General features: G+C 40.6%; 2 protein-coding genes and 1 long non-coding RNA gene across 3 annotated transcripts in view; 2 read left to right on the plus strand and 1 right to left on the minus strand.

Moving 5' to 3' along the window:
* The first annotated feature begins 3,838 nt into the window (after nt 1–3,838).
* pnp5b (purine nucleoside phosphorylase 5b) lies at nt 3,839–33,164 on the plus strand. Its single transcript, XM_034183671.1, is given in 10 exon segments — nt 3,839–3,850; nt 10,395–10,401; nt 11,580–11,665; nt 18,216–18,379; nt 18,504–18,515; nt 18,518–18,609; nt 18,846–18,903; nt 18,906–19,020; nt 31,160–31,350; nt 31,720–33,164. Coding segments are annotated over 8 exon segments (867 nt in total). The 5' UTR covers nt 3,839–3,850; nt 10,395–10,401; nt 11,580–11,648; the 3' UTR covers nt 31,938–33,164.
* Nucleotides 33,165–50,843: 17,679 nt separating this feature from the next.
* LOC117522356 (zinc finger protein 2 homolog) lies at nt 50,844–58,404 on the minus strand. The gene is made up of 4 exons (XM_034183754.1): nt 58,052–58,404; nt 57,860–57,918; nt 55,340–55,433; nt 50,844–53,076 (listed from the first exon to the last, which is right to left on the minus strand). Exons 1-4 carry the CDS (start codon nt 58,257–58,259, stop codon nt 52,028–52,030), a joined length of 1,410 nt encoding a protein of 469 aa, XP_034039645.1. The 5' UTR covers nt 58,260–58,404; the 3' UTR covers nt 50,844–52,027.
* A 12,297-nt stretch (nt 58,405–70,701) lies between these two features.
* LOC117521866 overlaps nt 70,702–72,089 on the plus strand; it is a 3,824-nt gene continuing 2,436 nt past the window's right edge. The window contains exon 1 of the long non-coding RNA XR_004564086.1: nt 70,702–71,640. This is a non-coding gene — a long non-coding RNA (uncharacterized LOC117521866). The remainder of the gene's footprint in view (nt 71,641–72,089) is intronic.

Consider the following 72,089-nt stretch of genomic DNA (forward strand, 5'->3'; position numbering starts at 1 on the left):
TATTGATATTGAACGATCCTCGTGTAAAAAGATCGATACTCAAGCTTTTTTTCTCTCCCGCACGCACTGACTGCTGCGCACGCAGATTCATGAAAGTCTACTCTCTGTAAGAGCAGCGCTGCGCTATGTCACACACCACGGAGCAGCGCACCCTTGTATTGTAGTTTGTCAGCCCTCTACCTCAGGAGATTTTAAGTTGTGTTGAGTGATATTTTTTTAAACAAAAATGTTGATTGTGATAATAAAGTATTTTGTTGTCACGTACAATGTTTGGCACAATTCTATCCTAAGTCTTTTGGATCCTTTGGATCTATGAAGCTTAAATATGAAAAAGTATCGGTATCGGTATCGATATTGCCTTTGCACCTATGGTTTATCATTATGTTTTGGAATTTTTTTTTTCATACATTTGTTTTGTTTAATAATACTGTGACTGGTGGAAGGAGTGGGTGTTCAGGGTATAAGCATTAAAAAAAAAATCCTTCTCAGACATTTTATTAAGCTGTACTGGAGGCTGAGGCAGATCCTAAGTGGGACGACTGTTATGGACAGATTATTATGTTTTACCTGCATATAATGATGGATGTTACTTCTGTATTTGCTGAAAGAAGGAATAAATAAATAATTAATAATTGAAAAAAATGTATAAAATCAACTCTGAAATGTTTTCAAGCGTTTTTATGCTCCAGTTTTTGCTGCGTTACTCAACATCAGAATCTGAACGTTCACATTAATTTTAACACCAGAATCTGAATATTTAAAATTTTAAATACCTTAAAATTAACACTTTTTTAGCTGTTATATAAAACAAATAATGAATGTTTTTACATTCTTTCAATGGAACAAATATTTAATTCGGTGAAAGCTTCGCCTCGTTGAATGGTTTATTATTAAATTGAATTTCCATTTTGGAATAAGGCTGTAACATAACAAAATGTGGAAAAAGTGAAGTACTGTGAATACTTTCTGGATGCACCGTATATTTCATTTTTCCAATTACTTATTAAAATGGCTGTAATTCATTAATGGATAATGCAGTATTTTTGTTAAACCCCTTGAATTAAAGCTGACAGTCCACATGAAGAACATCTTACTTGTTTAACTGCACGCCGCTGTGGGTTGTACATAGAGGCAAAATGGCAAAAATTGTATTACTGTCCAAATACTTAAAGACCGGACGATATATTACTTTACGTTTGAAGAGGGCGAGAAGCACAGCTGAAGTGTTGTCATTGTAACACAGCCTCCGGATGTTGGCACTGTCATGTATGTTTCTGTGCAGAAGCCCGGGGCCACTTTAAACTTTATAATGAGTTTGCAAACCTGCAGAACCTCAATAAAAAAAAGATCCTGCAAAACAACACAGAAAAACAGGTTTTTGCACATTTTGTCTTTTGAATGCACACTGTATGTTCATGTATTATCTTAAAACAATTTGGAGTAAAGATGTGCAGCTTTCTCTTGCAATTAGTCCGTAATTCTTTGTATATTAGCACATTGTTCAATGTGATGCATTAGGATTTGGGGTGCTGTGATCCTAAAGCCAGTCTGCATACAAATTTGTGACATACATATTTGCACAAATAAAAATGTGTTTCCCTTCAAAATCATTTTTCATGAAGCATGAAAAATAGATGTGATGTTTATATGTATTATCGAAAGGCTTGCCGGCCTTATCCAGCCCCTGGGCTGCAAGTTTAAGACCACTGATCCAAACAGAATCTGCACAATTTGAGATGTCAGTAGTCAGTCAGATCCAGTACGAGGTTTGTTTCAGGACAAAAAGCCTGTGCAGACATGCACAGTACTTATGGAGAAATAAATTGCTTTTCCACTGAACTTAAACTCAGCATGTAAACTACTGGAGCATTCGCTCTAATTTAGGAGTGCAGCTGGTTTGTGTGGAAGAGCAGAGAGAGATTAACGGAGTGAAAAGAAGACTGTGTGCTCCGTGCAGCGCAGCTGGCACATCAGATAAACCCTGAAGGCAATGCAAGCAGAGACAACCTGTTTTAATAACTGGAACAGTTTTGACTGTGTTGAGTGTTTGGTTTCCAAGTAAAAGGTCAAACAATGTTGACGTCCGTTGGATTCTATGACATGTGACATATGTTACCCCGTAACGTGATAATAAGCATAACACATGGTGTAAATTATTCCTTTTTAAAATTCTATTAACTCAACCAGAAATTTGCATCACTTTTTACCAAAGCAACTTTAACCTTTGACCCCTGTACAAATTGAAGTTGACTTTTGTCACCATTCTTGTTTTTACCCCATAACTCCATAACTTTCAGTCACAGATTGTCCAAACCATACCTTTTTGGAATATTTATAATCAGACCGATAATGTGCTGTAGTTTTCAATATGACTGGAGCATTTTTAAATTTTAACCCCTGTGTAATTCTTCCGTTGACCCCTACCTGGCTGCCTGTTGAAAAGCCAAGTGGCCAGTCAGTTTTTTCATGTCTAAGGAGTATTTATGCCAAATTTAGTGATTGACCATTTGCAGGATTCTTCTGTAAATTTTCTGTTATCTGCTACACTAGCAAAGACTCGTTGGAAATACAGTTTGTGAAGAGGCTTGAAAAACAAAACAAAACACAAATTCAGCCAAATCTACTGCTTCAAATTGACTTTTCAGTCTAAACTGAGGGACATATTCATTCAAATCTGTGGACATGTTCATGAAACTGTGTTACCTTTGTTAATTAATGTTTAAAAACAGAGATGTAAATTCTATTTTCAGTATGTTGCAGTTTTACTACACTCAACAAAAATATAAACACAACACTTTTGGTTTTGCTCCCATTTTGTATGAGATGAACTCAAAGATCTAAAACTTTTTCCACAAACACAATATCACCATTTCCCTCAAATATTGTTCACAAACCAGTCTAAATCTGTGATAGTGAGCACTTCTCCTTTGCTGAGATAATCCATCCCACCTCACAGGTGTGCCATACCAAGATGCTGATTAGACACCATGATTAGTGCACAGGTGTGCCTTAGACTGCCCACAATAAAGGCCACTCTGAAAGGTGCAGTTTTGTTTATTGGGGGGGGGATACCAGTCAGTATCTGGTGTGACCACCATTTGCCTCATGCAGTGCAACACATCTCCTTCACATAGAGTTGATCAGGTTGTCAGTTGTGGCCTGTGGAATGTTGGTCCACTCCTCTTCAATGGCTGTGCGAAGTTGCTGGATATTGGCAGGAACTGGTACAACGCTGTCGTATATGCCGGTCCAGAGCATCCCAAACATGCTCAATGGGTGACATGTCCGGTGAGTATGCCGGCCATGAAAGAACTGGGACATTTTCAGCTTCCAAGAATTGTGTACAGATCCTTGCAACATGGGGCCGTGCATTATCCTGCTGCAACATGAGGTGATGTTCTTGGATGTATGGCACAACAATGGGCCTCAGGATCTCATCACGGTATCTCTGTGCATTCAAAATGCCATCAATAAAATGCACCTGTGTTCTTCGTCCATAACAGACCACTCGATCCACAACATTGACATCAGAAAACCGCTCACCCACACGACGCCACACACGCTGTCTGCCATCTGCCCTGAACAGTGTGAACCGGGATTCATCCGTGAAGAGAACACCTCTCCAACGTGCCAAACACCAGCGAATGTGAGCATTTGCCCACTCAAGTCGGTTACGACGACGAACTGGAGTCAGGTCAAGACCCCGATGAGGACGACGAGCATGCAGATGAGCTTCCCTGAGATGGTTTCTGACAGTTTGTGCAGAAATTCTTTGGTTATGCAAACCGATTGTTTCAGCAGCTGTCCGAGTGGCTGGTCTCAGACGATCTTGGAGGTGAACATGCTGGATGTGGAGGTCCTGGGCTGGTGTGGTTACACGTGGTCTGCGGTTGTGAGGCTGGTTGGATGTACTGCCAAATTCTCTGAAACGCCTTTGGAGACGGCTTATGGTAGAGAAATGAACATTCAATCCATGAGCAACGGCTCTGGTTGACATTCCTGCTGTCAGCATGCCAATTGCACGCTCCCTCAAATCTTGCAACATCTGTGGCATTGTGCTGTGTGATAAAACTGCACCTTTCAGAGTGGCCTTTTATTGTGGGCAGTCTAAGGCACACCTGTGCACTAATCATGGTGTCTAATCAGCATCTTGATATGGCACACCTGTGAGGTGGGATGGATTATCTCAGCAAAGGAGAAGTGCTCACTATCACAGATTTAGACTGGTTTGTGAACAATATTTGAGGGAAATGGTGATATTGTGTATGTGGAAAAAGTTTTAGATCTTTGAGTTCATCTCATACAAAATGGGAGCAAAACCAAAAGTGTTGCGTTTATATTTTTGTTGAGTGTAAATATAATTGGTATAATTGGTCTCAGACTTGATTTATTTGAAATACACACATACATATATATATATACATATATGTGTGTGTGTGTGTGTGTGTGTGTTAAGTGTAAATTAACATAATAAAGATTTCTGTTTTAGGAAAAAAATCATAGCCATAACTGGATTAATTTTTAGCATGCATAACTGTGGATAAAGCTTTGTGATTTAATTTAACAAAGCTGGGAATATAATGTGATTTATACACCACAAAGACAAGATATTTAATGTTCAAACTGATAGACTTTTGTTATGTGTCGGACGCAGCTCGGAGAACCGACCAGCGTTTGAAGGACCCAGTATGAAATAAGCAGAGCACGGTACAAAGGCTAACTGAATTTAATACATAACAGTGATAATACAGAAAGGTGCGGTCTGGCGTGGTGCGCTCCCAGCAGCGCTAACGGTCCGGAGCCAGAAGCTGTTTCAGACCCAAGGACCCCGCCGACACCCCCCAGGTGGCCGCAACAACCGAGTCTGTGAAAGAAGGAACCATTATGTGAGTCCACACTCTACACACAGAACACTTAAAGGTGTACAAACAGCAAACACTTCCTGGCTTGATTGCTGATCAGCTTCCAACCTGCAGGCATGGAACATCCAGTTCACAAAACTCCACCGCAGTGGAAGCTGATACATGACTAACAAACAGCTCAATACAATAAGGTGTGAGGGACACCACATTTACTGACTGTATAACTGTTAGTCACAAAATCCAACGTACCTCAGGAAGTGTGCTGACGAGCGTGAGACCTCACCCCCTCCTCTTTCACAGACTGTGCATCAAACCTGGACGTTTCTCAGCATCCGCTGCTGATGAGATGGCTCCCGAGATGACGATCTCACCCGTCTGGTCACAAGGTCAAGTCTCTGGCAAATACACACTGTGCACTCCAGTCTTAAATGCCAACATGCTCCAATCCATCCAGATGCACCTCAGCTGTGAGTCCTGACGAGTCGCAGGTGATCAGGGTGAGGTCCTGACAGCCTCAGCAACACAGCCACTCAGTCCCAAATGCACGCCACCTGGGAGGAAAACAAAAAGACAAACAAACCGGCAGCCAGGCCCCCCCCAGCCATATAACAGACTTTGTTGCTTTTGTGCAAATATTTGCTCATTTTGAAATGGATGCCTGCAACACGTTTCAAAAAGTTGGGACTGTGGTATGTTTACCACTGTGTTACATCACCTTTCCTTCTAACAACACTCAATAAGCGTTTGGGAACTGAGGACACTAATTGTTGAAGCTTTGTAGGTGGAATTCTTTCCCATTCTTGCTTGATGTACGACTTCAGTTGTTCAACAGTCCGGGGTCTCCGTTGTCGTACTTTGTGCTTCATAATGCGCCACACATTTTCAATGGGCGACAGGTCTGGACTGCAGGCAGGCCAGTCTAGTACCAGCACTCTTTTAATACGAAGCAACGCTGTTGTAAAAGAAAAAGACGTTGCTTGGATGGCAGCATGTGTTGCTCCAAAACCTGGATGTACCTTTCAGATGTGTAAGTTGTCCATGCCATGGGCACTAACACACCCCCATACCATCACAGATGTGTAAGTTGTCCATGCCATGGGCACTAACACACCCCCCATACCATCACAGATGCTGGCTTTTGAACTTTGCGCTGCTAACAATCTGGCTGGTCTTTTTCCTCTTTTGTCCAGAGGACACGACGTCCATGATTTCCAGAAACAATTTTAAATGTGGACTCATCAGACCACAACACACTTTTCCACTTTGTGTCTGTCCATTTCAAATGAGCTCGGGCCCAGAGAAGGCGGCGGTGTTTCTGGATGTTGTTGATGTTTGGCTTTCACTTTGCATGGTAGAGTTTTAACTTGCACTTGTAGATGTAGCGACGAACTGTGTTAACTGACAATGGTTTTCTGAAGTGTTTCTGAGCCCAAGCAGTAAGATCCTTTACACAATGATGTTGGTTTTTAATGCAGTGCCACCTGAGGGATCGAAGGTGATGAGCATTCAGTGTTGGTTACGTGTAGAAAGTTCTCCAGATTCTCTGAATCTTCTGATTATATTATGGACTGTAGATGATGGAATCCCTAAATTTCTTGCAATTGAACGTTGAGAAACATTGTTCTTAAACTGTTTGACTAATTTTTTCACACAGTTGTTCACAAAGTGGTGATCCTCGCCCCATCTTTGCTTGTGAACGGCTGAGCCTTTTGGGGATGCTCCTTTTATACCCAGTCATGACACTCACCTGTTTCTAATTAACCTGTTCACCTGTGGAATGTTCCATACAGGTGTTCTTTGAGCATTCATCAACTTTCCCAGTCTTTTGTTGCCACTGTCCCAGCTTTTTTTGAAACGTGTTGCAGGCATCCATTTCAAAATGAGCAAATATTTGCACAAAAACAACAAAGTCTATCAATTTGAACATTAAATATCTTGTCTTTATGGTGTATTCAGTTGAATATAGGTTGAAGAGGATTTTCATATGATATATATATATATATATATATATATATATATATATATATATATATATATATATGTATATATATATATGTATATATATATATATATATATACTCAACAAAAATATAAACGCAACACTTTTGGTTTTGCTCCCATTTTGTATGAGATGAACTCAAAGATCTAAAACTCTTTCCACATACACAATATCACCATTTCCCTCAAATATTGTTCACAAACCAGTCTAAATCTGTGATAGTGAGCACTTCTCCTTTGCTGAGATAATCCATCCCACCTCACAGCTGTGCCATATCAAGATGCTGATTAGACACCATGATTAGTGCACAGGTGTGCCTTAGACTGCCCACAATAAAAGGCCACTCTGAAAGGTGCAGTTTTATCACACAGCACAATGCCACAGATGTCGCAAGATTTGAGGGAGCATGCAATTGGCATGCTGACAGCAGGAATGTCAACCAGAGCTGTTGCTCGTGTATTGAATGTTCATTTCTCTACCATAAGCCGTCTCCAAAGGCGTTTCAGAGAATTTGGCAGTACATCCAACCAGCCTCACAACCGCAGACCACGTGTAACCACACCAGGCCAGGACCTCCACATCCAGCATGTTCACCTCCAAGATCGTCTGAGACCAGCCACTTGGACAGCTGCTGAAACAATCGGTTTGCATAACCAAAGAATTTCTGCACAAACTGTCAGAAACCGTCTCAGGGAAGCTCATCTGCATGCTCGTCGTCCTCATCGGGGTCTCGACCTGACTCCAGTTCATCGTCGTAACCGACTTGAGTGGGCAAATGCTCACATTCGCTGGTGTTTGGCACGTTGGAGAGGTGTTCTCTTCACGGATGATGCGAAGGAGATGTGTTGCACTGCATGAGGCAAATGGTGGTCACACCAGATACTGACTGGTATCCCCCCCCCCAATAAAACAAAACTGCACCTTTCAGAGTGGCCTTTTATTGTGGGCAGTCTAAGGCACACCTGTGCACTAATCATGGTGTCTAATCAGCATCTTGGTATGGCACACCTGTGAGGTGGGATGGATTATCTCAGCAAAGGAGAAGTGCTCACTATCACAGATTTAGACTGGTTTGTGAACAATATTTGAGGGAAATGGTGATATTGTGTATGTGGAAAAAGTTTTAGATCTTTGAGTTCATCTCATACAAAATGGGAGCAAAACCAAAAGTGTTGCGTTTATATTTTTGTTGAGTATATATATATACATACATATATATACATATACATACATATATACATACATATATACATACATATACATATATACATACATATATATATATATACATACATACATATACATATATACATACATATATATATATATACATACATACATATACATATATACATACATATACATATATACATACATATACATATATACATACATATATATACGAGGGCTGTCAATAAAGTAACGGTCCTTTTTATTTTTTTCAAAAACTATATGGATTTCATTCATATGTTTTTACGTCAGACATGCTTGAACCCTCGTGCGCATGCGTGAGTTTTTCCACGCCTGTCGGTGACGTCATTCGCCTGTGAGCACTCCTTGTGGGAGGAGTCGTCCAGCCCCTCGTCGGAATTCCTTTGTCTGAGAAGTTGCTGAGAGACTGGCGCGTTGTTTGATCAAAATTTTTTCTAAACCTGTGAGACACATCGAAGTGGACACGGTTCGAAAAATTAAGCTGGTTTTCAGTGAAAATTTTAACAGCTGATGAGAGATTTTGAGGTGATTCTGTCGCTTTAAGGACTTTTCACGGTGCGAGACGTCGCTCAGCGCTCTCAGGCGCCATCAAGCTGTTCAAGCTGAAAACCTCCACATTTCAGGCTCTATTGATCCAGGACGTCGTGAGAGAACAGAGAAGTTTCAGAAGAAGTCGGTTTCAGCATTTTATCCGGATATTCCACTGTTAAAGGAGATTTTTTTAATGAAAGACGTGCGGACGGATCCGCGCGTCGGGACGCAGCCGGTGCGGTGCAGCGGCACAGGAAAAACACCTCCGTGTTGATAACCATTTGTAAAATCCAGGCGGCTTTTGATGGCTTTCAGTGGAGTGAGTATATGAGAAATTGTTTAACAGGCAGGACATGTTCCAACTTGTCCTTAAGGCTTTCAACAGAGGTGTTTTTCCTGTGGCGGAGCGTTGCGGCGGCTGCGTCCCGACGCGCGGACCCGTCCGCACGTCTTTCATTAAAAAAATCTCCTTTAACAGTGGAATATCCGGATAAAATGCTGAAACCGACTTCTTCTGAAACTTCTCTGTTCTCTCACGACGTCCTGGATCAATAGAGCCTGAAATGTGGAGGTTTTCAGCTTGAACAGGCTGATGATGCTGCCTGAGAGCGCTGAGCGACGTCTCGCACCGTGAAAAGTCCTTAAAGCGACAGAATCACCTCAAAATCTCTCATCAGCTGTTAAAATTTTCACTGAAAACCAGCTTAATTTTTCGAACCGTGTCCACTTCGATGTGTCTCACAGGTTTAGAAAAAATTTTGATCAAACAACGCGCCAGTCTCTCAGCAACTTCTCAGACAAAGGAATTCCGACGAGGGGCTGGACGACTCCTCCCACAAGGAGTGCTCACAGGCGAATGACGTCACCGACAGGCGTGGAAAAACTCACGCATGCGCACGAGGGTTCAAGCATGTCTGACGTAAAAACATATGAATGAAATCCATATAGTTTTTGAAAAAAATAAAAAGGACCGTAACTTTATTGACAGCCCTCGTATATATATATATATATATATATATATATATATATAATAAAATGTTACCACTTTCTGATCGTACACAAGTTTTTGAAATGAGAACTTATTCGAAAATTTTATTTACAGACTTGTAACAGAAGCATCAAATTAACATTTGATACCAAAGGTCTTTGTCTCTTCTTTTCCGCACAGTTCAATTATTGATGACATGTTCAATCCACTCTCCTCTTCTTTGGATTACAAAAACAGTAACATTTTATTGGCCCACTCTTATATCAGGAAGATAGAATCGAATAAAATATCCTGACCTTTTTAGTATGTCTGGGGTCTTAATAAATTGACATACTAAAAGAAAAAAAAAGGTCAGAGACATAATACAATTTAAACATTTTCTTGTGTCTGGGTCACATTTCCTGAGTTGATGCAAACTGCATTATTGCATCAGCACAGAATCCGCATCATGGTGCTGCCTTCATGGCCTGTCAGAATTTAAACCAGACACAGAAGGCCTTTACATTCACCTCCCCCCCCATCTCTCTCTCTCTCTCTCTCTCTCTCTCTCTCTCTCCAGAATAATCAGGATTTAAAACAATATTGGAACAACAGCACATACCTTTGTGATGTCATAAGGCAAACATGTTACGGGATGAGATAAAAGGCAAACCTATCTCCAAATGTTCAGGAAATGACTGAGAGTTTGAGTTCTTAATGCTGCTTATTTAAGAAACATGCTCCTGTTCTCCTCTCATTTTTATCTTCTCCCTCTCAGATGTATTTGTATAACCATTTATTTTGTCGGAGCTGAGATAAGGAGAATTAAAGTAATATTAAAGTGGACATGCAGAGCTTAATTTGGCTCTCAGGAAACTGAGATGCTGATAAATTATTAAAAATCATTTATGAGCTCAAATACACTGAATCATTTTTTGAATATAATAAATGACTTGTGTGTCATTTTATTAAATTTGATGGCCAGCAGTGTATTCACAGACAGTTATTTTTTATATTGGATTTATTTACTAGATGCTTACTTTGGTAGATTTTTTTTACATCTAAAGAAATGATATTGTGTATTTTCGTTGTCGCACTATGGAAGTGGATAACTGTAGTGATGGTACATCAGTTTCCAACACGTGGCTTTGAAACACATTTTTTCAAAACATAATCATGGTTCTGTTTGATTTTTGTTTATTTTGGAAGAATAAATGCAGTTATTGATAACACAAAACAGAAAAACAAGTAATAAAACAATAAAATGTGTTCACATTTCATAGTATTGATGTTCTGTTGTATAAATTTACAAAAACTAATTTGCATAATCTATGCCCACTCATTGGGCATGCCAATGAGTGGGCATAGATTCATTGGCACATGCACTTGTGCATGTGCCAATGAGTGTATTGGGCAACGTGCAATACAACCGAGTAATGTCATATACAATTACAACCAGGCACTGAAGCACTTTGCACTTGGCACTTTAATACAGTACTTTTGCACCTCAGCACCCATCATAAAACTCTTTTGGTTCCTCCACCTGTTGGCTGCTTATTAACTATCAATTATTGCTACTTTGAATTGTAAAAATTTGTATGTATATTCTGTTTTAATTGTTTTTTTCTGTCATGATTAATGTATTTTGGTATGTTGTGTGATCTTAGTCTGTTTCTGTGTTACTGGGACTACGGATGGAAATTAGCATCCTGCTATAATCCGGCATATTTACATGTAACTATGTTCATTAATATGCACTGTCCCATTTCAAATAAACATATGTGAGTGTCTGAAATCTGATTCTGTAAGTTCACGTGAAGGCAGCATACGTGTTGGTTTCTACCGTTGCCATGGGAACCACTGATCCGTATGTAATATATACAGACCAGTGACTGGAACGCAAACCTGCGCTTTGACCAATCAGCGCCAAGACCTGCCGTGACGTGCAGGGGTGTGTCATAGTTCGAGAAGGGGGGGCGAAGCAAAAACCAAAGCCCTGATCCGGTAGCATCAGAAACCCGGAGACTGAGTCCGACACGGATCAATCTGCTGACTTTGTCCTCTTTACTCATCCATCATGTTGCCGACGTCCGCGTGAGTAAAAATCATCCTTGATTTTTTTTTTTTTTGAAACATTAGATTTTAAGCACTGTTTTAGTTTCGCGCACTGTTTCATCCGGACGCTAGTTTTTAATTCCGTTTACAAAACAATGATTACCAAATAACTAATGACGACAGTAGTTACCGGAACTTGTGTGTTAGTCAGTTTTCTGCTTCACATTAAACAACACTTGTTGTATTTGATGTTAAAATGTGACACCAACGCGCCAAATTGTCCCGGCGCGAGGACAAAAACCCCCTCCAGTACCGCGCGTGAGTTCATTCATGACGTCATTCGTGATGGAATAAAGCGATTTATCTCAACCGGAACTCAAACGGATTAAGCGAGTAAATGATGTTTGTAGAACTGCTGCCAGTTTTATTCAGAGAAGCTTTTGTGTTTATGTGACAGTTAATTAGTTTTATACACAAATCCATATTTAACAGCAGTTTTTAGTCCGAACTAAAACTCAGATCTCTAAAATTACATTTAGACGAATATTAGAATTTATTATCAAAATGCATATTTCAAGGGGACATATGTAATAAAAAATAATTTGAAATGAGTTTTGGGGGTTTTGAGCAGTCATTTAAAAACACTGAAGATTTGAGTAATTTAAAAAAAATACTCGTTAAAAATTAGTTTTTAAATGGAAACGGTGGATCACAGAACAATACCACATGAAAGTGACGTAGCGCTGCAATGATTAACAAGTATTAAAATAGATTTATCATTTTGAGGTTGGTATTTTTTTGTTAAAAGTCTTTGATTTCAGTGTCTACCTTTATTCCTATCTGGCAGTAAACTAAATATCTTTGGACCATGGACCAAACACAGACATTTGAAGGTATCACCTTGGGTGTGGGATAACACCAGTCAACGTTTTCCACCATTTTTTGGACCTAACAACTAATCGAGAAAATAGCTGATTTATCATTATGAAAATAGCCGTTAGACACCAAAGCTCCCTGAGGTGAAGCCAATATAATAGCAGAAAAACTCTACTCAACTTTAAATTCGGTTTTGGTGGTTTGTGGTGCTACGGCTCACGATGCAGCTCATCACAGCTTATTTTAATCCTACATGCCCACGGACGCTTAGATGAGCTCAAGCACTGAAAGGTGGCCATTGGTTGCAAAAATGACAATTGTGTTGGAAATTAGCAATGACACGTGAGCTAGTTTCAAGTTGTGGTGATACCTGTTGGTGGCGGGTAGGGATGTAATGTTTACTGGTATAAATAACAGAAATATCTGACACTAAATTTTAAAGAACCGAACGTTTGTGGCAGATTAGCACGGTGTGGAAAAAATTTACAGCATCATTCAAGTCTCCCGAAGCAGGTGCACACACCTATTCCTTTAATGTTAAAGTTGGCATTTTTAAGGTTTTATTGTTATTTTAAATATGTCAATATGTAAAGTATTATAAAATAATATTTTGTTTATAAAATATTTAAATACGACAAATACGTCGTTTAAAACTTGGTGACACTATTTCAGTTCGAGTGTCATTACTTTTTGAGCATTTTGAACAGATTTTAACAATACCACAATAATTCCGATAACTGTGATCACTTTGGTCACAATAATCGTGATGTAAAATTTTCATACCGTTGGCGGCGCAACACGTTCTGCCCTCATCCAGTCCATCAAGCTGTATTTTCAGCATTTTTGATGGAAGGAAATAAAAACTGCCAGATTCACACAGTTAAAACTCTTTTCAGTGCTTTTTAAAAATATTTTAATTACAAACAGGGCGAAAGTTAAATGACTGCAAACATCCTCATTGTTCCAAAATCGGCTTTTGTTGTAGTTTCTCCAGCAACCAACCCCCCCCACACACATTCCCGGCAGGACCTCGTGGTCCCGCCCCTCACTTGGGAAACCATTGTTGCAGACAGTGAGTCAGCCTGAAGGAGAGCAGATGAAATGTAGTTTCAGTGCATTTTGGGATATACACCTTATAGTCAGGGTGTGTGAAAGCCTCGGGTTTCATCACCTGATCATGACGCACTGTTTGCACAGTAACAATGATTGAGCCCATTAAAGCTTCAGAAGCATGAGGAAGTGAGGGAGTGAGAGAGTGTGTACGTGCATGCAGGCATCCCTTCTCTCCAGCAGTCCTTCTGTTGGTGTCACATTCCAGCATCCTGTGCAGACTCCACTCAGAGGAACATAAATTATATTATTATATCATATTATAATTATGCCATGTCCAAGAAACAGTTTTCCAGACAGAAGCCTATAAAAAGATTGAAAATATTTGACAAACAATAAATAACTAATAGGAGCACATCAAAAGAGCATGTAATAAGAGCAAATCATTACTATGACTTTCAAGTCCTGAGTCCTTTTGGACCTTTGTGATGTCATAAGGCAAAGAAATAGCAGTGGCAGGCCCGGAGATTTTTGTTTCTGCTGCACAAGTAAGGTCTAACCATACTAACCCCCAGAGGAGCAGTGGTAAGAAAAAACTCCCTCTAAGGAAGAAACCTCAGGCAGACCAGACTCAAAGGGGTGACCCTCTGCTTGGGCCATGATACAGACACAAATTACAGAACAATTCACAAAACGAATATACAGGAAAAGCTGTTGGTGCACAGGACAGGAGGATCTCCAGCACAAATACCACACACATCTCTGGATGGAGCTGCAGCTTAAACAGAGAAAAAACAGAATCAAGCATCAAAAGACAAGAAATACAGTATAATTTGTCATCATTAACAACAAGAAAAACAGAAGAAATACTAAGATCGCCGGCCACTAGCCCTAAGCTTATATGCTGATAGAAGGAATCGCGATGATGTCACGCGCTGGGCGGGGCCCACACCAGTAGGCAGAAAGCTCTTCCGCAGCCACTGACTGTGCGTAATATTTGAAGTTGTCACCGTTCATACCGTGCACTCGGTGATCCATCAAACGCTGACAGATCAGTGCTGTGCATAAAAAACACATCACGTCCAGATGGATGACAGTCCGTTTGAAAGATTTTCACTTTGCAGCATTTAGCCTCAAGGATCAGATGCGGTTTGGCTCAGAATTGTGTCCAGTACAGGTGGTAGATGGATCACATGAGTTCACCCTGTGTTCAAACTCATCACATTAAAAACAAACCTCCCCATCTGTAGTTTTCTTTTTTCCTTTGGTTTTCTCTGTGCAGCTCCACATTTAGGCGATAAACTGTGACTGAAGTAATTATGAGGGCTGCAAACTAACAACGATCTGATTTTTGGTTCATTTTTAAATAAAACAGTTTAACACACACAAGAGCGATTCTGCAGACAAACGGACAATCACAAAGTGTAAAGTTGAGCTCACCGGCATCAAAATGACTGTAAGCCGTGGAAGAAATAAAGCTAGCAAGAAGAAACACAGAGGTGACTGTCCAGGAACCCATGGTTCAGTTCTAGCTGGTCTGGTGGCTTTCAGGTTGTTAAAATGTATAAATGTATGAATACACACACACAGGCTGATTTTGTGTTTGTGAATCTTTTTTATTTTGGGGGGGGGGGGGGGTCATGTGATCCACACAGGTGTATGTAATCAATGTGCAGGTGTATATAATTAAAGTGGTCACCTCATTGTGGTGGGTTTGTTTTTTTGGGGGGGGGGGGGGGGGGGGGTCACAGCGAAACCTCTGGTTCATTGTTTTTTCTCCATTTTTTTTCAGTCTTGCAGACATACAGAACTGCATTTAATTACTGTAACACAGGTGAACTGCAGCCTGACGCACGATGTGCACGCCGTCCGGACTGTGCAGGAGTGTCTTATTTTGGACTGTGTTTAAAAAGTTCCTCAGCTTCAAAGCACATCCTGCTGCTGTACTCAGCCCACAGAGATGGAACCAGACAGCAGAAAGAGCTCAGACAGACATCAACGTTAGGGTGTCCCAAAAAATGACAACTTTAAAAAATTTCGAGTCTCACCCACCAAAAAGTTTCCTTTGGTGAGTCATTCTCACATGTAAAATTGTTTGCCAATCAGAAATTATTTAGAGGTGGCTCAAGGTCACCAAACATTGAAAATCTACCTGCGACAATCGGCATCGGTGCAATAATTGAAATTTCATATCTCTGCCACTGTTAGAACTATTAGATCACTACTTTTCATTTGTGTACAATTTCCTTTGGTAATTTAGAAATTGATGGGTCGTGCCATTCTCCTGCAAAATAGCAAAGAAATAGTAAAACCTGGTTTGCCAGTTTTTTGCAGATCTGAAACCTGGAAGACATGGGAAGTGAAAGAAAAACTATAGCACTGTATGGACACTCACCAGTTTTGGTTTCTCTAAACACTAGAAACATTGATATATTCCATATGAAAGCATCACAGTAACATTACATACCTTTAACCAGCAGCTGATTTTCAGTATTCATATAAGTATTTTCATTGCACTAATTATACAGAAATGATAAAAATGGCCCTAACAGAGTGTTTGTTCTTTCACATTTATGATTAATCTGTAAGCACTTGCAGAATGCAGACAGTTATCAATAAAGTACCAAAAAATATTAAAGCCATAAAGGCAAAATAAAAAGTAAGTAAACACAGTATTGTAAATATAACATGTAAATAAATTGTCTGACTGACCAATATCATAGGCTGACTGACTATGAAGCCCAGCTTCTGCACAAATTGGGTTTGGAGCCAAGTTTGGACCTGTATAGTCACTGCAGTAAACATCTAGCACCCCATCTGCTGCTATAATTTCTAAATTACCAAATAAACTGTACACATCGGAAAAGTAGTGATCTAATAGTTCTAAAAGTGGCAAAGATGTGACATTCCAATTATTGCACCGATGTTGATTGTCGCGGTTAGATTTTCAATGTTTAGTGACCCTTGAGCCACCTCTAAATAATTTCTGATTGGCAAACAATTTACATGTGAGAATGACTCACTAAAAGGAAACTTTTTGGTGGGTGAGACTCGAAATTTTTTAAAGTTGCCATTTTTGGGACACCCTAATCAACGTCTGCATCAACAGGCTGATAACAGCGATCCCTCGTGACAACTGATAAAATAATTGTACGCCTCCAAAAACTTCATCTTCGTCTCCAATATTTAATTCCTCAAAATATTGCTTTCAATCTTCGAGATCAAGAGTTGACACAATCTGAAGCCATCTTCCCCGTGCGAGTCTGGAGTTTTCTGCCTACCGTCTGTGTGCACTTGTGCAGGAAAAGTGGAAGTAAATAACTTCTCAGTTTGCTGCCACCACTGCCCCTGCAACATTATTCATTTTGCAGTCAATTTCATTGAGGTCATATGTTATTCATGTATTAAGAGTAACCATTTTTCATTTTATATTTTATTTAGCCAACAAACAGTTTTAGCATATTTTATCATTTGATCCAAGATAAGTTTTCTATTTGTCATAAAAAAACACTTATTGTAATTATTGCTTGTCATTTAAGAAGGGCAGAAGTATTTCTGGTGAGAATCCTTCATGAATGGTAATTTGGTTGTAGGCTAAACACCAATTACAATGACAGTGTCATAGAACTGGGTTAGCACCCCCCCCCCCCCCCCCCCAACAAAAAACATTTCATCTTGGAATAACGACAAACAGAAGGTATAACGTCAGGAAGAAAACAAAAAAAAAAAAAATTTTCTCCCAAAGAAAAGGCCTGTTGCTATACAAAGCACACAAATGTAGCATACAGTTGTCATAACTAGCAGTTTCCACATTTTGTTTCTGCAGGCAACAGAAACAAAAATCTCTGGGCCTGTCAGTGTTAATTCACAGTTTCTACAAAAAGAGGCAGAAGGAAATACTTGGACCATTGCTAGTTAATGGCTGTTATGTCAACTGCAGATGTTTGTGGTCTCTGGATGCTCATCATCTGCTCAAGTATTTCTGGAAACAGTCGGGGCAGGCTGCTGCTAATAACAACAACAATAATAATAATAACAATAACAATATTTTTTTATTATCATCATTATTATTTATTATTGCTGCATGCAAAAAAAGTCTTCAGAATGTCTTCAAAGGTGGAGCTTCACTGTAACCTGAGTGGGGTGGCCCTTTGACCCATCACCTCTCTGGTTACGCACCTGTACTGTTGTTGTAACCAGCAGGAAATCCACCATGATGAAAAAAAAAACTAGTTTATGTTTATGTGTAAATTGCTATGTGACTGGTCTGGAAGGGGGGGTCTATCACACACATCATCCATCAGAAACAGATGGTGTGCACTTTAAGTGAAGAAGAGTGCAATATTTTTAAAAGTGGCGCCATGGAAACACTGAGCGCTGCCTGTTATCTCTCCACACGCATGAAACAGAGCGAGACTGACAATATGTCAGAGACACAAGCGGAAAAACTTCCCAGCTGAACTGGGTGAATGAATTTCTGTAGAATATTTTGTTCCCAGATTTGTGTTGACATCAGCGCGCACACTGATCAAATAAATGGATTATTTCTCTAACAGCGACTAACGTTTATAAAACCTGGTTCATAACTGGGACATAATGATAAAATGTTTGTATTTAGGAAAGTATCTGACCTTTCTTTGTTTTTCTTCTCTCTCTGTGACAGTTACGAGGAGTGCCGAGCCATAGCCGACTGGCTGCTGGCTAACACCAAGGTGCGGCCGACTGTGGGCATCGTATGCGGCTCAGGTCTGGGAAAACTGGCTGACATGCTCAAGGATCCGGAGGTCATCAAGTACACAGACATTCCCGACTTCCCCCAAAGCACAGGTGTGTGTGTGTGTGTGTGTGTGTGTGTGTGTGTGTGGTGTGTGTGTGTGTGTGTGTGTGTGTGTGTGTGTGTGTGTGTTGTGATGACGCCCAAAATCTGACTCTGTTTGTGTGTGTTTTGCAGTGCACGGACATGCTGTCAGCTGGTGTTTGGAACCCTGAAAGGGAAGCCGTGTGTTTGCATGCAGGGCAGGTTCCACCTGTACGAAGGTTACCCCCGTCCAGAAGGTGTGTGAAGATTCTGGCATCAACCAAGCGTAAAAAAAAAACAGTTGACTGTTCCACAATAAGCCTTTCTTTTGGGTGTGAGCTGCGGTCGGCCCCCGTCCCCCTTGTTTGAGACCTCTGCAACAAGCTTTTTGTTGCTGTAAACATGCAAAGTGACCTCATGGCATTTTCTGGTGATGTTATTTCTGTTTCTTCTTCTTCTTTGGCTGATTGGATCGCTTTACCGTTCCTTCTCCAGATCACGCTGCCCGTAGCGCGTCTTCAAACTGATGGCGTGCAGACGATGATCCTGACCAATGCGCTGGAGGCCTCAACCAGGACTACAAGGTGGGAGACATGATGATCATCAAAGACCACATCAACATGCCAGGCTTCGCTGGAGTCAACCCGCTGAGCGGACCCAACGAGGAGAGGTAGGCGCTGCTCCGATGGATGTAAATAATGCTTCCAGAGCAGGTTGGTCAATATTTGACTGTCTAAAAAACATTGCAAAGGTTAAAATATAATTTAGCTTAAGGTTGCAAAATATGATTTTTTTTTTTCTTTGAAATTTTTCATTAACTCACAGGAAAACTTCAGTCTGCGGTTAAACTTTAACAACTCTTCTCCGGGATAACAGCTTAAAAAAAAAATCTAAAAGAAAAACTGTTTCTCAAAATGCATTTTACCTTCTCTGTGTGCATTCTGTGAATCATGAAGCAGGTCATCAGTCACGTCTTGAAAATGACAACAGCTCGCTCACGTTGGAATGACACTAAACTGTAGCAGCTGATTTTAAAGGGTTCAAAGTTTAAATGAGGAAAACTGGATGTTTTTTCCCTTACATTGTTTTTTTTTTTTTTTTTTTGCTTGAATATCATAAAATTTACAGATTTTTCTGCCGTCAGTAAAATGCTTTGTTGTTTGAAGATGCACACACTATTTTTTTACAGCTGTCAGAGGGGGTTTGATTTTATAAAAATTTGTTCAGACTTGGCTTTTGATTTTTTTTATTGCTAAAATTTTGATAAAATCAAACTCCTCTGGCGGCTGTAAAAAGGGGTGGAACTGTTGTTTCTTTTGATAACCTTCAGCAGATATTAGTCTGGCAGCCTGCTTTCAACAGCTGGTATAAACTGGGAGGTGCCTGTGTCACAACCAGTCAGACCAGTCAAACACGCATGTGTTTTGGTCCAGGTACAGGTACAGATCCTGGTCCACAGGCTGATCTGATTCACTCCACTGATGTCAAGTTGATTGTTATGTATTTTGGTGAATTCTCCGGGGACCTCATGTACAAAGACTTGTGTGGATTTCCTACTAAAACATGGCGTATACTAAATCCCAGAAACTGGCATCCCACTGACCGTGGAATTGAGACGTACTAAGTTCCTCCCTTTCCACGCCCCTATTTAAATATGCAGATGCATGTAAATAGGCCCTGGGAGCTGGGATTCCCCTCAGTTAGATCAATCAACATGAACACAGAAAAGAAATTATACAGAGTGAGTCACAGATGACTGGAAATGACACAGAGATTAGCAGGGTTAGGGTTTATTTGGTTCTCTGTCAAACAGAATAAACATGAAGCTGGAAAAATGTTAGTGGGAGCGCGCGTGTGTGTGTGTGTGTGTGTGAGGCCGTAAACTCTGTGAGCTCAGAGCAGTGCACACAGACTGAAATAAAAAAACAAATGAGGTGCGCTGCGGCTGACAGTATGTGACATCACAACTTTCAGTGATGAGAGTTTTCTGGAAATTACCAGAAATCAGGGTTTTTACTCACGCTTTGAATGATTCGGGTTATTTTTGATGACATACGTCAGAGTCCATTCATTCAGTTCATTTCAGTTTTACTAACTTTCTTTGTTGTATAATCTATGTGGGATTTCCAATTTAATTTCTCATCTAACAACACCAAGAAACTTAACTTCATTAACTCTTTCAATATTAACTCCATCAGTGGTCATTTTCACATCATCATTCTTCCTTCGATTGCCAAAAATCTTATAGTTGTTTTATCCCAGTTTAAAGCAAACTTATTTAATTAAACCAGTTTCTTACTTATCATTTCTTCCCCTATTATTTCTGTTATTTGAACAGCTTGTTTCCTGAATAAACATACTGGTATCATCTGCAACAACAAAAAACTCAGCGTTTTAGAAAATTCACATATATCATTAATAAACAAGAGAAAAAGCAAAGGTCCTAAAACTGATCCTTGCGGAACTCCACATTTAACCTCTCTACAAATAGAATTTAATCCATTTATATGTACATACTGTTGATGATTTGTGATATAACTTTGAAGCTGCTGGTGTGCTGTGCCCCTAATCATCAGTAGTATTGGATGCTTTGCATAGATCAATAAACACTCCTACAGTTTACTCTTTTCCTTCAACTGCAGTTGTAATTGTTTCTATTAATTCAATGAGTGCTCAGCTTATAGATCGCTGAGATCTAAATCCATGTTGTTTTTCGCTAATTAATTTATGTTTCTCCAAAACATTTGTTAGTTTTTGTGTGAACCATTTCTCAAGAACTTTAGAGAACTATGATAGCAGTGACATATAGTTGTTAAATTTGTGTTCATCCCCATTTTAAGAATAGGGATCACTTTAACCACTTTCATTTGCTCAGGAAACACATTAGTTTGTATGGAGAGATTAAAATATAGGTCAGCGGTTTGAGAATGCAGTAAATAGTTCTTTTAACAATTGTCATGTCTAATCCGTCACTATCTATTGATAATTTACTTTTCCATTTCTTACTATAGATAACTTCATGTTCACTGACCTCCCAACAAAAATAGACTGCATTATTTTACTTTCCATATATATGATTTCTTTTGATTAATTGTATTTATGGATTCTGCAAAATTAGCTCAAATATAAAAAAAAAAAATGTTAAATTCATTGGCAGTAATTTTGCTGTTGGTATATTGCTTGCCTCTACTGGTGGTTGGATCTCACTGCGGTATTGTATCACTTCCTGTTCCGGAGCACAGCGGTGTTTTTCTGTATCTGTTAGCTGTTTAATCTGCGCAGTTAGATTGATCTAGTTATCTAGATTACGATTTGTTTCCCAGTGTAATCTTCACGTGCCTTAACTAAAGCACTCCTTCTGCTGAATCACCTCTAAATTATTTACACATTATTCACTTTGCGTGTTTTTAGGAATCCGCTAGCTTAGCGCAGCTACTAGCTCTTAGCCATTTAGCATGGCAGCTTCTCCTGTCTCTCCCCACTTTTCTGCTCTGGGTGTGAAATGTTTAGTTATTCCTCGGCCTCCTTTAGCAGTAACGGTACTTGTAATAAGTGTAGCTTATTCATAGCTTTGGAGGCCAGGCTGGGCGAATTGGAGACTCGGCTCCGCACCGTGGAAAATTCTACAGCTAGCCAGGCCCCTGTAGTCGGTGCGGACCAAGGTAGCTTAGCCGCCGTTAGTTCCCCTCTGGCATATCCCGAGCAGCCGGGAAAGCAGGCTGACTGGTGACTGTGAGAAGGAAGCGTAGTTCTAAACAGAAGCCCCGTGTACACCGCCACCCCGTTCACATTCTAACCGTTTTTTCCCCACTCGACGACACACCCCGCCGAGAAGAAAAAAAAAAAAAAAAAAAAAAAAAAAAAAAAAAAAAAAAAAAAAAAAGGAAAAAACAAACTTCTGGTTATTGGCGACTCTGTTTTGAGAAATGTGAAGTTAGCGACACCAGCAACCATAGTCATTGTCTTCCGGGGCCAGAGCAGGCGACATTGAAGGAATTTGAAACTGCTGGCTAAGGCTAAGCGTAATTTGGTAGATTGTAATTCACGTCGGCAGTAATGACACCCGGTTACGCCAATCGGAGGTCACTAAATTAACATTAAATCGGTGTGTAACTTTGCAAAAACAATGTCGGACTCTGTAGTTTTCTCTGGGCCCCTCCCCAATCGGACCGGGAGTGACATGTTTAGCCGCATGTTCTCCTTGAATTGCTGGCTGTCTGAGTGGTGTCCAAAAAATGAAGTGGGCTTCATAGATAATTGGCAAAGCTTCTGGGGAAAACCTGGTCTTGTTAGGAAGACGGCATCCATCCCACTTTGGATGGAGCAGCTCTCATTTCTAGAAATCTGGCCAATTTTCTTAAATCCTCCAAACCGTGACTATCCAGGGTTGGGACCAGGAAGAGTTGTAGTCTTACACACCTCTCTGCAGCTTCTCTCCCCCTGCCATCCCCTCATTACCCCATCCCCGTAGAGACGGTGCCTGCTCCCAGACCACCAATAACCAGCAAAAATCTATTTAAGCATAAAAATTCAAAAAGAAAAAATAATATAGCACCTTCAACTGCACCACAGACTAAAACAGTTAAATGTGGTCTATTAAACATTAGGTCTCTCTCTTCTAAGTCCCTTTTGGTAAATGATATAATAATTGATCAACATATTGATTTATTCTGCCTTACAGAAACCTGGTTACAGCAGGATGAATATGTTAGTTTAAATGAGTCAACACCCCCGAGTCACACTAACTGTCAGAATGCTCGTAGCACGGGCCGGGGCGGAGGATTAGCAGCAATCTTCCATTCCAGCTTATTAATTAATCAAAAACCCAGACAGAGCTTTAATTCATTTGAAAGCCTGACTCTTGGTCTTGTCCATCCAAATTGGAAGTCCCAAATACCAGTTTTATTTGTTATTATCTATCGTCCACCTGGTCGTTACTGTGAGTTTCTCTGTGAATTTTCAGACCTTTTGTCTGACTTAGTGCTTAGCTCAGATAAGATAATTATAGTGGGCGATTTTAACATCCACACTGATGCTGAGAATGACAGCCTCAACACTGCATTTAATCTGTTATTAGACTCTATTGGCTTTGCTCAAAATGTAAATGAGTCCACCCACCACTTTAATCATATCTTAGATCTTGTTCTGACTTATGGTATGGAAATAGAGGACTTAACAGTATTTCCTGAAAACTCCCTTCTGTCTGATCATTTCTTAATAACATTTACATTTACTCTGATGGACTACCCAGCAGTGGGTAGTAAGTTTCATTACACTAGAAGTCTTTCAGAAAGCGCTGTAACTAGATTTAAGGATATGATTCCTTCTTTATGTTCTCTAATGCCATATACCAACACAGTGCAGAGTAGCTACCTAAACTCTGTAAGTGAGATAGAGTATCTCGTCAATAGTTTTACATCCTCATTGAAGACAACTTTGGATGCTGTAGCTCCTCTGAAAAAGAGAGCTTTAAATCAGAAGTGCCTGACTCCGTGGTATAACTCACAAACTTGTAGCTTAAAGCAGATAACCCGTAAGTTGGAGAGGAAATGGCGTCTCACTAATTTAGAAGATCTTCACTTAGCCTGGAAAAAGAGTCTGTTGCTCTATAAAAAAGCCCTCCGTAAAGCTAGGACATCTTTCTACTCATCACTAATTGAAGAAAATAAGACAACCCCAGGTTTCTTTTCAGCACTGTAGCCAGGCTGACAAAGAGTCAGAGCTCTATTGAGCTGAGTATTCCATTAACTTTAACTAGTAATGACTTCATGACTTTCTTTGCTAACAAAATTTTAACTATTAGAGAAAAATTACTCATAACGATCCCAAAGACGTATCGTTATCTTTGGCTGCTTTCAGTGATGCCGGTATTTGGTTAGACTCTTTCTCTCCGATTGTTCTGTCTGAGTTATTTTCATTAGTTACTTCATCCAAACCATCAACATGTTTATTAGACCCCATTCCTACCAGGCTGCTCAAGGAAGCCCTACCATTATTTAATGCTTCGATCTTAAATATGATCAATCTATCTTTGTTAGTTGGCTATGTACCACAGGCTTTTAAGGTGGCAGTAATTAAACCATTACTTAAAAAGCCATCACTTGACCCAGCTATCTTAGCTAATTATAGGCCAATCTCCAACCTTCCTTTTCTCTCAAAAATTCTTGAAAGGGTAGTTGTAAAACAGCTAACTGATCATCTGCAGAGGAATGGTCTATTTGAAGAGTTTCAGTCAGGTTTTAGAATTCATCATAGTACAGAAACAGCATTAGTGAAGGTTACAAATGATCTTCTTATGGCCTCGGACAGTGGACTCATCTCTGTGCTTGTTCTGTTAGACCTCAGTGCTGCTTTTGATACTGTTGACCATAAAATTTTATTACAGAGATTAGAGCATGCCATAGGTATTAAAGCACTGCGCTGCGGTGGTTTGAATCATATTTGTCTAATAGATTACAATTTGTTCATGTAAATGGGGAATCTTCTTCACAGACTAAAGTTAATTATGGAGTTCCACAAGGTTCTGTGCTAGGACCAATTTTATTCACTTTATACATGCTTCCCTTAGGCAGTATTATTAGACGGTATTGCTTAAATTTTCATTGTTACGCAGATGATACCCAGCTTTATCTATCCATGAAGCCAGAGGACACACCCAATTAGCTAAACTGCAGGATTGTCTTACAGACATAAAGACATGGATGACCTCTAATTTCCTGCTTTTAAACTCAGATAAAACTGAAGTTATTGTACTTGGCCCCACAAATCTTAGAAACATGGTGTCTAACCAGATCCTTACTCTGGATGGCATTACCCTGACCTCTAGTAATACTGTGAGAAATCTTGGAGTCATTTTTGATCAGGATATGTCATTCAAAGCGCATATTAAACAAATATGTAGGACTGCTTTTTTGCATTTACGCAATCTCTAAAATTAGAAAGGTCTTGTCTCAGAGTGATGCTGAAAAACTAATTCATGCATTTATTTCCTCTAGGCTGGACTATTGTAATTCATTATTATCAGGTTGTCCTAAAAGTTCCCTAAAAAGCCTTCAGTTAATTCAAATGCTGCAGCTAGAGTACTGACGGGGACTAGAAGGAGAGAGCATATCTCACCCATATTGGCCTCTCTTCATTGGCTTCCTGTTAATTCTAGAATAGAATTTAAAATTCTTCTTCTTACTTATAAGGTTTTGAATAATCAGGTCCCATCTTATCTTAGGGACCTCGTAGTACCATATCACCCCAATAGAGCGCTTCGCTCTCAGACTGCAGGCTTACTTGTAGTTCCTAGGGTTTGTAAGAGTAGAATGGGAGGCAGAGCCTTCAGCTTTCAGGCTCCTCTCCTGTGGAACCAGCTCCCAATTCAGATCAGGGAGACAGACACCCTCTCTACTTTTAAGATTAGGCTTAAAACTTTCCTTTTTGCTAAAGCTTATAGTTAGGCTGGATCAGGTGACCCTGAACCATCCCTTAGTTATGCTGCTATAGACGTAGACTGCTGGGGGGTTCCCATGATGCACTGTTTCTTTCTCTTTTTGCTCTGTATGCACCACTCTGCATTTAATCATTAGTGATTGATCTCTGCTCCCCCCCAGCATGTCTTTTTCCTGGTTCTCTCCCTCAGCCCCAACCAGTCCCAGCAGAAGACTGCCCCTCCCTGAGCCTGGTTCTGCTGGAGGTTTCTTCCTGTTAAAAGGGAGTTTTTCCTTCCCACTGTAGCCAAGTGCTTGCTCACAGGGGGTCGTTTTGACCGTTGGGGTTTTACATAATTATTGTATGGCCTTGCCTTACAATATAAAGCGCCTTGGGGCAACTGTTTGTTGTGATTTGGCGCTATATAAAGAAAAAATTGATTGATTGACATCATTCTCAGTACAATATTTTGGTAGCTGTTTTGGTTTGGAGTTAAGTCTCACTGCACTATTTAATAACTTCCATGTTGCTTTCATATTCTGTGATTTTCCCTCAATTTTCTGTTGTCATAGTCCTTCTCAGCAGTTCTCGTAATAGTTGTTAGTTTTTTTTATACTTTATATTTTATCTCACTATTGGGTGTCTGTTTTTTTTTTTAACTAATTTCTGTACAGTTTATTTTTCTTTTGGCATGCCCTCATCATTCCTATCATAAACCAAGGTTTTCCACTTTTTGAGATTATCTTATTTGGCTTTAGTGGACACCATGTTTTGTATAGTAGCAAATAGGTATTTATAAAAAAAAATTTGTAGGCTTCATTTACATCATCCACATAGACTCCAGACCAGTCTTGCTCTAAAAGTTCCCTTCTAAATTTGTAAATTGTTTTCTCATTTCTGGCTGTGAAGTATGTGGACTGATTTGACCTCTCATATTTTTTTAGCTGGTAATCAAGAACTGTAAATGACAGGTAAATGATCACTGATATCATTTATCAGTAAACCACTCTGAGCAATATGCTCACTGTCATTTGTGATAATGTTGTACAAGATGTAGTAATCCTGCTTGGATGTGAAATCAAGGTGGGAAAAGGGACAGAGCCATTAATGTATCAAAAAATAAAAAAATCAGAAATATCTCTACGTTTAAATGGATTTTGAAAATCAATATTAAAATCTCCACCAATCAAAAAAATCTTCTGGTTGTTCTGTGTATCTAATATATTTTCAAAGTTTTCTCTGAAATCGTCCACATTTGAGTCTTGCGCTCTGTAGATACCTGCAGCAATCACATTCCTGCCCTTCCACACCTCAATTTCAACTGCCACACTTTCCATAAGTTACCTTCTACAGCAGCAGTCATCGATTCAACCAGTTTACATTCCACTTTACTATCCACATATAACACCCCCACTTCAAATAATCTCCAGCTCTGTAGAAATTATATAGACTTCTAATGTTGCAATGAATGAAAGATACATCTCTTGAATTAAAGTTTGAAATAAATTCACCATCCATATAATATTTACATGTGTTGCTCGTATTGCTCCAGAAATGGCTCTCAGGATCTAAATCTATCTCAAAATCATGCATTCTAATTTCCCCAAAATCACAATTTCCCATAGTTTAAAAATCCCAAGTTCACATAACATGTTTAATAATAACTGGAACAATTTTACAGCAATATTTGGTTCTAACATAAAGAGCCAAACCAATTCCTCTTCAAATGGTTCTAACTGGCTCATATTCCTGATGCACAGACCTGTGGTGCATCTTTTGGTTTGATAAAAACTTTGCAGTTTGTGACCCAGACTGAGTGAATTTTGCCCTGTTTTCTAAGATAATATGTGACGTTAGAGCTCTGCTGAAGTTTATCAGCTAAATTAGTGTTTAGCTGCATCAATCACTGTCGAGCTGAGTGTTTGACATATTTTTTATTTTTACCAAATAAAGCTACACAATTTTTTAATTGTTACTGCCCTAACTACAAGAAAAGTCTCAACTTTAAATAACTTAGATCTTTTTTTATTTAAAGTTTTTTTAACCATCAAGTAATCAAAGAAAATAGTACAGTGCTGTTCAATATTTCTTTGTATTTTAAGAAATATGTTTCTTGACCCACATCAGAAACATACATTTGCTAAATGAATCTACCATTATTACATGTACACATTACTTTTCATGCTATTTTATTTGTCTAAAAATAGTTTTCTAATGTAAGAAAAGTTTTTTAACTTCAAAATGTACAGTAATCAGAAATTAATGTTGAAGTAAAAACTCATTTGTAAGGATTTTAAGGTGGCCAAGAATGTGAAAACAGATCTTGAATAGCTCCAAAGCTCCTGACAAAACTAGGAAAACTCAGAAGTGAGTAAAGGTTGAACAAGTTGATGCATTAATATGCAATAAATACTCCTATTGTTCCATTCGAATTGATACTGAGAATTATTTTTGAGTTCTTTGATTTTTCATTTCCTTTACTGTGTACGTTTTTTGAACCACAGTGCGTGTTTTTTGGATTAAAGGCTGGTAGCACAATTCAAGTTGTGTGAAAAGACTGGGGTGGAAAACTTGACCTGACCCAACAAAAAAATACAAAAAATTTAGATTTTTTTTTGCACCAGAATGCATCTGAGAACTCAAGTTTTTCTGGGGGAGAACCCCCAGATCCCCCCAGGGGCTTCAGGTTTTTGGCCCTTGCCAAAAAATTTTCTTTTCTTTTTTTTTTTTTTTTTTTTTTTTACTCTACACGTGTTTATAGACAAATACTGAACACGGGGAGAGATTCTAGTTTCACCATCATGAAAAGAAAATGCATTTAATAATAAACAATGCATTTGAATGCGTACATGCCAAAATGTGCCCACGCTGGTTTTTGTTCAGAACAATTACACACCAAGCAGCCATCCATCGTGCACCGTACAAGCCTCCAGCCTGTTCCCAAGCCAGTGGATTTGGACATCACATATGATTTGAACATTGATGGAATGAAAATGTTCCCTATTAACAAAAACAAATTCATCATGTGATGGTGCCTTTATATCAATATGTGTGCAGTCAATAGCTGTGATTACATTTGGGAAACCGGCTCTTGCTGAAAAATGCACTTTAATGTTGTAATATGATGTACCTGGATGGCATTCGGATGGCTCAAGGTTGACTGGCACACGCCTGACCGATCGGCCAGCTCCCGCTGGAATGCCCCTAATGCTGGGAAGCCCAGTGTGGTCAGCACTTGTGTGGGCACAGACAACCCCTGGCTCCTCGCCATATTGCACTCCGGGCCGCCTGCAGTTCTGCGCACAACTCCAGTAACAGTGGCCTTGGTAATCGAAATTGGTTTATGAGCCAATTATCATCATTTGGAAGTAAATCCTCGTGTTCCTTGACTACACACTCACATCGGATTGCACCATTTGGAAGCTCCTCTAACCATTTTATACCATTTTATGCATCACTTTATGCATGTTTTTATATCTACCCATATAAGTGCAAATACGTGGGTGTGTTAATTGTTCATCAGTGTGTCTCTGATGTGCACATCACTCTGATGACTTCATGTTTTCACACTTAACGGTTCCCAGCATCACCTCTGCGTGTCGCCAGAAAAACAATAGCTGTAGAAACGTGGGTACGCCAGCCAGGATTGTTGTGTGACGCACCGCACATTTCTACAGTCATTTCACCTTTGATACATCTGAACGTTAGCACGGAGACGGAGGGACGCCACGTTTTTGTGCGTACGCACATTTTGTACATGAGGTCTCTGAAGTGAAACCGTGTAACATAACACTACACTTAGCGTTGGATTCTAGCGTTAAACGCACGTATTGTTTTTGGTGGCAGCGGTGGGCCGGCAGCACGACACAGCAGAATGTTATAACATGACACAGAAAACGCACAAATTGCAACCTTCTGCTGCCTGGCAGTGAGTGGGTTGGTGTGGTTTCACTCCAGGTGTGTCAGGATTCAGTCAGCTTGACGTGAGCTTCAGACGTGGTTCCACTGATCCAGTTTTAGAGAACCTAGTGGGTCTGAGACACACAAAGTGGGTTTACATTAAACCTGAGGTGCAGGTAAACCAAAGCTGCAAATCCTGTTTAGACTTAGTCTAAACCTGCCACGCCTTTTTGTATGTTATACACCAGAACCTAATTAAATCTCTGCATTAATGAAAATAATAATAATAAATTCACAACAATTAATTAAATAAAAACAGCAAAAAAAAAAAAAATCAAAAGGACAGCTACAGCAGGTAGCTGAGAACACGTGAGACTCAACCACCTTATCTCAGCTGGTAACCTTCACCAGAACAACGGTGCACAAACAGAACACGTTCAGCCGCTCCTGTTTTCTTATGAAGCCTGAGGACATGCAGCAAAGCAGCCTCAGTACGCACGCTTCCACCAGCCCAGACACGTACACCAACACACTGTGCAGGATCCTGTCACTCAGTAATGAGACCTTAAAGTCCACCGTCACCCAAACAAGCAATCAGTAAAGAGAAGCTGGGGGGGGCATTGTCAGAAAACACTTCAGTGTCAGATTGAGGCAGACTTGGTCAAATCTTTCTAATATTTGCTCCCCAACATGTGCACAGAAGGTCAGCGACTGATCAACAGCAAATAAATCACACCAAGACTCTGAAAGGTGTCTTTGGTTTGAAGAACCTCGTCACCAAAGGACATATTGAGAATATCAGACACACCACAATTTACGATGTCAGGATTTCAGCGTTTAATAGACGGTTGTTGCATTGTTTGACGCGTAAGCACTCCTGAAGTCGCTCACGTGGAACGTATCGGTGTGCAAAGCATTAAGTGAACAGTTCTGGGACATGCGTGCTCATGGACGTGGTTGAATCTACAGATAACACTGCGGCAAATGTCCATAGCTATCATCAAGTCCCTTAAACGTGTCCCAGAAGGGACAACCGGAACAATAAGATCTTCCTGGTCGGTAACACTCGCTTCAGACTGTACTGTTGCAATCTTGGAATAATGCTTTGCCCCCCACGAGCCAATAGCATAAGTGGGACTTCACACTGAGCCATGTGAGATTTACACACCGCTAAACGTGTGCATTCAGTTTGTAACGTCGGCCTAGTCAGCCAAAATACACGTTCATGTAAAGAGAGACGGGTGGATGTGGATCTGCATACAGAGTGTTATGTCAGTATACTGGTTGAAATCCTGACATGACACATTTCTGGAGAGTCCAGATTATCACATCGTCCTCTGACGTTTTGTAGAACACTTTTTTCCATCAGTCATTTAGATGCACAGTCGGGTTAATTTTGAGCTGTTTTCCTGAAAACTGTATGACTCTTGTTCTGCAATGAGCAGATCAGATTCTGAGAGTTTGAGTCATAACCACAACCCTCCCCTCTGCAGGTTTGGCATCCGTTTCCCCTGCATGTCCGACGCCTACGACCGTAAGCTGCAGCAGTTGGCGCACGACGTGGCAGCGGAGCTCGGCTACAGCGACTTCCTGCGGGAGGGGGTTTACTGCGTGTTGGGAGGCCCCTCCTTTGAAACCATCGCTGAGTGCCGCATGCTGCACACGCTGGGAGCCGACGCCGTCGGTGAGTCTCTCCTGTCCACCACCAGCGCACACACGCCGTTTCTCACACGGCCTGTCTGAATGTCGACTTTACTTACTGAGTAAAGTCGTTTTTGACTTTATCACCTTGACCCTGCCTGACCTTGATCCTGCAGTCACATTAGCTACAGATGAGGGCGACAAGCAGCTGACGTTTGTGGCGTAATGAGCGTTCCTGGGGCGTGGCCTGCTGGTGGTTATTTGGTGTTAGTGTTCACAGTATTTAACGATAGATTACAAACAACGGAAAAACCCGGCACCATCACTGAGTTTTTACTTCACGGTCGACTGATTAATGGAAACAAAGTTCACTTGATTTTGAGGTCTCACCTTGTCGGCATCTTCTCTGCAGGTATGAGCACGGTACACGAGGTGATTGTTGCCCGCCACGCCGGGATGCGGTGCTTCGCTCTGTCGCTGATCACCAACCAGGCGGTGATGGACTACGACAGCCACATGAAGGCCAACCACGAAGAAGTCCTGGAGGCAGGAAAACTGCGCGCCGAGCAGCTGGAGAAGCTGGTGTCCACCATGGTGGATCGGCTGGAGCAAAACAATTACTGCGCGTGAACGTTCGGCTCCCGCGAGCTGGCCCGGGTCAGCCTGAGACATTATGAAATACATCCCATAACGCTAAAAACATAAATACCATCAAACAATCAGGCTGAAGTTAGTACTTGATAACCGAGTTACTGTTATTTTAAGTCTTAAGATTTTAGAAATGTTGCTTCACAGACTCCAAGGCCAGCTTTTAAATTCTGAGGTAAACAAAGCGGCAGTAACCCTGCAGCTCTCTGAAAACTCCTGCTGTGACACCCTCATGTTTAGCCGTGACGTGACTGACAATACAAACAAACAGTCCTCCAGCTTGTCTCACATTTGTCTTATTAACCATAGTTAACGTGCACCACTACGCCCCACAAACCAAATATCCTTATGCCAGATATTAACTTTAATTTGTTCAGAAGTGATAAAACAAAGCGTGATGTTAAACACGAATCACTGAGCGTTAAATGATTTTAAATTATGTCAAGCAACAATGGGGAGGGGCTTGTTACTGTGCCACTCTCAAGTGAGAGCGGGGGAGGGGCTAAGCATTGCTTGCTCACATCAATTGATGTGTCATCTAGTATAAATTTTAGCTCCGGTCACATGACATTCCAGAATCATCATCATCATCCTAATCTGCACCAGCAGTAGCTGAGCAACAAGAGAACACGCGGTAATGTAGCAGTGCTAGTTAGCGCGCATTCATTCATGTAAAACTGTCCTGTTGTGCAAAGTTTGTTTAATCTTCCTTCTACAGATATTTACGGTTTGGTTTCACATTATAGTTGCGTGATTCCTTCAGCCCCATTTGGACACATTCAGGAACCTCCAATAACTTCTGTGGTGCACAGCGCCACCTATGATCCAACCCAAAAAGCAGCAAATCAGACGTTGCGTCACGTCCGGCTTAAGAAGAGCATTGTGCACCGACACAGTGAACCTATAGTGTTTCAATGAAACATTGTCCTAATGCTACTACTAATTTAAGAGGGTTTAATTTAAAAGTGTATTTATTTCAGCTCTTACATTCCAAACTACTACAGAAAAACGGTTTTAACCGACGGAGAGACCGACTCTTACCACGTGGTAATGTTAATAATAGAAGGTGATTATAATTCCATGAAGTATGCTGTAAAATCTTCTGAAATATTTATACTAAATGTATTTAAGGGGTGTTTTTATTTGCTTGAAAATGTATTAGGGTGATGGATGAACAGATGCATGAAATACAGTTACAAAGTTTCAATAGACTGCTGGTTATGTTTTTACTAACGACTTGGCTTAAATGCTTGTTTTTTTGTTTTTTTTTTACAATAAGGTAACTGGGAAAAAAATGGTTTTCAGCAACTGAATTAAGGAGATATATGTATATACACACACACACACACACTCAAAAACCCAGATGTTGGTGAAATCTGGTATATAGGTAGCTTTTTGTGGGAAAAGGCTAATTTTCACATTCCAGCTCAATCAGACCAACAGTTCCTGAGATATCACTATTTCTTAATTTCACTTTTTCATAAATAAGGACACAGCCTGTGAAATTCAAATGACCATAACTCAGCAACCAGTGGTCTGATTTTCAAAAGTAAGGTATATTTGGAAATGATTTTACATAAGGAATCGTATTCTTATTCAAATAAGGAATCTTATTTAATCTTCTGAGAATATTTAGGCACGGTGACCTTTTGACCTGCTTTTTGACCTTGAAATTGACAAATTGGGACAAATTACACTGGGTTACTCAAATAAAAGTCATAGCCACATATGTTCTTTGTAACATTAAAAACTGGGTCAAAATTTTTAGGTTTCAAGCAATTTGAAATTGAAGCTGAACGAATGAATGAATTTTATTTATTTGGCACACAGATGAACAATAACAAAAACTCACAAAAAGAACAACTTAACAGTGAACCTGTGTGGCCCAAAGGGTGATGGCAGAAGCGAAACTTATAAATACCCTCCCCTTATACCATAGAAAATAAAGAATATATATATATATATATATATATATATATATATATATATATATATATATATATATATACTCATAACAACAATACAAAAGAAATGTGCACGAACAATATAACTTAAATCAATGTACAAAAATTTCAAAGCACAGCCAAACAACAACACAATCCCAAGCACAATAGCAAAATCGGTAAACCTAATTCTTCAAACTATAACGAGTAATTTTATTATTTTTGCCAAGCCTTTTAAAGCCGACTAAGGTACCAAGTAGTTTAATATTATCGGGACAATTAATCCAAATGTTAACACCTTTAAAGGAAACACAATGACTTTTTACAGGAGTTCACATCTTTAATTACTCAAATAATAATGTTCCTCTGAAATTACAACTGGAGTCCAGCATTTTAAACATATCCTGGACATGCTGAGGCAAAAGTTCATTTTGTATAGTGATGTAATCAACCAAGTCCCAGAATTTTAAAAGTTGCCATACTTGTTGCTGAAATCAGTGCGCCTGTATTTTCTACATACAAAAAGCACGAGTTATATGAACATGCATGTGGTCTGGCTATAAATCTGATCATCAGATCAGTTCCTGAATATGAAAAAAACTCAAAATCATTACTGAGGTGTGTATATAATCCTAAAGTCTGTCAAGGAGAACTGCTGCATAGTAGAAGACCAGCCCGTAGACCCCGTGACCAAACTCTGGGAACAAAGGTTCAAAAGTGATTTTGGATTCCCTGATGGATTTTGAGCATTTCTGAATTGGCCTCTTCAAACTTCCAGGCAATTTCAGGAGGGGGCACAAGGGTCAAAATTTAAAATTGTCACATTTGTGTCAATATCCATGAAATGACTCGTCTACTCATAATGACACCAAAAATATATAGTTTGTTATGCATCTGACCTCAGGTGAGGGCGCTATTGCCCGAAATTACAAAACAGTCAACAAACTATTGATTGATTAATGCTGGCAAATTATACAGTAATTTTTGTCTTTCTGATGCCTGATTCTGTTTTTTCTCTGTTTAAGGTGCAGCTCCATCCAGAGATGGGAGTTGTGTCTGTGCAGGTGATCCTCCTGTCCTGTGCACCAACAGCAGTTTCTTGTATATTTGTCCGTGAATTGTTCTGTGAATTATTTCTGTAATTTATGTTTGTATCATGGCCCAAGCAGAGGGTCATGAGCTTTTGAGTCTGGTCTGCTTGAGGTTTCTTCCTCAGACTGTTGCTCTGGGGGTTGGTAAGGTTAGATCTTACCTGTGTGAAGCACCTTGAGGCAACTCTGTTGTGATTTGGCGCTATATAAAGGAAATAAATTGAAATAACGCACTTTGGAGTGAATGAGCAACTTTTGTGTAATCCATCAATACGGAACATGCAGACTGCAAAAAACGCGACGTGATAGAAGAAATCTGAGCTCAGATTCAAATTCAGCACCCCAAAATTACATTAAATCAGTTGTCAAAGTCCATGCAATTTTTTTATTTATTTTTTGACCAGTCTAATATGAAAAATGTAAAAACCTTTAACCATGATTAATTTTGATGATATTGGCGTCTACGCATGTTTTTCAGCATGAGAAATTTAAAAAATATGCTAAAATGCTAACATACCCTAGGCCATATGACCATTGTGTTCTTTATAATTTTCAGTTGTGTAATTAATTATTAAGATCCTGTTGTCTTATGTACAATTTGTACATGTTCAAATCAAATAATCATTTGTTCATATTGTACAAATCAAGGAATATTTGTAGATCAACCTCTGTGCATTTGCAGGTATCAGTGAGACACATTTAACTCCATACGTTAGCTTTGAGTTAGCAAAAGTTAGCATGCACGCTAACGTCTGCAAAATGTCTTGTAAATGACTACAGAGGAGATATCGGGTTACAGAAACAACGTTTTCAGTTTTAGAAGTATTTATTTCTCATTAGCTTTTGCATAATATATGACAAAGAGGGTATATTTAAACAAAACAGAGTTTGCAGCTAGCTACCAGCATGTAACGTCACCATGCTAACTTCCACAAAATGTCTTGTAAATATGTGCTGAGAGTGGGTTCCAAAACAGCATTTTCAGTTTTAGAAGTGTTTATTTCTTGCTAGGTTTTACATAATATATGACAAAGAGGGTATATTTATATTTACACACAAACTAAACAGAGCAATAGGACTGGACTTATGATGACCACAGACAGACGGATGGACACAAAGCCTTTGCTATAGAGGGTTTTCAATCACGTGACTGATTTGCTCCCATCTTCATCATGGATAACTAGACAGCTGGCGCGTGAAAGAAAATAGAATGAAAGCTTATTACAAGGCTTTAAACCCTCAAGATAAAGCTGCTTATCGTGATCGATGTGTAACAGTGGATTCAGTGGCTCTGTATGTTGTACCGCATAGTGAATTTAATTTGATGTAACAAAGTGTCTGGCAGTTTCACAGCGTAAGCTTAATGTGGCCAGAACCAAGCAGACCGCCTGTAAATCCACCGGAGAAAAAGCTCAGACGAAGTAGTTCGCTACCAAAGCCGCCCGGAAGAGCGCTCCGGCTACCAGCGGTGTGAAGAAGCCTCACCGTTACAGGCCCCGGCACCGTGGCGCTGAGAGAGATCCGCCGCTACCAGAAATCCACCGAGCTGCTGATCCACAAGCTGCCAACCAGGTCAGCCTCACTGGCCTCCTGCAGAGCATCATAGCAGAGCTCTGAAAGTGGAGGTCGGTCTTGAAGTCCTGAGAGATTTCTCTCACCAGGCGCTGGAAGGGCAAGGTGCTGTGGACTGATGAAAGTAAAATTGAGTTATTTGGACATAACAAGGGGCGGTATGCATGGCTGATAAAGAACACAGCATTCCAAGAAAAGCACTTGCTACCTACAGTAAAATTTGGAGGTGGTTCCATCATGCTGTGTGGCCAGTGCAGGTACTGGTTGAGGGTCACATGGATTCCAGTCAATATCAGCAGATTCTTAAGAACAATGTTCATGAATCAGTGGCAAAGTTGAAGTTGCTGGACCTTTCAACAAGACGACCCTAAACACTTCAAAATCTACTAAGACATTCATGCAGAGAAACAACATTCTGGAATGACCATTTCAGCCCTCAGACCTGAATTATTGAAATCTGTGGTGTGATTTTAAGCGGGCTGTCCATGCTCGGAAACCAACAAACCTGAGATGTTTTGTGAAGAAGAATGGTCCAAAATACCTTCAACCAGAATCCAGACTCTCATATTGGAAGCGTTTAGAGGCTGTTATTTTTGCAAAAGGAGGATCTACTAAATAGTGATGTATTTTTTCTGTTGGGGTGCCCAAATTTATGCACCTGCCTAATTTTGTTTAATGAATTATTGCACACTTTCTGTAAATCCTATAAACTTCATTTCACTTCTCAAATATCAGTGTGTTTGTCTGCTATATGATATATTTAACTGAAATTTCAGATCCAGAAAACCAATGATTTATAAAGGAAAATCATGGAAATCATCAGGGGGGCCAAACTTTTACATACAACTTTAAATCTTATTCTGAAGTCATCAAATTCCTCTTCTTCCACAAGTCCAATCCATGTTAGGTCATTATAAATGCAGCAGGCAAAGCTCTATGCATGAACAACTAGGGGTTCACATAAATCGTCACTGCCTTCATTACCAGGGTGTTGGATCTCTACTAAATCTGGATTATTTTCTGACTTTGTGTGCTTGCATAGTTGTGAGGATGACAGGGACAAAACGATGGTACTGAAGAGTTCCCTTTATTGTCAGGGCTAAATCAAATCTTGGTTTTAGTTCAGTTTCACGGAGATGGAGCTCATCTTGTTTAACATGAAAGTACTGGATTCCTGTGACAGTCTGTTGGCAGCACTCAAACGCTGATTCAGAGGTCAGAATCATGTGCTGTTGAGCTGAACGCTGTAGACTTGTCCTTGTGACCAGTGTTTTGACGGTGCTACAAATTCCATCTCAGGCACGCTTGCCATGTGAGGTTGCAAAGAAATTCCATTCTGCTAGCAGGCCAAAGTCCTCCTCATGGTAACACACATTTATAAAGTTGCACTTATTCTTGGACTGACCACCACATCCATCTGTGAAATAAAACACTTTTTGTAACTTTGGCAGTTCTGTTTTTAGCAATTTCATCACTTCATTGATGAATGTGTGAACACTCACACTGGTACAGGTATCACATACATCCTACATGAAGAAACCACATACAAAGCACTTTTCAAGTGTTAGTATGCTAACTACAAATTGCTTCAAAGCTAAAAATTTTATCATCAGTTTTTAATATGTTATACAGAACATATGGAGCTACAATTTTCATTAAAGAGTATCACAATGTAATTTGTCCCAATTTGTCAATTTCAAGGTCAAAAAGTAGATGAAAAGGTCATCATGCCTAAATATTCTCAGAAGATCTTATAAATGCCAGATTCCTTATGTAAAATCATTTCCAAAGATACCTTACGTTTGAAAATCAGACCACTGGTTGCTGAGTTATGGTCATTTGAATTTTAGCAGCTGTGCGCTTTTTCACAAAAAAGTGAAAGAAAGAAATGGCAATATGCCAGGAACTGCTGGTCTGATTGAGCTGAAATATGAAAATTAACCTTTTCTCATCTATACCAAAACTGACTACAAAGAGCTCTTGGTGAAATTCTATTGCACCTGCAATAATGGTAAATGTCCACCAGGTGTAGTTACAGCTCCGTTTCAAGAACCTTGAATACAGGCTGCTGTGACGATCAACCTGTTGCTTATACTCTCTCAAATATTGTTTAGAAATCTGAATCTGTTAGTGAGCACTTCTCCTTTGCTGAGATAATCCAGCCCACCTCACAGGTGTGGCAGATCAAGATGCTGATTAGACAGCATGATTATTGCACAGGTGTGCCTTAGGCCGGCCACAATAAAAGGTCACCCTAAAATGTGCAGTTTTATCACACAGCATAATGCCACAGATGTCACACATTTTGTGCATTTGGCATGCTGACTGCAGGAATGTCCACCAGACGTGTTGCCCGTGAATTGAATGTTCATTTCTCTACCATAAGCCATCTCCAAAGGAGTTTCAGAGAATTTGGCAGTACAGTGGTCCCTTGCTATAACGCGGTTCACCTTTTGCAGCCTCGCAGTTTCGCTGAATTTTTTAGTCCAATTTTGCATGCTGTTTTTTTTTTAGGGTGCATTGTGTTCTGCATCCTCATCAAGCAGGCCAGTCACGGCACCGTTCTGCGTGTCTGTTTATAAGAATCTTCTCGCCCAGAAGAAAATAAGAGCACCAACAACTACCCATAACTGTGTTCTTCACTCGGAAAAAGACACCTGCAGCGAGGTGTCACTCAGTGGAAAAGACGCGACAGCGGAGCGACACCAGGATGAAGAGGCGCGATCAGAGGAACTGTGAAATACTGGTCAGTCATTATTAATAATTTATGTGTCCAACCTCGTAGGTTGATCGTTAAAATTAAATTTGTTAGTTCTAAAAGCCATCATAATTATTTATAGGAAAACGTTCTATTTTTATTTCTCAAACAAATGTTTGAGCCTGAAAACAGGTTGGTCTTATTTTTCTACAAAGGTTTGAACTTTGAGAGTGTTTACACACGAGAGAAGTGAGAAAATGTTAATGCCTGTTTGAGAAAAGTGTATAAAGTGTGTAGTGAGGGGTTTTACAGCCTTAAAACGTCTATAATAATTGTAAAAAATAACGATGACTACTGCGTGGATTTCGCCTATTGAGGGTTATTTTAAGAACTCCCGCGATAAACGAGGGACCACTGTATAGCCAACCAAACACACAACCGCAGACCACGTGTAACCACACCAGCCCAGGACCTCCACATCCAGCATGTTCACCTCCAAGATCGTCTCAGACCAGCCACCCGTACAGCTGCTGCAACGATCAGTTTGCAGAACCAAAGAATTTCTGCACAAACTGTCAGAAACCGTCTCAGGGAAGCTCATCTGCTGCTCGTCGTCCTCATCGGGGTCTCGACCTGACTGCAGTTCATCGTTGTAACTGACTTGAGTGGGCAAATGCTCACATTCTATGGTGTCTGGCTGCTGATCAACTCCATGTGAAGGAGATGTGTTACACTGTGTGAGGCAAATGATGGTCACACCAGATACTGATTGGTTTTCTGACCCCCCCCCATTAAAGCAAGACTGCACATTTCAGAGTGGCCTTTTATTGTGGCCAGCCTAAGGCACACCTGTGAGGTGGGATGGATTATCTCGGCAAAGGAGAAGTGCTCAGTAACAGATTTAGACAGATTCGTGCACAATATTAGAGAAATAGGTCTTTTGTGTTTATAGAAAATGTTTTAGATCTTAAATGGGAGCAAAAAACAAAAGTGTTGCATTAATATTTTTGTTCAGTCTATATAGTGCCCTCCAAAAGTTTTGGAACGCTTGGTATTTCACATATTTTAATTTGTTTATGCCAGAGGTCTCAGACTGATTCTAGAAAGCGCAGAGAGGTTGCAGGTTTTCTTGGCAACCACCTGCTCTACCAGGTGATGTCACTGATTAACTGATTCCATCTGCTCAAAGTAATGTTAATCAGTGACATCACCCGGTAGAGCAGGTGGTTGCCAAGAAAACCTGCACCCTCTCGGTCCTTTCTAGAATCAGTCTGACACCTATGGCTTGTGCCATTTCAAATACAAAAAAAAATGAATACATAAATAAAATACAATACAAAAAATAAAAAGTTCTAAAATGATCTTAGACTCAAACTGAAAGTAAATCTCTACAACTTGATATAAATTAATTAAAAATATAAAAGCCAAGCTGATGGGTTGCATAAGTAATCAGCCCCTTTGGTATAATACCTGTAAATAATTAATTGCCAGTTTTCTTCAGACAAGTCAGGGGATGGATACATGAACATTTCCAAGTCAATGAATATGTCTTGAACTTTATTTACATCAGTTATGAAGAAATACAAACAGTTTGACACTGTGGTAAATCTGTGTGGAGTAGACAGGTCTCAAAAACTGAAGAAGAGTGAGGAAAGCCACCAAGACACCCAGACAACCCAGAAGTTACAGGCTTCTGTGGCTGATTGGAGAAATTGTGCACAGTGTGTGTTTTGCATTTTGTATCTCCAGTTATACAGCTTCATGATGAAGTGGGACAGAGGAGGATTTTCTTTCACCAAAACATAAAATCCAGGCTTACAGCATCTGACAAACCTTCAGGTCTTCTATTTAAGAAAATCCTCCTCTATTCTATTTCATCATGAAGCTGATTTGAGTTGCACATTTTATTTAGTGACAAAACCAAGCTCATGTTTTATCAGCTGTTAAAGTTTTAAGATTGTTGTTAAAATAACTGTAGGAGGAGTTGGTGGGAGGTGAAGAGTCCTTGAGCAGCAGAACTTCCTGAAGTCTTAAAAGTTGTACAATAAAAACTAAACACAGAGCAGCTCTGCTGTGAAACACCTCAGAGATCAAAGTTGACATTTTTTCTTCTACGTGTATCAGCAGGTCTTTGTTTTTCCTCTTTTCTCACGGAAACGTCTTCCTCCGCCCACTTTCTAATCCATCCCCTCTGCCACTCGTGTCCCTCTGCAGACGGAACATTTCCATGATATCAAAGCTCCAGTGGTCGTGACCAAAGAAGGTCATGAGAATTTGTGAGCCGTCTGTGCAGGTTGAATCAGTGTGGGTGTTTCTGACCGCAGACCGAGTTACTGAACCACCTGCAGCTCCCTGCCATCATGAACTCTCACAAGAACAGTGTTTGTTTCGAGTGCAAATTACAACCACTAGAAGAGATTTAAAGTTTATCAGGACATAAAGGATTTTGGGCTCTTGAAAACATTTTAAGAATACCAACAGGTTATTCCTTGTCAAATTAAAATACGGCACAAAGTTGGCAAACAGTTATGACTTTATAATCTGACAAACATTCCCAGAGTTCAGACATGTACAGTAGTGTTCAGAATAATAGTAGAGCTATGTGACTAAAAAGATTAATCCAGGTTTTGAGGGACTTTTGGGGACCCACCAACTCTTACTGAAAAAAAAAGTCTGGAGGACCTAAATGACATGGTGAGACGCTGAAGGGCTTTGCTGGTTCATGTCCGTAACATGTACATATTAATAATGATAATAATAACAACAACAATGATAATTTCTCACAACTGTATGAGGAATATATATGCACATCCACCACTTTCAACCATTGTTTACTAGTTTATTTTTTATGGTAGTTGTCCACACTATGCCATTTATTGATTTACAGTAGTGTTCAGAATAATAGTAGTGCTATGTGACTAAAAAGATTAATCCAGGTTTTGAGTATATTTCTTATTGTTACATGGGAAACAAGGTACCAGTAGATTCAGTAGATTCTCACAAATCCAACAAGACCAAGCATTCATGATATACACTCTTAAGGCTATGAAATTGGGCTATTAGTAAAAAAAAGTAGAAAAGGGGGTGTTCACAATAATAGTAGCATCTGCTGTTGACGCTACAAACTCAAAACTATTATGTTCAAACTGCTTTTTTATCAATCCTGTGAATCACTAAACTAGTATTTAGTTGTATAACCACAGTTTTTCATGATTTCTTCACATCTGCGAGGCATTAATGTTGTTGGTTTGGAACCAAGATTTTGCTGGTTTACTAGTGTGCTTGGGGTCATTGTCTTGTTGAAACACCCATTTCAAGGGCATGTCCTCTTCAGCATAAGGCAACATGACCTCTTCAAGTATTTTGACATGTCCAAACTGATCCATGATACCTGGTATGTGATATACAGGCCCAACACCATAGTAGGAGAAACATGCCCATATCATGATACTCGCACCACCATGCTTCACTGTCTTCACTGTGAACTATGGCTTGAATTCAGCGTTTGGGGATCGTCTCACAAACTGTCTGCAGCCCTTGGACCCAAAAAGAACAATTTTACTCTCATCAGTCCACAAAATATTCCTCCATTTCTCTTTAGGCCAGTTGATGTGTTCTTTGGCAAATTGTAACCTCTTCTGCACATGTTTTTTATTTAACAGAGGGACTTTGCGGGGGATTCTTGCAAATAAATTAGCTTCACACAGGCGTCTTCTGTCACAGCACTTACAGGTAACTCCAGACTGTCTTTGATCATCCTGGAGCTGATCAATGGGTGAGCCTTTGCCATTCTGGTTATTCTTCTATCCATTTTGATGGTTGTTTTCTATTTTCTTCAACGCGTCTATTTTTTTTTTTTTTGTCCATTTTAAAGCATTGGAGATCATTGTAGATGAACAGCCTATAATGTTTTGCACCTGTGTATAAGTTTTCCCCTCTCCAATCAACTTTTTAATCAAACTACGCTGTTCTTCTGAACAATGTCTTGAACGTCCCATTTTCCTCAGGCTTTCAAAGAGAAAAGCATGTTCAACAGGTGCTGGCTTCATCCTTAAATAGGGGACACCTGATTCACACCTGTTTGTTCCACAAAACTGACGAACTCACTGACTGAATGCCACACTACTGTTATTCTGAACACTACTGTAGATGAGTGGGTGAGTGAGTGAATTCACCCCAGACACAGTAAATACTGTCATCTTTTAACTCACCAGATAAAAAGAACATGTGATCTTCTTAGACTTCGATGTAGTGCATCAACCAAAAAACCTACTTGGTTTCTCATATGTAATATCGCAAACACGTCTGCCACCTGCTGGATGCAACGCCCACCTTCACCTGAGTTTAATTTAACTGCTATAAATAAAAATTTTAAACAATAATATAGCAACCAACATATTTTCCATGAGAAGGTTTAGAGGAGTAACTGCATCCAATCTGAAATAAATCTATTATTTCATTCAGAAAATGACAACACTCCCCGAGCACATGTTGTAATCAGAGCTTTTCTGTTCCTTTACATAGCTGGACTGGCCATGCGTGCATATCTATAGCGTGCATAACTAGCATGTGAGTCCTGCCCTTTGAAGTTTGTTCCCTTCTCCGTGTCTTCAACACCAAACTGAGCAGGGTGCGAGTGGACCTCTGCCTGGTCACTTGGATCTCCAGCTATCTCACTGACAGGCCGCAGTATGTTAGGCTGAGGGACACCATGATCAGCAGCACCGGAGCACCCCAGGGCACCGTGCCAGCCCCTCTTCTCTTCACCCTGTACACCTCTGACGTCTGCTACATCTCTGAGCTGTGTCACATCCAGAAGTTCACAGATGACACAGCCATTGTTGGATGCATCAGGGATGACAGAGAGGAGGAGTACAGGAGCCTAGTGAAGGACTTTGCTGCCTGGTACCACACAAACCATCTACAGCTCAACACCTCAAGACAAATGATCTGGTCATTGACTTTAGGAAACCCAAACCAAGTCTGCAACCATTTCTGATCCAGGGAGCTGAGGTGGAGGCTGTGGATTCCTTCAAGTACTTCAGGCTGTGGCTGGACAGAAAACTGGACTGGACAACCCACATCAACCACCTGTACAGGAAGGGACAGAGCAGGCTGGGCTTCCTGAGGAGGCTGCGGTCGTGTAACATCTGCAGGAAACTCCTGTGGATGTTCTACCAGTCTGTAGTAGCCAGCGTCCTCTTTTACACCGTGGTGTGCTGGGGGGGGCACATCCAAGAAGGACACATCTGGAAAAACTGATCAGGCGGGCTGGTCTGTGGTTGACATGAAGCTGGACTGGTGACAGTGGCAAAGAAGAACACTGGACAAACTGCTGGACATTATGGACGATGCCATCAGCCTCTGCACGCACACGCCTCTTCACAGACTGCTCCTTCCCAAGTACAGGACCAACAGACTGAAAAACTCATTTGACCATCAGACTGTACAACTCCTCACTCAGGGGGAGGAGTAACAGGAAGACAGAGGACGGGAAGGAGAGGAGCAGGAGGAGCCAGTAAACCAGAAGTGATCAGTATGTCTGGTATTTATATTTGCAAATTGTTTTGTTTTTGCTTTTTTCCCCACTTTTGAGACTGTGTGCTTCTTACCCTGTGTGCTGCTATACAATGCTATTGGAATCTCAATTTCCCTGAGGGAGTCTTTCCAAACGATTAATAAAGTTCTGTCTAATCTAATCTAACCTCCAACAGAGGTTTTGGGAGGCATGGCCAAAGAGGGATGGAGCCTTTTTATCCTTAGATGCTAAGGGCACAAAATAATTTGTAGCACCTCTTAGCTAGTAATAGTGGGAGGAGCCATGATGCTCACTGCATGGCCAAATATGGGGTAAAACTAAAGAATGGATAGAACGTGTGGCTGGGGAGGAAAACTTTGTTGCTACTGCAAATTTTTGAACTCAGACTTTAATCAGCATTTTGCAAAATTTGTAAATCTTTGAAGCACCCACTTAAAAAAAGAAAAAAAAAACTTTCATGGTATCCAGCTGTTTATCTGAACAGCCAACAGTCGGGCTCATAAACTGGGCTCTAAACCCCACAGAGACCACGGTGCTCTTCTGAACCTTAGTCTCAACGATGCTGCTTCAACTTTTCAAAAAATTACTCCTGTCAGTGAACTTGCAGTCAGCTGGTTCATTTTTCTTCCTGCAGCAAACAGGACCTTCAAAGTCTCAAGATCCTGTTCTTATCTGTGACGTCACGACTGTTTGCTTTGTTGAAGTGATGAGCTACACTGCCCTCTAGTGTCACGTCATCTGTCAGACAAATCACACACGGCTCAGTCACAATTATTTTTTATAAACACAGCAATCAATAAATGTGCAACTGACAGAAAACAGACATTTGTAGGAACAGATATGCTCCTATTTGATTTTGTGCATAAATGTCAAACGCTGAAGTTTGTTTATTTTGGTTCAGTTCTTTCAGCAACACTTTGGTTCATCTCAGTATTTTTCTCATTTGACTCAACTCCATTAAAGGTGATTTTCCAACAAAAGTAACAGTTTGTTAAATATTTTTTTACAGAAATATATACATATTTTGTCTCAAAAAATATCAACGTGAACAACATGAGTACATTTTCTTTTATATCAGTGTAAACTGATGTCAGAGTTCATGTTTAGGATCAGATAAAAGATAATCTGTAAACATATCTGACAATATTGAGACAATTCCCACTGATTAGTCAAAATTATTTGCAGCAAGAAAAGAATATTGTATGTGTGGAGTCATTGATTACACTGTAAATAATAATAAAACATGTTCTGCTAAATTCTACCTTTTGTGAATTGCAGTCGTTTGTGTAACAACACATCCAGCTTTTGATTTGAATGAACACATATTATATATATATATATATTTAAGTAGCAGAGGATTTAAGAATGAATATTTGACTCATCAACCTGAACCATGCTTCAATGAATATGAAACCTGCTTCAGAGCATCACTGGAATCTGTGCTTCTACAATTTCAGTGCTGACATGATGTGAAGTTAAAAAAATAAGTAAAATAAAATAAAAAAAACAGTGAGTGATGATGACAATGTAGTAAACAGAGGAGCAAAACTGTTAGATTCACATTTTTAGGCTCCTTTTTTGGATTTCTAGCTTTAAAAGTGTTAAGTATTTTCAGAAACAATTTCAGTTTTTTGGGGCTTAATTCATTTTATAACTGCAACACAAGAAAAAAAAAAAAAACAAACAAACAAGTACCACAGACATCTTAAAATCAACCCAGAATGATTTTTCATAGTGAATATAACATAGAGCATCCAGAAAGTTCTCACACCACCTTCACGTTTTATTTACAGCCTCATTTTTTCCCCTAAAAATTCTACTCACAACACCCCATAATGACAACATGAAAACTTTTTTGTAAGTTTTTGCAATTTATTAAAAAAAAAAAAACAAACAAACTAAGAAGCCACATGTCCATAAGTATTCAGAGTCTTTGCTCAATATTTTGTTGATGCACCTCTGGCAGCATTTAGCTTCAGGTCTTCTTGAATATGATGCCACAAGCTTGGCGCACATATCTTTGGGTAAGTTTTAACATTTCTCTTTGCAGCACCTCTCAAGCTCCATCAGGTTGGATCGGGAGCGTCGGTGCACAGACATTTTCAGATCTCTCCAGAAATGTTCAGTCGGATTTCAGGTCTGTTCTCTGGCTGGACCACTCAAGAACATTCACAGAGTGTCCTGAAGTCCACTCCTTTGATATCTTGGCTGTGTGTTTAGGGTCATTGTCCTGTTGAAAGATGAACCGTCGCCCCAGTCTCAGGTCCAGAGCGCTCTGGAGCAGGTTTTTCATCCAGGATGTCTCTGTACTTTGCTGCATTATACTTTCCCTCAATCCTGACTAGTCTCCCAGTTCCTGCTGCTGAAAAACATCCCCACAGCATGATGCTGCCACCACCATGCTTCACTGTAGGGATGGTGCCTGGTTTCCTCCAAACGTGACGCCAAAAAGTTCAATCTTTGCCTCATCTGACCAGAGAATTTTGTTTCTCCTGGTCTGAGAGTCCTTCAGGTGCCTTTTGTCAAACTCCAGGTGGCTGCCATGTGCCTTTTACTAAGGAGTGGCTTCTTCTGGACACTCTACCATACAGGCCTGATTGGTGGATTGCTGCAGAGATGGTTGTCCTTCTGGAAGGTTCTCCTCTCTCCACAGAGGAATGCTGGAGGTCTGACAGAGTGACCATCGGGTTCTTGGTACATCCTGATTAAGGCCCTTCTCCTATGATAGCTCAGTTTAGACGGCGTCCAGCTCTTGGAAGAGTCCTGGTGGATCTGAACTTCTTCCATTTACAGATGATGGAGGCCACTGTGCTCATTGGGACCTTCAAAGCAGCAGCAATGTTTCTGTACCCTCCCCAGATTTGTGTCTCCAGACAATCCTGTCTCTGAGGTCTGCTGACAATTCCTTTGACTTCATGCTTGGTTTGCGCTCTGACATGCACTGTCAAATGTCCAATCAACTGAATTTACCCCAGGTGGACTCCAATTAAGCTGTAGAAACATCTCAAGGATGATCAGTGAAAACAGGAGGCACCTGAGCTCAATTTGAGCTTCATGGAAAAAGGCTGCGAATACTTATGGACATGTGATTTATTATATTATATATTTGCAAAAAAATATTAAAAATATAACTTCTTCATGTTGTCATTAGGGAATATTGTGTGTATAATTTTGGAGGGGAAAAAAAAACGGAATTTTAATCCACTTTGGAATAAGGCTGTAAGGTGTAGGTTTTTGAGGGTTAATTTGCCTTTTGGGAAACAAACATTCAGTTTACCTCAACTTAGTTAACTTCCTTAATTCATGTTTTGGGGATTTCTGAAATTAAGTGATCACACAGAGGGTTAAACATGGCAGCCAACTTATTCATATCAAAGGAAAAATTAACTTTATTTTAGTCAAGTTAAAGGCCTGAAAATATACACTGAAAATAAAATAAAAAAAAATTGTTGGACCAACTTTAAAAGTGCTTAAATTGGTCACACTCACATGAATTTACTGTATTTTCTGGACTACAAGTTGCATCAGTACAAGCCACATTTATTTTTAAAACGTATATTTCACACAGGTTCACAAAAAAAAAAAAAAAAAAGGTAATCATTTGGAAAGACTATTTACCGACTAAAAAACAGACTGAAACCTGATTTTCATAGTTAAATCCTATTTTTTTTGGCATACTTATTTAACGAGGTTAGTCCCATTGAGATCGAGACCTCTTTTGCAAGGGAGACCTCCTGCATGTCTAAATGTGGAGGAGGAAAACCAGAGCACCCGGAGGAAACCCAAGTAAACACGGGGAGAACATGCAAACTCCACACAGAAAGGCCACAGGTGGAATAGAACCCATGGCCTTCTTGATGTGAGGTAACAGTGCTAACCACTAAGCCACCGTGCTGCCAATAAGCACATATGATGCTTTGGAATACAAGTCGCTGTAACACCCAAACTTGTTTAAAAATGAATAAATAAATTCTAAAAACATGACTTTGGCCCAAAAAAAAACACGATCGGTGAATCCAAATTGTTGTTTGACCTTCAGCTGCCCCCAAATGTTGAGGGTCACCAACATGGATCCAGAGCAGATCTGCTTTGGGATTTGGCACAAATCTGATGTCCCTTTTGATGCAACTATAGTTCTACATGGACACACACACACACACACTTCCCAAGTGGTCTCCCAACCAAGTCCAGGATCTGTTCTGCTCCTCTCTGAGTTCTGACAGGATCCGACGGGCACAGAGCAGAACAGCTGTGATTAGGTTGATTCAATTTAACAAGTAATATTTATACCAACTTATTGATCTGATTCAGACCAGCTTTATTCACTTGAGTGTTACCAAGTGGAACAACGTCTTTAGATGTTCCTTTTTTTTTTCCAGTGTACTTGTACAATCTCATTCCAACCTGTGTGATCACAAATGTCCTAACATGGATGCATGTTCTGGAAATTATATCGTCAGTGTTTGAAAAACAGCTGCCTGATTTTTTTTATTCTCTTGTTTCAGTACACAGCCCATTTCTGACACGGTGAGTCTCCTTTTAAAATACACAAAGTTCTACAACTGTCAAGAGTGAAAACAAAATAAAACAAAAAATAAGCTATCACAACTAAACTAACATATTAATAACAGCATTTAAACTTAAAATACTCAGCACTTTATTAAACTTAAAAACAACTTAAAAATTTTAAAATGTTCCATTTTTCCAATGCAGTGAGTGACTTAATGAGTCCATCCTCTCCTGTTTGTTAACATGATAACTCAAAAACAATAAAGGCCTTCATCTTGTACATCTGCATATTTAAAGGCCAGATTACAAGGATGAGCCTTTTAAAATGTCTTCAATTTCACGCACAACATCAATACAAAAAAGCACATTTGTTTTGCTTATGTTATGTATGTTACTCAAAATAAGTTTTCATATCTGCAAAAATAAGACTGATACAGATGTTTGTGAAAGGTTTATATTAACCATGATTGAAAAGTAATGCTTGTCTGCTTGACACTGGCGAGTGAACCGTGCTGTCGGACACACACTTCACGCCCCTCTCTTGCCCGTCGTGGCAGGTTCATTTTCAGCTGCATTTACAATGAAACCCACTTAAAAGCAGTGTATTTCAGTGATGTTCATGGGGCGACAGAAGCAGTTTTCTGATTCGTGTTTGCATTTACGCCATCCTGACATGAAATGAACAAGGCTGGTCGCAGTATATTATACGTACCACGAGAGGCACAACTCAGTGTGTGGGGGTGGGGGGGGGGGGGGGGGGGGGGGGGGGTTAAGTGTCATCTCGCCGTGTGTCACAGCGCAGTGGTGGCACCAGTTTTACAAACATATTTAGGGTTGTTTTTCTTTTAAAGTATCTGCGCCTCCTCTGGCTGAGTAAAAACAGAACCTGTGATGACTTTTATAAAACCAAGTTTTACTTTTTTCCATATCGTCCTAAAGTCTGTTTGAGGATGACATGAGATAAACAGGAGACAAAACCTGTCAATCCATTAGCACTTTCCACATAAATAAAAACGAGTTTATCCGTGTGGGGTTTTTCTTCCTGCTCACAGACTGTGACCGTCTGTGACACGGGCGTAGGCAGTGGGGTGCCAACCCCCTTAGAGAGTAATATTACTATATTTAACAACTATAAGTCTGTCAGCATTACACTGAGCGTCCAAGTTTTCACTCCAATTCTGTGCTCAGTTAAATTGAGGAGCTACATTAAAAAAAAAAAAAAAACACAACAGCAACAACTACCAATCAGTTTGTTATGCTGCATTTACACATAGGCAGGATACGTTACAAAGGTCATGTTTGCATCATTCTTGGCACATTCCTGACATTCTTAACGTGACTTAACGTATCTGAATAGGTTTCTTAATAGTGCGTGTTGGTGCGTGATATTTGTGATTTTCATGGAGCGTGTTTTTGGCTGTCAAAAGATCTTCCACAAATGTCACGCACCACCCTCATTTCACCTCATGTCGTGGAGATCACAACTGAGCATGTTGATCCGTCTTCATTAGTGGTGATCCTTAATAGAGTGTGACAGTGTTCTTCTCTGACATGCGCACCACATTCAGTTTCATTGCTGCAGTATGCTGCAGTCTCGTTCCAATGCTCATCAGTGTGCTCCTGCAGGTGTTCCACCTGCTGCTGCTGCGCCTGACGTTTGGGTAAATGAGCAAGACGAGAACCACGTGAAGCCACACATCTGGCTCTCAGTCTCCTCCTCCTCTCTGCACCACTCCATGACATAGAGCTCAACTAAGCATGCAGTCACAAAGTTCTTTGACTCTGGATTAATCTAGATTTTGAGGAGCAATCTGGAGCGATCTCAACTGCTCAGAAGCTGATGATAGGATGAATATGCATGTGTGTGTGTGTGTGTGTGGAGACAATTTGTCTCATTCACGTGACAGAACGCATCGATGCGCAACAGTGCTCATTGGAACGAGCGCAACGGCGCAGATCATTATTCTCGACCGTGCGTAATGGTTCCTGATAATTCTCCAGCAACACGTGCCATTAATCGTAACGTGTGGTAAGTTGCAGCAGTTCCCGAGGACACCTGACGCCTCTGCCCCGAATCATCACATTCGTGATCAACGGCCAAGAATGTGTACTTCGTGGCATTCGTGACTTATCATTATGTGTAAAAAATTGAAAGGAGTAGCTTTTATTCGAGGTGACCCCCCCATGTAATGCATGGTGCAATATCTAGGAGGTTCACCAGATACTCAATATGATACACATTTTGATAATTTGGTTAAACTGGTTTACTAACCATGCAGCAAGTAGTTCTGACCTCCACCTTGCCTGGCATGGAAGGTGACCTCTGGAGCCAAGCATGGAGCCTCGCTAACAGCCAACCGATATGTAGACGGGGCTCTAGTTTCTGCATAAATGTGAGAATAAAGTTGATGTCTCACTGTGGACGGACACTAGATGGTGGTCAGCCAACCGATATGTAGACGGGGCTCTAGTTTCTGCATAAATGTGAGAATAAAGTTGATGTGTCACTGTGGACTGACACTAGATGGCGGTCGCATTCTCAGCCAATTACTCAGTCAGTATACAGGGTCACAAATGAACAGTATGACGTACAAAAATGTAAACATTTGAGGTATGGAGCCCTTTAGCGTGGACGCAAAGACAAACGGGAGAGGACAAACAATGCACTCTGAAGTGTGGTTTTGTCTGGACTCGGTCGGGTGACTCTGTATTTCTTCACCTCAGCTGTACGTGTGAATGATCCTGTGGCGCTTCAAGTGGTGCATCAGGATGAAGGTCTTGCCACACTGGGAGCAGCTGTATGGTCTCTCCCCACTGTGCGTGCGCTGGTGCACCCTCAGGCTGCTCTGCTGCGTGAACCTCTTGCCGCACAGTCCGCAGCCGTACGGCTTCTCACCCGTGTGGGTCCGGTGGTGAATGCTGAGGTGGGACGAACACTGGAAGCTTTTCCCGCACACAGTGCACCAGAACGCCCGCTTCCTCTTGTGGCTCTGCTGGTGCAGTTTGAACTGGTGCAGGCGGCCAAACGTCTTTCCGCACTGCATGCAGCCGTAGCCCCGAACCGCGGCAGAGAGCGGCCTGTGGGCGGAGTGTGGGTGACAGCCGCTTGGCGAGAACGTGTTGTGTGCGTGCGTTAGAGCCGGTCTGTCCGAGGCTGAAGGCTCTCTCTCGGGCCGATCTTCTGCCTGCCTCAAATGCGTCACGTGGGAGGAGTTCCTCTGTGAGTAAACCTGGTCCTTCTGCCGGTCCTCCTGTGACACCACCTGAAGTCTGGGCTGAAAACTGGATGACTGCTGAGCGTCGCTGTTGTATAATCCATTACACGACCTCTGAGAGGACACCTGTTGGACGCCGGCCACCTTGGCTGTGCTCAAAACCACGTGAGCATCCGAGTGGTCTGGGAACGTGTTGGAATATTCCTCCACCACGCTGGAAAACTCAGGAAAACCACCGTCAATGTCGTTTCCCTCAATTATAGACGACCACAGCTGGTTCTCTCGTTCATCGATGGAAAAGTCTGAAGGATGCTGGTTCTGTTTTCCTGTGCTGTGCTGGCATCTGTCCTGACTAAATCCAGACCGGTCCTCATCCTTCTCCATCTTCACGGTGAAATGAAGACCGCTGACCTCTACTGCGTGATGACTCGAGGTGTATGAGTCTCTGAACTCGGTATCCGTCTGCCTGGTGACCTCAGAATGGGTTAACTGATGGTCCTCATCAAACTGTTGACTCTCTGCAGCAGCTGGATTTGAGTACTGGACTGCAGGACCTGCAAGTCAAAAACTCTTTTCAAAAACACAGCAAGAATCATGTTGCTGTTCAACTTGAGGGCATTTTCACAGGAAAGGCCGGAAAATTGTCCTTTCCTGGAAAGTGACCATGGGAGTGGATACATTTTTATAATCCATCCATTTTCTACACCTGCTTATGTTTGATTAAGTGTCGCGGGGACTGGAACCTCTCCCAGCAGTCATAGGGGGTGAGGTGGGGTACACCCAGAGAGCCGTATAGGAGACCTAGAGAGCGCACTCCCAATGCTGCCTAATTAATGTGAGTACCCCTTCATGGAGAGCGACATGCCACTTCCTAACTGGGCAAAATATTGACGAGGTGCCTGGATGTGACATGTTTTCATGTACATTTTCAATGCAGATATGCGAGTGAGCGCACACGGCAAAAAAGCTCACAAAACACGTGTTAAAATACCATTCTGACCTGAATATCAGCCAGTATAATTAATTTACATTAAATTACGTAAGGAAAGTATGATTAAATTTACCTTGACACCCACACATTCCAAAATCTTAAGTGTTGAAACTTACATGGATCCGATCTGTTCCAGCTGCAATCGTTAGCTGAGCTGAAACGTCCTGCTGCGTTCAGCACAGCTCACCAATCCATTACAATATATATATATTATAAATAATTACCTTTGAGAGGATTCCAACTGCGTTCTCCACCACACGATGCAGACGAGACAACCTGCAGCTGTAGATGATTTCTGATTCTATGAGCGAATGGTTTCATCAGCCAAGTTCTGAATGTAAATGCATCATTGGCTACAAAATTATTATTTTATTTGAAAGTTTAAACAGATCCCATATGTTCCAGCTTACAAATTCTGCAGACATAAAGGCAAAATATCACACAATCCAGACTGGGCACACAGGCACATTAATTCATTCCACATGGCTCCCATTAATTAAATCCATTTTTGCATAGTACTGAATAAATTCAACTTTGAATAAAATTCCACGTGGTTTATAAATCTCCAGATTTGGCACACAGGCACACTTGACACACAGACACTTTACACCAGTTTATTGCTCAAAAGAAATGGAAAAAGCAACAAGAATAACCAAAACTGCTTAATTATGGAAGGAAATGTCTCCCTTCTTCCTCAGTTTGTGGCTTTGTCAACATGTGCAGCTTTCCAGCATTTTCCACCTGTTTATTGACGAGATACTTTGAGCATCTGTGTGCACACTGAGTGGCCCTGATCCAAAATGGCAACCATGCCTCCTTGCCGGGACACGTCTCAGTGCAACTGCGGACTCTAGTACTCATATATGGCTCTGTGGGTTCACCCTGGACAGGACGCCAGTCTGTCACAGGGTCACATACAGACATTTACACCTACAATTTAAAGTTTCCAGTTCATCTAACCTGCGTGTCTTTGGATGTGGGAGGAAGCCAGAGCACCAGGAGGGAACCCACACAAACACAGGGAGGTCACACAAACTCTACACAGAAAGGCCAAAGGTGGGACTCAGTCCCGTGACCTTCTTGCTGTGAGGCAACAGTGATAATCACTAAGCCACCGTACCGCCCATTTTTATAATCATATTTAAAAAAAAAATTATATTTTGCACTCTGACTGAACATGAATGGAAGCCAGTCGCTTTGCCACTGTTTATTGCAGTTAACATGACCAAGGGGTGATGGGGATAACAGCCATGCTTGACCGAATTGCAAACAATGCTGCCAGAGTGCCCTCTGCTGGACAAACTGCGTAATGACATAATTACCAACAGTGTTTTTCTGTATCGTTTATTCAGTAAAATAAAAGTTTTCATTTTAACAAAAATAACTCCTGAAAGGCTCACGGCAGCTGACGCTATCAGCCTGCTGGTGTATCGTCGGCGTCTAATCAGGACGTGTCAGCGGCTACAAACGTTGTTAATAAATGTGAAGAAATGTTCACCGCCAAGCAATTCTGTGGGAACATCATTACAACGCCAGCAAAATCTGGCTATATTTCATCTAACCGTTAAAGATATGATTGTTAACTCCATTCTCATAAAATTCAACAACAACAAACTCTGAAGTGACATCAACAATTTTCCAAATATGTCAAGTTGCTTCACACAGCAACAGTTTAAATGTTTCACAAGTTCAGGAATTCCACGTCAGAAAGGAACTACCGACATTAAAAAACACAGGAGGAGATGTGATGTCATTTTAAACAGCATCACTAAAAGTTCCTCTGGGTCAATCAGTAACTAAAAGTTATTGATTTATTTTTAACTCACCGGTGGGTTCAGTGGCATCACTGATCCACAGCGTCTCATCTGGACTCTCCTCTTTAATCGTGAAAGAAAAACCTGCTTCTTCAATCTCAGGGAACTAAACAGCAACAAGACAAATAACAGCTGGTTATTATTTAAAAAACATTACTGCCATGACTAAGTTAAAAAAAAAAAAAAAAACATTTTCAGGCAGAGACACAAAAGCAGGAAAAAAACAGGCGCTTTTCCACCACAACAACTGCTGCTGCTGTAGTCAGGAACTGGTACCTAATTTTTGGACGAACTATGTACTTTTAAACAAGTACTTTTTCACACGGGGATCATAGCTGCTTAAACTGTTTTGCTTGAATTAAAAAAATGTTTTATTTTATGTTAAATTCTGTTTGAATCTATGAAACAATAAAATACGAGATACAAAAATCACGCAAATACATTTGTCTCACAACATCAATGAGCATCAGATCTATTACTCAAGTAATTATTTCTCCTCCGGACCACAGTCTAAAATATTAATACTGCAAAAATAACAAAATAACAAAGAAACCAGATTCTCCAGTCAATGAACAACAACTAAATGCTGAATCAGCAGTAGTGGGTTGGAATCCACAGTCTGTGGCTGAAGCCTCGAGGACCAGATCATTTCAGAAACAGTCAGGTCAGGGATCAGGCACTGCTGCCATGTACCACCACATCTACCACACGAACTGTCCTGGGTCATAACTACCCGGGTAGACCAAGACAATGTCGGTCAATATGCAGATTTCACAAACATATCAGTGTCTGTGTTGCTTTTGCCAATATGAAAACTGTACTGAATAAACAATGGCTGTTGGAAATGGTGTCATTACATAGTTTGTCCAAAAGAAGGCACACCCACAGCATTGTTTACAAAGTTGTTAAGCATGGCTGGGACCCTCATCACCGCTTGGACACATTAGCTACAAGAGACAGAGGCAAAGCTACCAGCTGTCATTCATTTTCAGTCAGAGTGGACATTTTACAGCAACAACAAGCGGTTGCTATGCCACCTGCTAGGTGGGGGCAAAATAGACAGTAAGAGTCTAAATCGTGAGCAAAGTGACACAGTGACTGCCAAATAGAGTGAAGGCAGGGTGATGTACCTTTGCTGGTTGTTGGTCATATTTCTAGTTATTTATAATAAAGTTCATGTTTAAAACTGTAAAACATCAAACCTCAAATTACATTTCTTTGTCATGGGTTTGATAACAAAATGTGACACTGACATTTTTTTATGTATATATCTATAGATATATCGGCAAAGTTTTTTACTCTCTAATATCAATACTGAGCCCCAAATAGCCATAACCAGTCAAGTCACACAACTACATGGTAAGACAGAAAGCACCAGGACTATAAAGACTTGGACCTTCATTCTCCTGGAAAGGTTTCGGCAAACACTATCCAGCAATTTCATCTGTAACACCTGAGTGTTACAGATAAAGTACTTTTTATCCGTTTACTCGATTAATCGCCAGAATAATCGATAGAATACTCAATTACTATTCCACAGGACACCGTTCTATTACAATCCCCCACGATTCAGAAAAAGTGCAAAAACAGGATGAAACAGCTTACTCTGACATGCCTCCTGTCAGGCTGGCTTATAAAGTGCAGACCTGGCAACCTGCTCCAAAATGAAAGTAAAGCTGCGCATGACTGTCTTCTCAGCCAGAACAAACGCTGCTTTTGCTTCAAATTTTTACCCCAGTTGAGCACAAAGTATAAAGCTGTACTCACTGGGACTAACCTCTTTAAAGATGTTTAAACATGACTGAAGTTTAAGCGGCCACGTAATGATGCCGATTTGTCAAATCGGTGAAATTTTTGAGCTGTTCAAAAATTTTATTCCAATTTCAAACCTAGTGCCAATGAGGGCCGTAACTACTGTGTATACCAAGTTTGTTCAAGATCAACAAAAGATGGATCAAGGAGTGACTGTGATGCTTCAAAACGCTCCCTGATTTGCTATTTGGGCTGAAACGGGAAGAAACGGTGCTTAGTGGAATAGGGTAAAGTCTTCTCAGGCGCCTCTCAACACAGAGACATGAGCTCACTGCCCACGTGTGCACCCAATTCAGACATATTCTCCATCAAGGACCTTCAGAATTCCATGAATATGTCTCACGTATTCTGTAAAGATGGACATGTCCAAAACTGGACCTGTACATAATTCTACTGCACAAGACTTCCAGAAGTGTGCAAACCCTTTGTGCAAATCCAGAAGCATTGTCTAAATTTGCAGAATTTTTTAATCCATTTCAGTGAAATTTTAAACCCTAACTAACCCTTTTAAGGGAAAGGGATTAATTAGAGTTTTTTAAAAAAACAAAACATCAATTTATCACCTTATCCAAAAATCTAGACGTGTGCAGAGCCCTTCTGGAAAAGGCAGTGACTTTTGGAAGTATAATATCTGCAGTTTGCGCACCTCTGCATAAAGTACACAGCAAGTGCACGAAATATTTTCTCTTTAAAAAAATTAATGATGTTAGTGAAACAGACCTTCATCCCTGAGGCCGGCCGGGGACAGTTTGAGCTCACGTCGGTTCCGCTGTAGTTTTCTGAATACAAAAAAAAGTAAATTAAAAAAATGAAATTAGACCAAAGCGAAATATTTATTTTGCAGAAATAAAAGCACATTATAATGTAATTTTTAATTAAAATCTCACAGAATTGAAAATAAATGAATCGTACCAAATCCTCGTTTCAGCTGCGATCTTTTATTCTCCATCATGAGTAATTTTCTTTTCAGCAACTCGTTCTCGGTTTGTTTTCGAGATATTTCCAGATGTAAAAACGCACATTTATCGTCGACGAGTTTGGAGATTTCTGCTACTGCTGTTTTCACCAGAACCTCCATGATCGAAGATAACTGGCTTTGGAAGGGAATACACGTAGCCATGCTGGATCATACAAGGTAATATATGAGGGTTTAAAATAATACTGATAATTACGTCCTTTTACCAGCGAATTTAATCTAAAACGAACCAAGGCGCTGCTAAATGCTACATCCTCTGTTTGTTTAGCTAACAGCAGCAGCAGGGACGCTTCCGCGTGGCGGAGGGATTTACCGTACATACGAAAGTAAGAGCGCAAGAGAAATAAAACGAAACATCCTCATTCGGTGTTTCGCAGTTGTGAAATCTCGCGCTGGCTGGCGGTCCGTGACTCACGCGAGAGGTCGTTTCAGCAGACTTCCGGTTTAGGGCACAATGTAAACACACCTCCTCTCGATAACCCTCTCAACTTGAGCGAACTTGTCATCATAATCGCTCGTGAAGTCGCTGAATCGGCACCATTAAACATCCTCACTTTGCCATTGTTTATACGCAATGTGAGACAGCGGAACTCTGCTGCTACCGCGGTGCATTCTGGGAACTGTAGGCGGCTGCCAGGGGAATTATGGCAAACTGTGAAACACCCAGTTAATTAAAAGCCGATCTGCTCTGTGTCAGCCTGATCTCGTCAGATCTCAGAAGCTAAGCAATTCGAGGCCTGGTTAGTACTTGGATGGGAGACCTCTTGGGGACGGCTCATGACCCCCCCCAAGTCCCTATGGCTGATCCTGGGATTGATCGAAAAATGATCAAATGCAAGGACGCCCTCTGGTGTTGAAAGTACTGAAGTCTTATTTACAGAAATGCCATGTATAAGGTCCACTTATCAACTTTTTTTTCCATTGTTTGCGTAGTTTGAGTTTATGTAGACTGATGAGATTCACATAGTGAAACAGAAAAGTGTACAATCATTGCATTTTTGGCATAAACTATAAAGGCAGTACAAATTTATTCAGTACACTTTCACTGTGTGGAAGACAGTCTGAGCTCTTGTAGTGACCACCCAGGGGGTGGAGACCGCACAGTGTGTATTGACACCCCTTTTTTCGTCTGGGAGAAGATACAAAGACTTCTAATTACTTTGATGTATTGCTTGCTATGTCCCACTCTTGCCCCCCGTATAGTGGTTTTATACAGGTTATAAGTGGATTTATTCCAATACCTCAGGTAAGTATTCATATACCTCAGTTCAGTATTCATACGTAGTTATTTACAGGTTTTTACTTGTGATCTTGTTACCAGGTTTGCCAGGTTGGCCCCAAGGAGCTTCCTTGATGAATCTGGAAGCATTGAGGCATCATAGCCAAAGTTTAACATAGCACCATCACTTTATCACTTTTAATACAGTTATGCAAAGGCCAAGTAAGAAGCACAGACACTTTCAAATACTACTAAGAGTTTTTATTAATAGTGTAAAATTATATTGTAAATGCATCAACATGTAAATAATACGTTCATTCAATTATATGAATAAATTTATTTTTAAGGTATTATTATTTAAGGTATAATTATTTTAATTGATTATAGTAACTAAAATATGTCAATAACATTTATAAATTAAGCAATTTATAAATATAATTTATAATAACAGTATTTTATATATATATATATATATATATATATATATATATATATATATATATATATATATATATATATATATATATATATATATATAGTTTTGCGTTTATATTTTTGTTGAGTATATATATATAATTATTATTATTTTTAAAAGCAGGAATAGCTTTTGAACACAGTAACAACAGTGCACTATTTTTTTTTTAGCATCTCACACCTAAAGTGCGCAAAGTATCCAGGCATGAGATGAGCCAAGGGTGGAGGAACAGGAACAAGTATTAGAGGTACAGTATATGTCAATATTACATATTAATAAAAAAGCAACTTATAAATATAATTTATAAAAACAACAGTATTTTTTATATATATATATATATATATATATATATATATAATTTTTAAAAGCAGGAATAGCATATGAACTAAAGTAACAATAGTGCACTTTTTTTAGCATCTCATGCCCAAAGTGCGCAAAGTATCCAGGCATGAGATGAGGCAAGGAACAGCAACAAATATTAGAGGTACAGTCAATTGTTTTTCCCTCTTCTCTAGTTCCTTGTCCACCACACTTTAAGTGCTCATAACAGTTATATACTACGCCTTCAAAACCAGGCATAATTGATTTGTTGGTAGCAGGGCAAAATGTGAAAATTTTCTGGCTGCTTCCAGATGCTTTCTCCTTTGAAGGTGTGTACCTCTTTCGTTGGCCACCACACTGAGGTACTTGGCAAGCCCCACAGGGCCTCTCGGATTTCTTGGGCATTATGGGTTTGACGGTGAGTGCAGGAGGTGGTAAAACAGGAACAAAGACCTGAGTGCAGAATGGCCCAGTAAATCTGATGGATGGAGCCTGTGGCTGGGCTGGAACCACCAGGAGAACTGGTGCTGCTGAAATGGCGGGTGGCACGTGGGAGGCAGCGGTGGCAGCAGCTGGCTTCAGCTGGATGGGATGGTGCGAAGGCCCTGGCTCTGGCCCTGGCTCTTCAAAGTTCAACCTACAAATGTATAAAACACACAGGAGATGAGTATATGTGGGTGCACTAAACATTTACTTTCCACACAAAACACAAGTGAAGTGCTTAAACAGCTTACCTCCACGTCTCACCACGCCTTTGTCACCTCCGCCGGTTCTCTCCATGATGTACTGTGTGGTGCCCTGGCCATCACGGTAGATCTTCTTGAGAAGCTTTAGTGAAAGACAAAATCAAAATGTCATTAGAAAATCTAAATTCATTAGGTGGTCTTAATTAACAATATTTTCTATGATGTACAATGTGATAACTGTATACATGCCTTTCTTGTGCCATCAGGATTTCACCGGTCACACTGAGGATTTGGTTGTGGTAGACAAGCATCATTTCCATCTCCTGGACTAGGTGAGCATGCCTCAGCATGCGAGCAGATGGAAGGGGAGACTGGGAAATGGGTGGGGTGTAGGTGCCAGCAGGTTTTACCATGGACAGGATGCCCCTCTGAGATGTCGATGAAGTTGATGATGCAAAAGATCCAGCTGTGTGGGCCTCGTACAGCAGAGTCTGATACAGAGTGAGTCGGAAACTGGTGCTGCTCTTGGTGTAAGTGCAGTTGGGGTTTGGTGGTGAAACTCTTCCCACAGATGTCACAGTCATGCTCCTTTGGATCATGGATCTTCATGTGGCGAGTGAGGTTTGACTTCTCAGTGAACTTTTTATCGCACACATTGCACTGAAAGGTCTTGTGGTCCATATTGAAAATTAATGTTGGTTATCTGGTACAACAAAACATATGATATGAGTCACTGGAGTGAAGCAGATAGTCATCCTCTCCCCTAACGAATGCATGCATGTACACACACACACACACACACACACACCATAAAAGGATATCATACAAGACAGAGCAAATTTTCTTTGTCAGAAATGACGATACCGGGTTTTTAAAAATTGCTTTGACATAAACCTCAGACAGCCTAAACATAACACTGACAATTCATCTACACCACAGGCACCAACACACAAATACTGTTTCTAATTTATGATTTCAAGATGACACACACCTAAGCAGTCAGAGACAGATGCGTTTTTGATCATAACGACGGAATAACAATTATAACACCAGCTATAGTGTTTAATTTTCTGATGTTTGTTTTCACCGATCGCTATGCTAACTAGCCCAGGCAGCTTATTACAGATGAACAAGCTCGTAAACAATAACACGGCTACTGCAGGGCTAAAATCAGAGTTGACTGCCCTCAACTGAAATTATTTCAACATATGATGGATGGTTTCTCTCTGACAATCTTGTCCCAACTGTCTGGGAACACAGTTTGTGGGCTGTTTGTTTGTTTTCATCTGGTTTTCACCGATCGCTATGCTAACTAGCCCAGGCAGCTTATTACAGATGAAGAAGTGAGCAAACAATAGCAGCAGCTAGTCGAGAGTTTCCGATCAAAATTAGCACAGACATAGCATTTATCGTATGGCTTTAATACATACCAAAATCCCTGTTTTGCTAACAGCGAGAGATCATGAAGGAGAAATGACTTACTTCAGCGAATGTGTGTATTCTCTCATCCGACAGACGAAACTCGCGCTGCTGACTGCTGCCGAATATAACGCCTTTTCCCATTGGTCTACCAGAATGGGAACACGTTGGCCGTTAGAGCTGCGTCTCAGGATTGGTCTTCCTGAGGACGAGACGCTGAGATGATTGGCTGTTGAGTGCTCAGCTTTGCTCCGCCATTGTCCGTTTGAGCACAGCATAAGGACTTGGGCACACCAGCAGGTGACGCTGGAGTTGTGTCAGGAAGGGCAATAAGCAGGGGGGGGGGGGTGGACAAGTGGTTAGTGCGCTTAGTTTCAGTGTGGAAGGTTCCCGGTTCAAATCCCACTTGCCACATTTCTCTATGTAATGTGGAGTTGCGCCAGGAAGGGCATCGGGTGTAAAACCTGTGCCAATTCTGCCTTGGATTTGCTGTGGCGACCCTGAGTGAAAACAAGGAAGCAGTTGAAGGGACTTACTTTTTATTTATATGCTTTCAACATGTTTGCCTGATTTTAATGCCTCATAGTTAAATCACGTTGGTCTGTGAAGGGGAACATCAGCCTTATTATGTCACTCAACTGTCAATCAAAAGAAATCATCTGCTGAAGCAACACCACCATCCCTTTAGTAGTACTGGAAGACAGTGACACCTTGTTGGCATTCAGGTGCCGCTTGAGTGACAGCTTCATACCTCAGTGGCACTCCTTTGACAGTCTGTACTACAGCACAGCGAGGCTCCAGGGCCAGCAGACCTGCACCACCGCCACAAGTCCGACCACATATCCCTGCAATATATCCACCCCCACCACCATTAAGACAGTGAAAACACAGCCAGACGGGGCAGGACGGCTTCAACAGCACCGACTGGGACGTCTTTCAGGATGAGGACCTGGGCATGTTTACAGACACTGTACTGTGTTACATTAAGAACTGTAGATGCGGCCACAGTGGAGAAACACATCTGGGTCAGAAACCCTGGATGACCAGGGAAGTGAAGCAGCTGCTGAGAGAGAGAAACTCCACCTTCAGAGCTGGTGATCAGGTTCTCTACACAGCTGGCACCAACCTGAAGAGAGGCATCAGGAACAATAAGGAAGACTTCAGGAGGAGGATCCATGGCCACCTGGACAGTAACAACAGCAGGCGTGGACGGGGGTCCAGTACCTCACCAACTACAAACCCTGCGCTCTCTCCACTGGCTGCCAGTGCAATACAGGATCCAATACAAACTTCTCCTGTTTGTTTTCTGCTCCATCCACAGCTTCACACCTGCGTATCTATGTGAGAGTCTGACTCTTCACCAGCCCAGCAGATTTCTACGATCTGCACAGCTCTACTTGTTGGAGCAGCCCAGCTCTCGAAGCAAACAGTGGGGTGATCGTGCTTTCGCAGTAGCAGGTCCTAAACTTTGGAACTCGCTGCCCCTTGACTTGCGTGCCATCTCAGATCTGCCCCTTTTTAAAACAAAACTCAAAATGTATTTGTTTAGATGTGCTTTTGATACTTAGTCTTTTTAGACTTGGGAATAAAATGAATCAGTGTTCCTCTTTTTAACTATATTTTAAATGCGATTTTTATATGTACAGCGCTTTGGTCAACTTAGGTTGTTGTAAGACGCTTAACAAATAAAATTTGATTGATTGACTGAAACCCGGCATCAGAGCTGCTGAAAGCGACGCCATATTGACAGAGAGTTAACTCTCTTCTTTGCTTACTTTGAGACTCTGACACCAGGAGCAGCCACGCCGCCATCAGTGGCTGGGAGCAACTTCACGGTGGGGGAGCACGAGATGAGACGCACACTGAGGGGTGTCAACCCACGCAAAACAACGGGCCCCGACGATGTCTCCAGACGGGTACTGACAGAATGTGCAGACCAGCTTACTGGAATTCTCAGCAAAATCTTCAACCGGTCCCTGATACAGTCTGCTGTCCCATCATGCCTGCAGACCTCCACCATTGTCCCCCAACCCAAGAAATCCCCCATAACCAGCCTCAGTGACCACCGGCCTGCTGCACTCACACCAGTGGTGATGAAGTGTTTTAAGAAACTGGTTAGAAGTCACATCATGTTATTCCGAACACCCACTTCAGACCCAAACCAATTCACTTACAAGGTCAACAGGTCAACAGAGGACGCCGTGACCTTTGCCCTCCACACCACGCTGACCCACCTGGACTAACAGGGTAACAACACCCGTCTTCTCTTCATGGATTGTGCTTTTTGTCAACATTACAAGTTTTGTCAGCATGTCTAGTGAGATACTATCAAATTCTGTAAATCTAGGTAATACCTCAGTAATGGCGCCCACCTAAATAGCAGGGTGTAGTGGCTGGATTAAGGCATGCTGGGATATCCATCCATCCATCTTCTACCGCTTAGTCCAATTAAGGGTCACGGGGGGCTGGAGCCTATCCCAGCAGTCATAGAGCGTGAGGCGGGGTACACCCAGGACAGGACGCTAGTCTGTCGCAGGGCCACAAATAGACAAACAAACACAGACACACCCACACACACACCTACGGACAATTTAAAGATTCCAATCCACCTAACCCGCATGTCTTTGGAAGTGGGAGGAAACCGGAGCACCCGGAGGAAACCCACGCAAACACAGGGAGAACATGCAAACTCCACACAGAAAGGCCACGGGAATTGAACCCACAACCTTCTTGTCTTGTCTGTGAATTTTCCGACCTTTTGTCTGAGTAAGTGCTTAGCTCAGATAAGATAATTATAGTGGGCGATTTTAACATCCACACAGATGCTGAGAATGACAGCCTCAACACTGCATTTAATCTATTATTAGACTCGATTGGCTTTGCTCAAAATGTAAATGAGTCCACCCACCACTTTAATCATATCTTAGATCTTGTTCTGACTTATGGTATGGAAATTGAAGACTTAATAGTATTTCCTGAAAACCCCCTTCTGTCTGATCATTTCTTAATAACATTTACATTTACTCTGATGGACTACCCAGCAGTAGGGAATAAGTTTCATTACAGTAGAAGTCTTTCAGAAAGCGCTGTAACTAGGTTTAAGGATATGATTCCTTCTTTATGTTCTCTAATGCCATATACCAACACAGTGCAGAGTAGCTACCTAAACTCTGTAAGGGAGATAGATTATCTCGTCAATAGTTTTATATCCTCATTGAGGACAACTTTGGATGCTGTAGCTCCTCTGAAAAAGAGAGCTTTAAATCAGAAGTGCCTGACTCCGTGGTATAACTCACAAACTCGCAGCTTAAAGCAGATAACCCGTAAGTTGGAGAGGAAATGGCATCTCACTAATTTAGAAGATCTTCACTTAGCCTGGAAAAAGAGTCTATTGCTCTATAAAAAAGCCCTCCGTAAAGCTAGGACATCTTACTACTCATCACTAATTGAAGAAAATAAGAACAACCCCAGGTTTCTTTTCAGCACTGTAGCCAGGCTGACAAAGAGTCAGAGCTCTATTGAGCCGAGTATTCCTTTAACTTTTAACTAGTAATGACTTCATGACTTTCTTTGCTAATAAAATTTTAACTATTAGAGAAAAAATTACTCATAACCATCCCAAAGACATATCATTCTCTTTGGCTGCTTTCAGTGATGCCGGTATTTGGTTAGACTCTTTCTCTCCGATTGTTCTGTCTGAGTTATTTTCATTAGTTAGTTGGCTATGTACCACAGGTTTTTAAGGTGGCAGTAATTAAACCATTACTTAAAAAGCCATCACTTGACCCAGCTATCTTAGCTAATTATAGGCCAATCTCCAACCTTCCTTTTCTCTCAAAAATTCTTGAAAGGATAGTTGTAAAACAGCTAACTGATCATCTGCAGAGGAATGGTCTATTTGAAGAGTTTCAGTCAGGTTTTAGAATTCATCATAGTACAGAAACAGCATTAGTGAAGGTTACAAATGATCTTCTTATGGCCTCAGACAGTGGACTCATCTCTGTGCTTGTTCTGTTAGACCTCAGTGCTGCTTTTGATACTGTTGACCATAAAATTTTATTACAGAGATTAGAGCATGCCATAGGTATTAAAGGCACTGCGCTGCGGTGGTTTGAATCATATTTATATAATAGATTACAATTTGTTCATGTAAATGGGGAATCTTCTTCACAGATTAAGGTTAATTATGGAGTTCCACAAGGTTCTGTGCTAGGACCAGTTTTATTCACTTTCTACATGCTTCCCTTAGGCAGTATTATTAGACAGCATTGCTTAAATTTTCATTGTTACGCAGATGATACTCAGCTTTATCTATCCATGAAGCCAGAGTACACACACCAATTAGCTAAACTGCAGGATTGTCTTACAGACATAAAGACATGGATGACCTCTAATTTCCTGCTTTTAAACTCAGATAAAACTGAAGTTATTGTACTTGGCCCCACAAATCTTAGAAACATGGTGTCTAACCAGATCCTTACTCTGGATGGCATTACCCTGACCTCTAGTAATACTGTGAGAAATCTTGGAGTCATTTTTGATCAGGATATGTCCTTCAATGCGCATATTAAACAAATATGTAGGACTGCTTTTTTGCATTTGCGCAATATCTCTAAAATTAGAAAGGTCTTGTCTCAGAGTGATGCTGAAAAACTAATTCATGCATTTATTTCCTCTAGGCTGGACTATTGTAATTCATTATTATCAGGTTGTCCTAAAAGTTCCCTCAAAAGCCTTCAGTTAATTCAAAATGCTGCAGCTAGAGTACTGACAGGGACTAGAAGGAGAGAGCATATCTCACACATATTGGCCTCTCTTCATTGGCTTCCTGTTAATTCTAGAATAGAATTTAAAATTCTTCTTCTTACTTATAAGGTTTTGAATAATCAGGTCCCATCTTATCTTAGGGACCTCGTAGTACCATATCACCCCAATAGAGCGCTTCCCTCTCAGACTGCAGGCTTACTTGTAGTTCCTAGGGTTTGTAAGAGTAGAATGGGAGGCAGAGCCTTCAGCTTTCAGGCTCCTCTCCTGTGGAACCAGCTCCCAATTCAGATCAGGGAGACAGACACCCTCTCTACTTTTAAGATTAGGCTTAAAACTTTCCTTTTTGCTAAAGCTTATAGTTAGGGCTGGATCAGGTGACCCTGAACCATCCCTTAGTTATGCTGCTATAGACTTAGACTGCTGGGGGGTTCCCATGATGCACTGAGTGTTTCTTTCTCTTTTTGCTCTGTATGCACCACTCTGCATTTAATCATTAGTGATTGATCTCTGCTCCCCTCCACAGCATGTCTTTTTCCTGGTTCTCTCCCTCAGCCCCAACCAGTCCCAGCAGAAGACTGCCCCTCCCTGAGCCTGGTTCTGCTGGAGGTTTCTTCCTGTTAAAAGGGAGTTTTCCTTCCCACTGTCGCCAAGTGCTTGCTCACAGGGGGTCGTTTTGACCGTTGGGGTTTTTCCGTAATTATTGTATGGCTTTGCCTTACAATATAAAGCGCCTTGGGGCAACTGTTTGTTGTGATTTGGCGCTACATAAATAAAATTGATTTGATTTGATTTGAACCTTCTCGCTGTGAGGCAACAGTGCTAACCACTAAGCCACCGTGCTGCCCGCATGCTGGGATATGTTTAACCTAATGTCTTATATTTTCTTCTCGAAGTAATCCAAGAAATGTTGTGCTGTAAAAGGAGAGCGAACTACAGGTGGTTGTCCATGAATAAGTGTTGCCACTGTGTCGAACAAGAACTTTGAGTTATGCTTGTTTTTGTTGATCAAATCAGAGTAATATGTCCACTTCGTAGCCAGTAATGCATGCTTATAGTCTAAGATAGCATCACGCCACGCAAGGTGGAATACTTCTAATTTTGAACTACGCCATTTCCGTTCTAGACCTCTAGCCTCATGCTTGAGGTCACGCAAGTAATCATTGAACCAAGGTGACTGTGTTTTGGGGGATGTGGTTTTAATATAGGTGGCGCAATCATGTCGAGTGTAGTTTTGAGTGCTGTGTTTAAACTATCCACAAGACTGCCTATTGATTGGGCAATTTCCAGATGTGAAGCTAAGACATCAGGCAGTCTGGCTTCAGGTTCAGTTGCAGTTGAGGAGTTGATGTGTCGCTGTAGTGATAAATAAGGTTGTTGTTGTTCCACTAAATATGGCAGCGAAACTGTAAACCTAATAAGTGAGTGATCAGAGGCCACCAATGCAAGAGGTATGATGTCAGTATTTGTGACAGCAATACCACGTGTGAGAACCAAATCCAGGGTATTTCCACTAATGTGCGTCGATTCCTGAATGCATTGCTGGAATCCTAATACAGCCATAATTTCCATAAATGATTTGCAGAGGGGATCAGAAGGTTTATTTATATGAATGTTGAAGTCACCAATAATCAGAATGTTATCTGCACTAGTTGACAAGTTAGAGATGAACGCACCAAATTCATCTAAGAATTCAGAGTATGGGCCAGGGGGCCTATCTACAGTGAAAAAGTAATACGACTAAATTTTATTCTTGTGACCTTGGCAATACGTAGCATCGTGGGCAGAGCATAGAATCAGATGTTCAAACAAATTATATTAATGATCTCCAACAGCTAATAAGCCAAACTTAAAACCTAAACCTAAACTAAATATGCTTTGGTTATTAAGAGCAACACCCCTACCTTGCTTCGCATCATGGAGGACATGACTAAATGTGTACACTGGTGGGCAGGCCTCATTTAAGGGGAGGACAGCTGTAGGTTTAAGCCAGGTTTCACATAACCCAATCGTATCTAAGTGATGATCCATAATTAGATCATTAATCAACAGTGATTTTGAGGACAGTGATCTTATGTTAATGAGACCCAGTCTAAGGATCTCAGTGGGGTTGACAGTTGGACTGTTTGGATTTAGGGGTGGTTTCAGAGTAGCATATATAAGATGCCTGGAAGTAGGTTTTGGTTTGAGACATTCCACACGAGTTGTAGGTAGCAGACAGGAAATATTTTATATTGCTGGAACAGTCAGGGGACCATCCTCAATTTCAACATCATCCAGTGTAGTGATATGGGATTAAGTTTGCAAAGTATATCCCTCCATGATTTTTATGGACACGTCTACAGAAACAGGCCACAATCTCAACTTGTTGAATTTCCCTCCCTGGCAGATAAACTGCACTAACACCATAGTGGAATTTCCTCGCTTAGCTAATGGATTCCACACCCACATTTGTCATAAGCCTTGCAGGGTCTCTAATCACCTGCTCCGTGGTCTGCTGTAAAGTCCTAATGTTACCCTCCCTGTAGAGCTCTATCTATGTTCGCAGACAAGATGGGAGCACCTTCTCCATATTTTTTTTTTTTTTACATACAATCTTTTTTTGCTACATTCTTATAATTGCTTTATTTTTTTAATGCACTTTGAACACCTTTTTCACTATGTTAAATTTTGTTTATTTTTCCTTTCCTCTCCAAACCTTTTAAGTCCGCGTGTGGTTTACTCAGGTTTATATTTGCACTGAAAGGCTGCGCCGTACTTTTCATTGCACTATGTTACAATGACAATAAACAATCTGAATCTGTGAGAACTGGTTGCCAGTCGTATGGGACCTCAGTTGTATTTCTTGGTTTTATTCATGTAAAAGTCAACTTTTGTCATGTTATTGCGTAAACATGATTGAGCAAACATATGTTCGGCAAAATGTAGGAGATAAATACATTTCCTTAACAAAAATAAAATAAAATAAAATAGCTATACAGTGTTTTCTCTGGACAGCAGAGGAGTCGCTGAGGTGCCACAAACTGCCAGTTCTGCTGTTGGGACCCTGGGATGGTTCACTTAGGGATTTTTGTTGTTTGTTTTTAAAAGCTTCTCAGATGCTTTGTTTGTTTCAATCATTCTGAAGCAGCAATTCATTTTCTGAAGCAATTGGTTCAGTCTGAAAATGCTTTTTTTCTGTCATCACTTTGTGTGTATGGAATTTATCAGATCTATAAATCGAAGATCCTCTGCTCCAGCTGCAGCTTTAAACTAATATATTATTGGTCAATTGCCAGCTGTACAGATTTTTACATTTTCAGTAAGAGCTGCCAAACTGAAGCTCAACCATTTTAGAGACAACACAATGCAACAAATTGCCCAGTTTAATCATTTTCACACCTCTCACTTTTGTCTGTACATAACTTACTGCAGGGTGTGGCACTTCCCAGGATGCACTGGGTGAGCATTCCAAATCACATCAATTCCACTTGTTAAAAACTAACAGCTGGAATTTTAGCAGCTCAAACTATAAAAGTTTGACACCATGATTTCTGACCAAAGGGGCTCCTCAGGGATCCCCATTAGGACACCGTTAGTCCTGTTCCAGTGGTTTACACACCAAAAACCTCAGATCTTTTCTAACCCTGTTTGAAAAGAAGACAAAGAAAGAGTGAGAAAAATGGAAAGACGGGGACACGATGTGGAACAAATGTCCTCCTAATTGTTTATTTACACATAACTGGAGCAGCACTTTAAAAGTACAAACTTCTTCTTGCTCCAAAGAAATGTTTATGCCTCCTGACATCTCCAAAACATAGAGAGACTTTTCTTGTACAAAGTTAATATATATAAAAAATAAAGACACACACAAACTGGATGTTTGCTGAGGATAAATAAACACATGATGTACGTCAGCTGTTCAGTCAACAATGTTCACATTTCAGTGAACGTGTTTGGGGTGAAATTATGAAGTGATAAATATGAAAATAAAGATTTTTAATCTGGAAACATCATTATTGAATTTACTGGAAAATGCAAAAAATAAAAAAAAATTCTCCAATGTAATGTTAAATTCTTTACAAACTAAAACTATTGCAAAAAAAAAGAGGAACATGTGTCAGAATTAAATAAAGTACAGATGAATTCAGGTCATTAAACATTCGACACAAACAAGCTCCTTATAAAGTATTTTCAGACACGGCCGCGGGCAACTCGCACAGATCAAACGGTCTGTTCCTATCAAACACAAACTGACATTAGTTCTCTAAAGTGCAACACTAACTTTGTTCTCCAAGAGGCAGAGTTCAGCATTTTTGGTTTTTCTAAAGGTGAAGCAGGTTACAAAGGAACCGTGTGACTCCCCGCCTGCTGCGTCCGTGAGATCTCCACAAACATTTTGTGTATCAGAGTGAAAGTTGATACAAGAGTTCACTTTAGTATAAGACCTTGGACAAGTTTGACATTGGGCGCATTGCAATTCCAACTTTCGCCACAAGAGGGCAGAGACTCTGAAACCCTGTGTGTGTGTGTGACATCTTGACAAAGACTTTAAGATGAAACTTCGTAAACAAGGTCACGTCATTAAAATCTTGAAGAAGTTTGATATTTGGGATGTTTTGACTCTAATTGTAGCCACCAGGGGGCAGAGAGTCTAAAACTGTACGTAAAAAAATATCTTGACAAAGACCTGGTGAATTAAGGTGAAACTCGACACGTGGTCACCTAAAAATCTGAGAGGTTTGATTTTGCTAATGTACTGAGTCTAACTGTGGCCACCAGGGGGCAAAGACTATTAATAAACTACTTGGCACATAAGGTCACCTAAGACCTCAGACAAGTCTGACATCGGGTGCGTTTTGATACCAATTGTGGCAACTGGAAGACTGAGTCCCTAACCCCTGGTGTGTGCGGTAAAGTCACGTGGACTTTATTGCAGTGAAACTTGCCATTCTATAGATTATCGCCAGCAGAAGTTCAACTTTGGAAAGTATCACCCTTGTAGTTTACTGGATATCATCTCTTCCACAACACAAACATCGCAATATACGGGGAGATAAATGTGATCATATGTCATTTATCTCTTGAAACACAGCGGTGAGAGGTAGGAG

This window comes from Thalassophryne amazonica, chromosome 12 (assembly GCF_902500255.1).
Source record: "Thalassophryne amazonica chromosome 12, fThaAma1.1, whole genome shotgun sequence".
In the NCBI taxonomy this organism is placed as follows: domain Eukaryota; kingdom Metazoa; phylum Chordata; class Actinopteri; order Batrachoidiformes; family Batrachoididae; genus Thalassophryne; species Thalassophryne amazonica.

Coding starts and splice junctions, on each gene's coding strand:
- LOC117522356 (XM_034183754.1), bottom strand. CDS start 58,259: ATGGCTACGTGTATTCCCTTCCAAAGCCAGTTATCTTCGATCATGGAG. Junction 57,919..58,051: donor GCAGCTGAAACGAGGATTTG/GTACGATTCATT, acceptor TTTTGTATTCAG/AAAACTACAGCGGAACCGAC. Junction 53,077..55,339: donor TGATGCCACTGAACCCACCG/GTGAGTTAAAAA, acceptor TTTGACTTGCAG/GTCCTGCAGTCCAGTACTCA.